The sequence below is a fragment of the Maylandia zebra genome, linkage group LG3, assembly GCF_041146795.1.
Source record: "Maylandia zebra isolate NMK-2024a linkage group LG3, Mzebra_GT3a, whole genome shotgun sequence".
Classification (NCBI taxonomy): domain Eukaryota; kingdom Metazoa; phylum Chordata; class Actinopteri; order Cichliformes; family Cichlidae; genus Maylandia; species Maylandia zebra.
In genome coordinates this window covers 37,347,950-37,402,687 of record NC_135169.1, presented here as the reverse complement: position 1 = coordinate 37,402,687, position 54,738 = coordinate 37,347,950, and the positions used below count along the sequence as shown (strand labels likewise).

At 42.0% G+C, this 54,738-nt stretch overlaps 4 protein-coding genes across 4 annotated transcripts in view; 1 reads left to right on the top strand and 3 right to left on the bottom strand.

Annotated features, from left to right (window-relative positions):
- The first annotated feature begins 2,701 nt into the window (after positions 1–2,701).
- Positions 2,702–6,377, top strand: zgc:194312 (olfactory receptor 51E1). Its single transcript, XM_004562742.5, has 2 exons — positions 2,702–3,758; positions 5,817–6,377. The coding sequence occupies exons 1-2, from the start codon at positions 2,830–2,832 to the stop codon at positions 5,959–5,961; spliced, it is 1,074 nt and encodes a 357-aa protein (XP_004562799.1). The 5' UTR covers positions 2,702–2,829; the 3' UTR covers positions 5,962–6,377.
- Positions 6,378–8,315: 1,938 nt separating this feature from the next.
- acadvl (acyl-CoA dehydrogenase very long chain) lies at positions 8,316–26,096 on the bottom strand. The gene is made up of 21 exons (XM_004562740.3): positions 25,992–26,096; positions 25,660–25,747; positions 25,501–25,570; positions 22,979–23,053; positions 22,547–22,619; positions 22,353–22,417; positions 22,116–22,250; positions 21,889–22,033; positions 21,531–21,660; positions 20,652–20,777; positions 20,334–20,532; positions 17,235–17,339; positions 16,842–16,928; positions 16,513–16,575; positions 12,663–12,764; positions 12,252–12,349; positions 10,913–10,985; positions 10,618–10,690; positions 10,377–10,449; positions 10,076–10,151; positions 8,316–9,304 (listed from the first exon to the last, which is right to left on the bottom strand). The coding sequence occupies exons 2-21, from the start codon at positions 25,731–25,733 to the stop codon at positions 9,167–9,169; spliced, it is 1,980 nt and encodes a 659-aa protein (XP_004562797.2). The 5' UTR covers positions 25,734–25,747; positions 25,992–26,096; the 3' UTR covers positions 8,316–9,166.
- Positions 26,097–27,678: 1,582 nt separating this feature from the next.
- dvl2 (dishevelled segment polarity protein 2) lies at positions 27,679–50,929 on the bottom strand. The gene is made up of 15 exons (XM_004562739.4): positions 50,364–50,929; positions 44,907–44,976; positions 41,558–41,712; positions 36,630–36,739; positions 36,276–36,405; positions 36,025–36,115; positions 35,865–35,934; positions 35,613–35,752; positions 35,060–35,136; positions 34,253–34,320; positions 34,033–34,167; positions 33,461–33,592; positions 31,324–31,500; positions 30,694–30,918; positions 27,679–29,325 (listed from the first exon to the last, which is right to left on the bottom strand). Exons 1-15 carry the CDS (start codon positions 50,522–50,524, stop codon positions 28,763–28,765), a joined length of 2,304 nt encoding a protein of 767 aa, XP_004562796.1. The 5' UTR covers positions 50,525–50,929; the 3' UTR covers positions 27,679–28,762.
- A 966-nt stretch (positions 50,930–51,895) lies between these two features.
- LOC143416521 (E3 ubiquitin-protein ligase RNF182) overlaps positions 51,896–54,738 on the bottom strand; it is a 4,058-nt gene continuing 1,215 nt past the window's right edge. Inside the window, exon 2 of the mRNA XM_076881801.1 lies at positions 51,896–53,729. Within this exon, the coding sequence (XP_076737916.1) occupies positions 53,005–53,652 (648 nt within the window). The 5' untranslated portion in view covers positions 53,653–53,729 and the 3' untranslated portion in view covers positions 51,896–53,004. The remainder of the gene's footprint in view (positions 53,730–54,738) is intronic.

Below are 54,738 nucleotides of genomic sequence, written 5' to 3'. Positions count from 1 at the left end.
GTTTATTCCAAGAAGATATCGTCTCTCTCCCATATATAATATTTTATTGGAACCGATTTGTTCCAGATATCAAGTGGAAGACAGTCTGGATGGTCCCCCATAAATATTTGATTGTAAATAAGGTGAAAGAAGTCTCATTTAAAATTCTACATAAATGTTATCCAGCCAGTCTCTACATGGTAAAATTTAAAAGGGACATAAATACTAATTGTACTTTCTGTGGGGATCATCCAGAAACTGTGACACATCTTTTTTGGTACTGTTCTTTTACACAGAGATTCTGGAAGGAATTTAGCAGGTTTGTTATTGTCCATATTTTAAGGGATACCTCTGTAAGAACTCAGATAGAATTATCCTATGAACTTTGGGGCCTTTTATACTCACAAGAGGAAAATTCGTATAAAGCACCCGTGTAAGACAGTCGACATGATGAGATGAAGCCAGTGTGCTTGGAGCCCAGCAGTAGGTGGCAGCCTGCTGTCAGACACCTCGTTGCAGTGCTTACATGACAAACTGCACAATTTCAGACACGAGGAAACTTTGTAGGGGAGACCGGGGATAGTTGTAACATTTTTGACATTTCTGTCTGTAAATTGAAGCTCTTTTAAGGTAGTGGGTTCAAAATGTAATGCAAAGTATTTACATGTCTCTGCTATTAAATAGTGCAGCTATTTTCTCTGCAGCACAATTACCCATTGCATGGTGTGGCCTCAAACACGAAGAGTGAAATGTTACAATTAACCCCATAGTCTGGGTTAGTTGTAACATATCCTGGGGTGAAATGTAACACAATGAAATAAGGGTACTGAGAAAACATTAACATGTAATCTTTGTTTATTCAACACATGAATGCACTTAGAGCCATGTATGTAGCTGTGTGTGTGTGTGTGTGTGTGTGTGTGTGTGTGTGTGTGTGTGTGTGTGTGTGTGTGTGTGTGTGTGTGTGTGTGTGACAGAATGCAGAAATCTAGCTTTTGAACATATCCCAACCCCCCAAAAAAGACAAATTATGGAATTTTCTGCAACTGAATATTTCATTAATTTTGGTTGGTCTTCCTTGAGTTTGGCCTCATTGGCTCAGTGGGCATTATAACCTACAACTCTTGCACCAATTCTGAACATAACAATGAAGCTGAAAAAATGTAGTTGTTCACCAGCATCGCAATTCCATTACTTTTTATCATGGCTTACCTTGGTGTGGTTTGCAAAGTGCTTCAGAAAGATGAGGAAATCTGTTTCTTGCACCCATCCTGATTTATTTCCACTACCAGTACTTCCTACTGGTCCATCTCTGACACAGTGGTCTGCATAATGTATGTGTGGGAACACAAACAGTGGAGGAATTGTGTTGCCAATGGCATTAACCGCATATACAAATGCGACCAGTGAACCTCTCTCTGCTGATGTCGTCGCCCCAACTTGTTTAATATAAGTTAAAGTAATAGTGTGGTAAGTTGCAACATCTGCATTATTGTTACAACTAACCCAGACTCCTATAGCCATGAACTAGCTAACATTACAGCCAACGGCTAAAACATTAGCACTAAAGACCTACACAGAATATATCCCCATAGACATACAAATAACATAATTTAAGTTTGATGAGTTTAACTGCAAAGCAGATAATGCTATTACAAATTGAAATAAAGTAGAAAAACTTACTTTTTGGCATACAAATTACTTTTCTTTCGTGTTAAATTGTCTGTGTTTGACAAAATGTGCTGATTTTTCACATGTAATAGCAGAACTGAATTGGGCATGCACAGGATGAGTCACATCATTTGAAACTTAGCCCTGATTGGAGAAATTGGAAGTGTTACAACTGACCCACGTTACAACTATCCCCGGTCTCCCCTACGTGAAAGCAACTGTGTAACTCGCGTGTTAATTTTAATAATAATAATAGTAATTAATATTAATATTATATTTAATAATAATATCAAAATGTTTCAAAATCTTTTTTTAAAGTAATTTTGCAGATCCGTTTTAAACCTGAATTCTTCTGTCGTTTCAAAAGACAAAGAGGACTAATAGAATTTAACTTAATCACTGGTAATTAATACTGCGTGGGGTGTAAATGTGCAGCAATTGTGTTAGATTTGAACTTCTCCCAAAGGCCACGTGCAAACTGCGGGGGTGTTAAGAGTGGATGTCGAGGTTTGGCTGGGATTGGAGTTAGAAAGGAGGCCGGTGTGAGGATGGTTGATAAAGCCTGTTGTAAGAGCCAAAGTCAATGTTTATGTTTTTCCTTTTTGTTTTGGTGGCACAGGTGTATAGCTTTACCTGCGTCTCAGGTGATGGTATGTGGGTGTGGTCACAGTCTATTTACCTGATGTCGGTGTTCGCAGCAGGTGTTGGGTGAGTGGTTTTTGGGCAAACTTTTCTGTTGACCGTCATTTTTTGGCACACCAGTTAATCCATGCGCTATTTGTAAATTGATTGAAAGCGCAAATGTTTGTTTTTGTTTTGTTCTTAAAATAAATGTGCAAAGTACAAGTACGACCCATTATGGATTATTGGAGGCGCGTCACAGGGACACAACCAACTCAGCCGGCCGCGGCTTTGTTTACAGATGAAAGTCGCAACACCTATAGAGAATTTATTGTTTACCAAAAGACCTCATACAGACACGTGACACAAGTAGGCCTGCCTATGACAGAGAGAGAGAGAGAGAGAGAGAGAGGGAGAGAGAGAGAGCGGATGTCTGGGTCTGCAGTGACAGAGCAGCAGACAGAGAGGAACATGCGGCGGACAAACTGTCTTCCCCATCAGCTCCACCGCTGCCTCCGTCATTATCTTGTAAATCCACCCAAACCCCGATGAAGAATAATGTCACGGAACAACACCACGGAGGTCAGCGACTACACCTGCGTACGCTTTTACGTGTCCACGGTTTCTTTCTCCGTGCTGCTTTTCTTCAACCTCATCATCAACTGGACTATCTTGCGCGAGGAGCGGCTCCGGCGTCACGCCCGCTTCGTGCTCATTTTCCACCTGCTGGTGTCCGCGCTGGTTCACCTGGGCATGAGCAGTGTGTTCTACTACCAGATCCACCTGGACACGCGGCTGTCCCGCTCTGCGTGCATGGCAATGATTACCATTTTGATCAGCAGCGCGTCCAACATCCTCCTGACGCTCACCGCGATGGCTCTGGACCGCTTCTGCGCCGTGTGCCACCCGATGCGCTACAGCTCTGTGTGCAATAAGGGCCACTGGCCCTGGCTCCTTGGAGTGTTTACCTGGATGGTGGCGCTGGTGATCCCCCTCAGTTTGCTTTTTAAAGACAGTGGTGCGCCTGATCGGGGCGAGTGCGGCCGGGAGCAACTGAAGAAAGGCGAACTACAGAAGGTGCTCTTTATAGGGCTGTGCACGCTGATCATTCTCTACAGCTACGTGAGGATACTCATGGAGGGACGGCGGCTCGGGGTCCTCAATCGCAGAAATCGGGCAGGATGCAGAACGATCGCCCTTCACGGTTCCCAGCTCGCTGTCTACCTGCTCCCCAACTTTGTGAACTTCGTGCTTTCAATTCTCTACAAGCGGGCGTTTATTCAGCGGGAGACCAAGGAGCTGTCCGCCGTTGTCATTTTTGCTTTCTTCAGTCTGGCCCAGTGCGTTGCGCCAGTTGTTTACGGTTTGCGTAAAGAGGAACTTCTGGAGCAGTTGAGTCGCAGGTTCCCCTGCTGTTCCCGATATCTGAAGAGTGTCCTGGGCTGGACTGTGCGTGCTAACTGGTCTCATGTGCCCTACAGAACGAGGTATGTCCGGGCTCATCCATTCATTAAATGTATTTACAACCCCTTAATGGTCAAAATTGCAATATTCCATCAGTTTCTACTTTTCTGTCTGCGTCTATAGATGATATACAGACAAGTGACTAATTAAAGGGGAAAAGACCATCATAAAAACGGCTTCTAAAAAAGTTCTAAAAAATAATAATAATAACCCCTCATTTAATTTAAGTGTTTTGATAAAAGCGATAGAAAGAAATGTCCTTTAGGACAGACATAGAATAATGTTCAGTAATGTGTGTTGTTTTCAAGTGACCCTCTCCACAAAGTGGACAGGTGCATGGATCCACTCATTCAGTTCAGGGTCGTTATCCCAGCTGCCGCAGGTCTAGATGCAGGGTTCACAGAGAGACATACTAACCGTGCACGCCCACAGTCACACTACAGCACGTTAAGCTAACATGGTAGGAATACCCAGAGAGAGCCCACGCAGCCACCGAGATAACATGCAAACTCCACACGGAACCTCCTGAACGCAGAACCGCCTGCAAAACCTCCACAATAGTCCAACAAAGTAATTAGACTGTTAGTCTAATGTCTAACTCTTGTGATCACTGCACCATTCCCTGGGTCACAGTGCACCACTGAACTTTCAAACGTGCCTTCATCTTTTAAGGTCGATGCTCTACAGTCCTGCTTTAATATCCCGATCATTGCGTCAGGCAGTGTGATCTTCTGACATTCACCTGGCAACAAGTTGCCCCTCTGTTTTCCTTTACGCAGTGATAAGGGTCACCACAAAATTACCAAAGGTGTGCTCAGTATTTTTCAAAGTCAGCTTCATCTAAAAGCAGGACCACAGATGTTAGATATTAATTGCTTAAAGATGTTGTGCAACAAGCAGTTGCATGACTCATGTTACTTCACCCTCCCTCTTTCTTAACCGTTTAACCACAGTGGGTGACTCGAGCCTATTGCTGCTGTCGCTGGCCCATCACAGGGTTGACACGGACACAGTAGGGCACAGTTCTAACCTGTAGGGCTAAATTAGAACCAACGGATAACCTAACGTGCACGTCTTTGGACTATGGATGGAGCACTCAGAAACCACATAGGCCACTGGGACAACATGCCAAGTGCACACACAAAGCCATTCTGGAGGCTAAAAACCCAGAACCTTGTTGCTGTGAGGCATCATCACACAAGTTCCTCCACTGGTTTAGTCTGATCTTTACCTTTAATTAGTCACACAGCTATCTAATCCGCTAATCAGACTGTGATCTAGTTATAATATTTACAGCAGTAAAGGTACACTGGCAAATGGGTAAAGATTACTATTGCAGTCGCACAATTCACCTTCACTGAGCTCACAGCTTCTCAGTGTGAACAAATGGCGTTTGGACGGCTTTGAGCTCAGTTTACCAATCAATGAATGTAGAAATCCTTAACATGGAGCAACTAAGTAGAAAGGGGAAAAACATAAAGACAAAAACTTGTTGTTGTCAGATTTTATGTGACAATAGTTTGATTTGAAAGTAGATGTCCAGAAGACGAGGGGGGCAATCCCGTCACAGCTCATCCCAGAATATACTTTACATTGTTTTTGCCTTTTAGTCAATAAATAGGACGCTGACTGTAAAATCCAGTAAACCGAGACAGGATTTCACTGAGTTTGTTTACGGCAGGAGTGTTTGCGTGATTCACCCTATCGTCTGGTAATGTCCATGCACTGCAGTTCTCTGTAAAACTGAGTGTGCCATGTATGTAAAACAATGCAAATTAATGTTCACATATTAGAAACAGTCAAAAAGGGAACTTTCTGTAGACGGGTGACTAATTTTGAGATAAACGTGTAAAACAAAGCTCATTTGCTTCAGGTTCTCCATCACTACAACTGCTATTACTACACCGTGACTCAATGAGGGATCGCTGTGGACAGTTGGTGTGTGATTTCAAGATGAAAGTGCGGCTTCGTGAATATTAATGACTTTCCTTTTCAGTGATTTGGAAATGCCAGCCACCACGACGCCTCAGAAAGGAGGCAAATGAGCTTATTTGTTCTCTTTGCTCTTTTTTGCCCTTCAGGGAGAGAACGATGACGGCTCAGACCATCATTTCCCTGGAAGTCTCGCAAGTCCCTGAAGTCCCGCAAGAGGAAACTCAGCCGGTAGCAGTCAGGAGTTTCTCACATGACCAGAGCTCATGTCAAGGCAATGCGGAGGACGCCTGAAGGGAAAAAGCCGGTCTTCATTGGGATTTTATTTGTAACAGGAACATGTTCTCAGCTAGGAAGGGCCCTTTACGCCATCACATCAGTCCGTGAGGCTTCATCCTGATATGGGAATGTTACAGTCATGCAGCAGCAGCAAGATGGAACATCAGCATGTTTATACTTGGGTCTATTTTTGACCTTTTCTGCCTTTTCCTGGTGAACCACATGCTGATTAACAGCAGAGCTGCGCAGTGGTCGGAGGGACCGTTCCCTGTCCTGGCTGGTCCCGACTTAAGCTCCCTGACCTCCAGGCTGATGGAGACATTTGGGATCTTAATGACTGGAATACGCGAGTTTCTTAAATATGTGGTCTGATGAATGTTGTTTATATATTATTAATATTGTTGACATTAAAAAAAGAAATGTGAGTTAAATGGTGTTGATGCGCTAATTCCAGCACTGTGAGGCCATAGACACTGCGCAATGATAATGCAAGCAATCATAGCCCATAAACGAGAAACATGACACAGACACTGTCTGTCTGTGGAAGGGCAGACGTGTGGCCGTGGATTTAGTTCACTGGTTTGCGTAGGTGACTCACAGGCCACAATGTCTTTCACTGGGGCCCGGTTTCAAATCTGCCTTTGACCATTTCCTGTTTGTTGGTCGTCCAATATCCTGCCTACTCTAAACACAATGCTACCAAAATATACATGTTATTAGTGTGCAAGCTAGTCTACATGTGGAAAAGACTTACCTCAGAGAATTCACACAAAGTTATTCACTATTAGAGTCTGTGTCATATCTAACTGAGCGCATGTAATAATTAGTCTGCCGGTTACATGAACACATACCAGGTACACTAACTACGGCTGACAAGGAGGCGGACAGCTTTGCCTATAAACGTGATTAAATACAGAGCTAAATAACAAAAATACAACTTCGGGTTTCAGCATTAAAAATGTGCTTTTAACATAAGACACAGACTATATTTGATCTCAGACCGATTTCCATTTAAGGAGCCAGTTCATCCCCTCACTCACACGGGTTTTTGTTTTTACACACCTGTTTAAACTCGTGCACTGACCAGCACGGCTGTTACACACAAGGTCACACATGAGTGAAATCTGCAAACAATGATCACCTGACCTCTGACCGTATTGGTACAAGTGCAAGCTGGGTTATAATTTATCTGTTGTCCAAGTATAAATATCACTTAGTTTTAAAAACATTGTCACCAGGTTAGATAATGTGGGTTGTTTTGAGCGTTTGACATAACGCCGCTGCTTGTTACTCCGCACAGCAAACCAGAGCTTTCTTACAGCCTAACATTATAAGATGCCATTAAATGATTGACAGGAAATCGTTTGTTAAAAAAGATGCTAAAAATCCGTTTCTCTGCACATAGTGAGGACCTAAAGCCATGTTCCCCTGCTCTGAATGAGGTGATGATGATGGTGGATGATGAGCCAAACACAACAGGGTGGGTAGGGGGGTTCACGCATGTCCATATATTGATTTAAAAACTGAGAAAGCTACAGGCCTCGGTCAAAAAAGCTGCAGTGATGAGATGCTAAACCACTTTACACTTGATTCTTCTGTTATTGGAGAAATATGACCAGTAAGTAAGCTTTAAAAAAAAGCTGGTGGTTTGAGCCCCCATTTCCTGAGCTAACCACATCTCGTAACACCTCTAAGAGTGACGTAATTCTCCTTACACTCATTGGTTAATGCTCGACACCAGTGCATTATTATTTTAGAAGATTCGATTTTTAAAGTGAGACTGGTGTTTTTTGCTTGTTTGTTTTTTTAAAAACACCAAATCGAATTTTGTTTTGATCTTGGTTCGAATGTTTCCGCATAAAAAAAAGGAAATCATACAGGGATGCTGGGTTTGCTTCTCAGCTACTGCTGAGCTTGAGAAACGGTTTTCAACCAGGAGGACAGACACATGCCTGGGGAATTCTCAGCAACAACAACCGCAGGCCTTCTACAGCATCGGCACCTTTCGCATTAAGTTCTTTAGACTCTCACCCACATAAGTAACGCTTGTCATCTCGTGTGCGTATGCCTGTGTAAAGACAGGAAGGGGTTCATCTGTTTGCACTTCACTTGTATACACACCGGCAGACGACTCCTGACATAAAAGCAAATACTGGCTTTCCTGTAAGGCACCTGCCCTTGAAGAGCCGAACTGCAGAAGTGAAACTGAATTAGCAAAGTTTGTTATGAATACAACAGAAATAGGAAGCTCGTTTGGCGGCAAGATGGGTAAAAATATTGCAGTGATGGGATTTTTTATTTCTTTTTAAGTGCCACTAAAAGTCAGTGTTGCTGTACGTGCTGAAAATCACAAAGAGGGCGAGACAGTCTGGAGAAAATGAACTTCATTGGCAGGAAAAAGCAGTATAGTTACAGCCTATACAGACTCCCACTTTGTTACACGTTCGCTACGGTAGAGAAATAAATGACAGAAAACTTAAACATGGTACACAGACGATGTTACATTCACTGCAGTTCCAGGTGGCTGATGACAGTAAAGAGCACACAGTGAAGTATTGTTAGGAAAGCTTTGTGTGTTCGAGCCGGTTTCTAAGGCAAAAAGGTTTTACAGTCTTGATATTTGTGTGTCTGTTGATCAACGAGCAAACTGAACATGCAGAAAGGCGTTAAGAACAAACATCACGCTGTTCTCTGCATTTAAACACCAAGTGTAAAAATCTGTCCTTTAAAGACACATCAGTTTCCTGTTAACTGGCTCCCTGACTTAAAGTTGCATTGATATCGTTGTATTTATGGTTAATTACCAAGAACCAAAAGAGCATAAATTAATGTATTAACAGATTAAACACTGAGGGTTTACATCATGAAGGCTTGGATACAAAGGAAAGGGTGCATTTCAAAGCCCCCTTCACACTTTAGACAAATGTAGAACTGTGACGTTTCCAACTCGCATGACATTTTTATTTCTCACAGAACAAAAGTGCAGCTCAAAATTTAGATGCCTTGAGTCACAATGTCATAAATAAATGACAGGAAAAAACAGTGGGATTAAAAAAGACACCAAAACCAAAACCAGTTTCTGAGGCTGTAAATGCATCTCATAAATTAAAAAAGGGCACCGATGTGTGTCAGAGGATTAATGGCAAAAAAGTCCGGGAGGACTTGGCATACGTGACGAGATGTTGAGAAGACTGACGAAACGCAGAAAGAGCGAGGGCGTTTAGAAACCCAGGGGGTGAGCAGCAACCACTCCTCCGTTCTCCACGACTGCTGCAGAGATGGCCCGCATGTTGCTGAAGAGCTTTCTGGACTCGCTGGAGTGGAGAGACTTGATCTCGTGCGTGACCCTGTCGTGAGCCTGGGGGACGGAGAGAGGAGGAGAGCGATGGTATCAAACTGATCGCGATGGCATCAGAACACCACAGAGGTAAAGTATGGACTTATTTCCTCAGCCAAGGAGAGCTTATGTTTTTATTCACAGTGCCATTCTGTCTGTAAACAAGACAGGTCAAAACATTTGACTGAATTCTGATTAAACTTTGTAGGAGTGTAGCGCGGGGTCGTGCTAATGCTCCTTTAGACCTTGGCTTACATCCACCAAGGTGTCCAAAGTCAACTCAATGACCTATTAGTCACAAACTGACAAAAAGCGTTACAACATAGAAACTATAATTATGACCAATGTGGTGTGTATTGTTAATATAACCCTGTATAAAGATTTAAAATTTCCTGTCAGATCTCACCTTGAAGGTCAACAGATTCCTCTGAAGGTCAAAGTGATAATAATGTTTTATAGAGCTTTATTTTTAGTCCAGTTACTTAACATTGAATACCTATAATGTTTATATACAAATACAGTATTACTCCCTTAAAGGGAAATATTGCTCAGAGAGTGAGCGCCTTGGTTTGCGCTCTCCCAGTGCTTCTGGTTTATATTTAAAACTTGTGTCTTCACTGCTGTGTAAAATGACGCCAGGCCAAACTAGCTCCTCTCTTTAATCATGTATCCCACTACTTACCACAGTGACACTACCTAAGAGTGCTAGCCACGGTTCAGGTCATTAAAAACACCGAACATCCTCCTTACATAGCAGCACGTGTTTGTGTCTGGCTCTGCGGAGGATCTTACCTCGGTACACCAGGTCTCACACAGCAACTTCTCATGCTGAGCTGATGTGTGGCCTTCACTCAGAGCTCGCGACGCCCTGCAGAAAGAGGCCGAGAAAAAAAAGACGTTCACAAGAAAGGTCGGTTTGGGCTGCGTAGGAGTTTGTTTGTGGAATAAAAGAAGACCTTAGTTTAGAAGGTGGGTGGGAGCGTGCAGAAAGAGCGCAACGGGGACAGATAGAAAGGATGGTGTGGTTAGTGGAAAAAAAAAAAAAAAAAAAAAAGAACGAAGACTTAAATCTGTTGTTTGCACTTTTGCATACCTTGACAGGACGACCACCATGGCGTAGATGTCAATGGCGCAGTCTGCGACTCTCTTGAGAATAAACTGTTCATCTGAAAAATGAAAGCACACAAGTTTAGATAAGTTAGAAAAAAATAACAATTGTTAATAAAATGCAAAGATGTCATTTCTAAACTGTCAGAAATAACTCATAATATAGTCAAGTTCAAATCTTCCAGGTGAGCTGAAACACCCGCAGTCACACACACACACTCTCTCACCGATGATCTTCTTGCCATGTTTGATCAGCAGCTCCTCGATAACTCCTCCAAACTGCTCAATGGCTTTGACTGTCTGGAAAGCAGAAACAACAAAAAGTGCAGAGCGTTAGGAAACACGCAGACTGTAGCAGAAAGCAGAAAATGAAGGCAACGCAGGAGGAAATGTTCCATTAGTAAACAAAGCGTCCTCTTAAAAGTGCCAGGCACCCATTCATCCAGCCTGGGCCAGCCCCTTAGATGGGTTTGTCTCATAAATAACAGTTGATCGATACAAATAATAAGAAAAATAACACACCAGTTCTCCGCTGTGTGCCAGCTCAGGATGCACCGTCCCCTGCAGCGTCAGACCTGTGCTCAAACCTGCCTTCCTGTAAAGAAGAGAGGACCGCGTTACACAACAAAAAGTCATTCTCAGCAACACCGACAGCATCGTTCAGCCGTCCGTCCGAGTCTACGATGGATCTGTTGATCCCAAAAAGCAACCTCGAGGCTCCAGATTTAAGCCAAAACTTGCTCAGTCTAAAGGCCAGCCCTCAAAGACTCCCATGATGCAGTGCACATGGATGTTTTTTGAAAGCTAAAAATAAAAAGCTAGGTGTGTGACAGCACCTGTGCTGGCACGCTGACACTTTGGTCAACTCTGTCATTTTAAATCTGCTATAAAAATTAATTTGTCCAGTTAATAATAATAATAATAATAATATGCTGTCTGACATACAGCCTATCAAAGAAGTTTGTACTCCAGTTTTCGCGAGTAAAATGCAGTCATGCATTGTCAATGTCTGGTTGGAAAAGCCAGCGACAAAGTCCCAAAATTCCCAAATGGTGAAGTCACGATGGCTAAGACCATCTTTTATATACAGTGTGTGGGAAGCTGCACAGTTAACCATGTTTAAATTAAATACAGAACAAAAATAAGCCAAACAGCTGGTCGAACTGACTGAAACCTGCAGCTGAGGCTCTATACAGAGGTTATGACAAGTTTATGCTATAAATGCTATCATTGCGTCTAAAAGTCTCTCTATGATGCGTTCAGTGGTCGACTGTTTGTTTTTAGCCGTTCATTGTATTAATTGCACAACCAGCGCAATGCAGCACCACACAACACCTTTGTGTGCTACTGTTGCTATAAAAGCAAGACTACAGACCCTGACGTGCAAGCAGCTTTCAGTGTCTCCTAGAATTGGGCAGGCGGAGTAGAGAGGATAAATGATCTGCACCGCAGTTATATGAGCCTGTATGCCTGAGCTACAAAAGCACTCACACAGCCTCTGACAGCGGTAAGTAAACGGTTAAAAGGAAGTCTTAATCAAATTAACACAAAGAGAGGAGGAAGCCACACTTTTCTGCCTCCTGTGTGTATGTGTGCAGCACGTGATTTTCTTGCACTTGCGAGTACACAAGTGTAAGAAAATCATTTTCACATCACTGCTTTTCTCAGAAAGAGAAAGAGTGCATAAAAAATGCCTCCATTTCCATTAATCTGATGGCATAACTGCTGTCTCTGTCGACATCAGCCTGTATCACTTCTTCAGGTCACGTTCTATTTTTTGCAAGGGGCGACCCCTGATCGCACACCCACTGCCTTCCAGACATACAGAAAGGAAAAACAGTGTTGCAGAAGCTAAACCAACCTTTTGGCTCTCTTGGTGATTTCTCCTGCGAGCACGCCGGCGTTGCTGATGGGGCTCTTCAGGGCCTTCTGCAGGCTCTTCAGCTGGTTTCCAGCATTCTGCAGGGAAGCACATGCAAGCTGCTGAGCAAAGGGCTAAACGTAGTCAGGAGGAGTCAGGGTTTATCTGGATTGCTCAATCTGTAGTCATATGCAACGTGTTAAGAATACTTCCTGATAGAGAGTGAGGAAAAGCGAAGTGCAGAAAACGTGGATGTGATACAGAACTCAAATGTGAAATGTGTAGAGGAAGTTGCTTCTTATCACAGAATTTCAGCATTTTATACAGCAAGCAGAATCCACTTCCTCTGTACTTTCACAAAGCACGCACACGCGCACACACACACACACACAGAGGAAATTTCTGTGTTACCTGGAAGCCATTCAGAGCCACAAAGAGCCTCAGGATGTCGTTTGTACCCTCAAAGATTCTGAAAATTCTCAAATCCCTCATCACTCTCTCTATTCCAGCGTCCTGCAGAAACAAACACAAATAAAGAACATGATGGGCTCCATTGCTTTTCAGCTCCACCTCAATAAAGCACCAAAAATAAAAAGTAACTAAGTGTAATTTGCCCAGATCACCTAAATTATGTCTACTAGGAGACAAAGGAGAGGTGCCACAATTAAATAAACACCAGTTTAGAGTGTTAAATACTGCACTGGTAACATGTGCCCGTATCATTTTGGAACCCTGGAAGGACTCCCATATGCCAACGCTTAAAATGTGGAAAGAAAGAATGATTGGGAACGCTGCTTGCGAAAAGATGTTGGGAAAGTTACATCATGTGGCGGAAGCTGCAGTTGAACAGTGGGACAACTTTTGCACCTACATGTATACCTGACTTAATGCAACAGATGTTAAGACCTCACTGTTTTTGTTTTGTTTTTTTGTTTGTTTGCTTCTTGTTTTTGGTTGATGCATTTTTGCATTTGTTGTTCTAAAATGCAAAATCTACTAAATACTTGAATTATTAAAAAGTAATAATAAAAATAACTAAGTAACTAAAAGCCCTAATAAGACAGAAGGAATGCAAATATTGTACATTTTCCAAGGTTAGCACTTAATTCTTTCCCATCTCACGTCCATTTAACGCCCTGAAATAAGGTAATGAAAATGCACCGTTAAAGAGGAATAGAGGCTTTTGCACCGCTTCTGAATTCTGTATGTGGAAAGTGTGCATATTTTAAGTGGCACAGAAATGAAAATGTACACCAGCACACATTTGACTTGGTTTCCTTGCTGAAGTGAAACCCTGAGTCAAAACGCACAGAGCGAGCAGAACCGCTAAAAGCCTGCTGCATTCGTCCCCCCCGCTGCTGCGCAACTAATTCCACTATCAACTGGCACGTAACACAAAGGAAGTGGAATTATTTTAAGCAGCTTTACATCAGACCAATCCAATCGTAACTCAACAATACAAGTACTCAGAGTGTAAATCATTGTTTACAGTGGCTGAACTAAACTTTTTGTTTTTTAAAAGTCATACATTGTCCTCCATGACTGAGCACACTTTCCACTGAACTAAAAATCAAACCAAAGCAGCAAGCTTTTTTTTTTTCTCTCTTCTGCACTGTCTGGTTTATTTTAAGCAGCACAAAACTGTTTACACAGCTCCACCACGCCCCCGTATCTTCAGCTGGTTGTTTCCAGTCTATTCTAGTGAACTTCTTGCTTGATATCTTTTTTTTCACTCGAATGTGGTCTCAGTATTTTCTGTGTGTGTATGCCAACTCGCCTGTTGCAACTATATGACTCAATACCGCAACAGCAAGGCAAGCACCTGCCACTATACAGTGCAAAGGCTTCTGAGAAGTCTTAGCCACACCTGTGCATCTTTAATGGATAAGAACAAAGATCTGTTGCCCGATTACATCATTACTTCTGTTTAAAACTCTAAACAGATAGAGGCCATTAGCCCACCATCACCATCATCATCACAACAAAAACTGAAGCGTTCGTGGACAGAAACACACAGTAAACAGAGCGGGAAAACGATTTTATCTTCCAGCGCATAAAACAAGGAAATGCGGATCCTTTAGGCGCATCCTTGTTTGAGTGCTTGTCACACCTGTCAAAGGCTCGCCAACGTTTACTGACAGCCGTGTTTGAGATAAAACAAAAACCAAACAGAAGCGAAGCCAAAAGATGAGCGCAACTATCTGGAAACTGCGCACGTGACCACAGTCAGCATACATCCAAAAACAATCTACACACATTCCCAGTGCTGATGGTTACAGCTCCCCTACATGTTGTAGGAGCCTTTGTATTTGTGGCTGCACAAAACAAAACAAACAAACACAAAAAAAGCAATGTCTTTAGAAACATCTACTTTTTAGGGGTCATGTTAAAACTTGGCTTTCATCGTCAAAGAGTTTTAACGCGGAGCCAGTGTCTGTTTACACACCGCAAAGAGCGAAGAGGCGGAGCCATTACCGAAACAGTGATCTCAGATTGAACGAAAGAAAACAGTGCTGTTCCTGTAATCACCATTAAAACCTGGAGTCCTTAATCAAACCACCTGATCAACAAACTCTGACGTGAAGAAAAGTAAACTTTGTAGGTGCTCCATCCACCGCCGCTTGTTTTACAAAGAGAAAAATCTGCAGTAAGCCCCCAGAAGTAAGGCTGCATTAAAATCTGCAGATGAACTGTTCACTTGGTCAAACAGCACGTTTGAATTATGCAACTTACTGAAGGCTGACGGCAGCTGTACATTAATGCGATAACTGAAGCAAGCAGGGGTGAGTCTAAAGGGGGGTATGAGGTGTACTAGACCATATATATTTCATCCCCTTTGTAACACTTTTCAGATTAAAAATGAAATAATATAAAATATTGTCTCAAAAAAAAAAATCTGTTAATATTTAAAAATCTGAAAATTAAAGCTTTTTTTGACCTGATTGATTTTAGGTTTGGACAGTGAATTATTGTTAATATTAATTAACATCTACACCTTCATAACATGTTGTTTTTCAGCAGCAGAAAAACATTGCATCGCAGTACAAGGCAAACGTCCGAATGTTGATATTTTCAATTCCCTTTATTGCGGCCACCACATCCCTCTTTTAAATGCTTACAGCTGCCTAATTAGAAATACACTGAATAGTACAATATTATATAATAAGCTCAAGTTATTTCCAAATCAATGCCTATTATCCATTACCTACTGCCTAATGTTTGTGTGAACAATGTGAACTAGTACAGCAGCAAATAGCTAAAGTCATCCAACAGCGTTGGCCTGACAATGAACTGTTCAGCTACTTGTAACCACTAACTGTGAATGGGATAAGAACAGCGATTACTCTTAAACGGACATACTTCCATTTCTGCAGGCTAATGAGCAATCACGTCTTCTGTGAAACCTTACACTGACACCACATCAAGCCCCATCATTAGGGTTTTTTAAAAAAATATTTATTTTTGCCCTTTTGGGATAAAATAATGAAAAACTGACAGGAAGGTCAGGAGACAGAGCAACAACAGTGGCAACAGATGGCCGCCCCTCCCTGAGCCGGCTTCTGCTGGAGCCTTCTTCCTGTTAAAAGGGAGTTTTTCTTTCCCACTGTTACCAACTGCTTGCTTATAGTGGGTTGGTTGTCTAAGCAGCTCGGAAAGAAAAGCGTCTGGACTTCTTTAAATTGCTTGAAGATGTTTGACCTCTCATCCTTCTTCAGTTCTAGGGTCAAATGGTGGAGAGTCTCAAATTTAAGTGGGAGTGTCCACTCCAAGAGGGACAATGGACCCCGTAATGATCCTCTACCTAATCACACAAGCCAAGTTGTGAAAACGGGTGTAGGTCACAATCAGCCAAGGTTTTAGGTGAGCTCATTGTGAAACCTAGCCCCACCCTATCATGTGATTTCCCAAGGTCAAATGGCCCTGGATGTGAGTGGGTGTTAAGGCGTTAGGGGGTCCATGACTGAGAACCTTCACAGACCTATTGGGTTGGTTGATTGTTCAAGTTTGATTCCAATAATGTAGTGTTATTACTTTACAATACAAAGTGAATGCTGTTGTGATTTGGTGCTATATAAAAAGAGACTATACAAAAGGTATAAATTCTGAGTATCGAGAAATTCCTGTTCTATCTACTGTTTCACCTGCTTTCATCAGGATGTTAAACTCTAGCTTTCAAAAACACAAACTTTAAATTTTGTCAAATAGATTTGTCCCCGTGTTACCTGGTTTGTAACTAACAGGATGTGGACTGAGGACTCACCTTCATGAAACCCATGCCGCCCATAACCTGAATGCTCTCGTCTGTCACAAACCATGCTGCTTCCTGTCTCAATTACACAAAGAAACACAGACATGTAAAAGACGTTTAGCACTGCCAAACACACTATCACATTTCATCTCACATCAGTCAGGAGTCATATGCTTCCTCTATTTACCATCCTTCAGTCTTCCACAGAAAAAGGAACCTCATGAAGATTATGAAATAAGCGCCAGAAAAATTGAAGCCAAACATCCTTAAAGGCTTTCTGGTTACTGCAAAAGCCGAAATAAAAGGCTTGCAGTACAAACATTGAAGTGGAAATTTCTTACAGAGGCAAATATCTTGCTGATGGCAGCTTCGATCTGGAAGTCGGTTGCTCCGCTGTCCATGTTCCCACTGATCATGTAGGCCATGGACTGAGAAAACACACAGAAGTAATGGTACCATGAGTTTGACACCTTTCTCATAAAGACAATCAAAACTGAATTTAATTTGAATTCGTCACATTTTAAAAAAGGCATCTCAGCACATTCTCTGTGTTAAATAAAGCCCAGTGAGCTGACAAGCAGATTATGCTGACTGACAGTAAAACAGGAAATCAACCACGATGTCAAGATAACAGCAAACCATTAATCAGCAAGGTTCTTCTCAGAACCTGCACCACACGGCTCAGCGCGGCATCAGGTGAGGTAGCGTTACAGATTCGTGTTGTGTTGTCTGACCTCTGCGACGTACTGCAGCATAGTCATGTGAGCCACCTTCTCCTGGATGGCTCCGTAGTTGTGAATCTTGTTCCCAAACTGGGTTCTGTTGGCTGCATGGTCCACCTGACGAAAAGTGGAAAAGCACAGGCCGCTATAAGACCACAATTCATTATTTTAAGTCAAGAATTTGACTCAAGCCACAAGATATGAGGAAACAAGCTTTTGCAAGTGTTTTTTTTGGTGCCCTGAAATGCTGTTGCTATCTAGCAGGTTTTTTTTGTATGAGAAGAGGAAGTTTGGCAGAGCTGCCGGTCACCACAAAAAGAAGCATGATCAGTATTGTGGTGAGGTGCAAAACTGGTGGCAATGTGTCAAAATACCATGAGACGTGAAAACAAACAACAAAGCTGAAAATAACCATGCTTTCTTTAATAAAAAGTTCACACGTTAAGATTAGTGTTGAATTAGGTCGCAAGCGCTCACTGAAGGCAGTTTATGGCTGCATGGCATTAAACAGTGAAAAAATGAACTTCTCTTTATCAACATGTGAGCAAGTCATTTCTCTAAGTGCATGAGAACCGGCTCCCTGTGCCTCCTCTGCATGAGATTCTCCCTCAGTAAAAACGCTGAGGGGGCAGGAATTCCCCCCACATGAACTTTTCACAGTTTTCTCTCCAGCCGACGCAACTGCTCAAACAAAACAACCACGTTTTTCCCCCCCGGGCGAGAAATCCCTTCAGTCACAGCAATAAAATATGCTTACTGTAGAGACCATTTAGCTGCAAAACTGATTTGTGAATCTCGTTTACTATAAGCGCACTAACACTGACTTTGAAGTAAATTTCTCTTCATGTTCTCAGGAGGTACATGTGCACACTGGCTTAATATTAATGGATTTTTCTAGTAGTGAAACATTTGCAACTGAAGAAGAGGTCCACGGTCGCCTAATTATCAGTGCTGATATGTCAGTAAACAGTGGTTTTCTGTTGTGTCATATCAGTTTTGCACTTGTTAAAAGACAAGTGTTGTAAACTAGGGCTGCCACGATTAGTTGACTAGTCATGATTACGACTAATTTAATAGTCGACGCGTCGTTTGAAGCTTTGTAAGATCCCAAAAGACGCAGGAATAAGTAGTAGGATTTAAGAGTGTAATAACGGACTGAAACAGAAGATGGCAGCACTGCATGTACAAGGATGCCAGCTGCCGTTAAACTCCGAAGAAGAAGAAACTAGAATTTATAGCGCAGCCCAGCTCAGTTTCCAACAATGGCGGCAGCTAGTTAGTTTTAATATTACTCTTATTATTCTTTCTGGGTCACAAAATAAACGTTTAACATATTTTCAGGCGAGAATGTAGCTGTGTAAACCTCAAATATCTGCTCAGTTTATCAAGACACCACATATTTTCAAAAGTGCGCCGACGTTTTCGGAGACATCTGTTACCCACTAGCTCGATAGCGAGCCGGCGGCTAGGTCACTAGAGTCCGTGAGAGCACCGGACTCCCAGCAAATCGTTTTCAAACCCACCGCCGTCTTTTGCTACTCAGGTTAAACATATATAAGTCACTTAGATAACTTATGTTATTGTTTGGCTTTTTTAGTATTTTATTTGTTCCTGAGTAAATCGGTTTGGCTGAGTTTAAAGTTATAGTTTTTACACAGCTGAATAAACGTCAAGCAGACAGCTGATTATCAGAAGTGTGAGATGCTCCAGAATATACTCCAGTGTCCTGTTATATTTTAGATAGCAAGGAGTTTATTAAACTTCACCGAAACAATCTGCAAATTTCATTAAAAATTAATAAACTATCATCTTGTCTTTATTTTTAGTTAGCACAGACCTTAAACACTTAAAGCTGTAAGCTAATGATAGTTATATAAGAGCAGATGCTGCTGGTGCAATAAGCTGTAGTTTTACGTCCAATGGATGATGATCTGATTAGTCGACTAATCGCAAAATCGGTGACTAGTCAACTATCAAAATAATCGTTTGTGGCAGCCCTATTGTAAACAAGTGAAAGAGTTATGTGCAGCTGTATGCTTTAGTCTACCTAGATCTAATAATAGTAATAATACCACATCAGCTACTGGCCAGATAAATTTGTGTTTTTTTATATCAGCATCTGCACAAAATTTTTTTCCATCAAAAAAATATGATCATGTATGTCTCCATTTACCTTATCTCCTCCCCAACAGGCCGGCCAATCTGAATGAAACTTTGCATCTCCACACACGATGTTTTTAAAAAATATTTATTCCAATTTGATTGATTTGTGTTCAACATCCTCCTGCGAATGTGATGTTACGTTCTCCGTTTGTCTCATTAAATATTTATAGTTCAACTCTGCTTTTATCATCGTTCATGAGAAACTGCGCCTCATCTTCCTTGACCTATGGCCTCATTAAACGCTTTCAGTAAGCCATTATGTTCTCAGCTGTTCGTTTTGAGTCACAGCAGGATGTTCATTTAGTCAATTATGTTTGTATTTATATTAAAGCAGACAATAAAGCAGGACACGACTGCATGTGACTGTCAAGTTGCTACTGAATAAGTCTGCATTGTCTTGATTTCTCAGTCGCTCAAAGATTTAGTTTTTAAATGCCGAGACACCCAAAACAGTCAGCTCGAGGCTTCAAAAGAGGACTCCATTAACCAGTGTGTGTTGTCACTGTGTCTATGGTCCTCTAATCTTATGACCATCTACTGGTAGCAATTCAAACTGTTTTAATAAACATAACATTGATTTTAAGTAATTTAAGTTAAAAAAAAAATTAATTACTTTACTAATCAAAAAAAGCTGAATCCTCTCAGTAGACAGAGCCGAACGGAGGCCTTCAGCACATTTAAGCGCAGCAAGAAGCAGAAAGAGGCCACAAAGAGAAGGGGAATTTCCCACTAACCCACAATGAAGAACAAAGCAAAGCGAAATGAGTTGCAACACAGACAATATTGGTTACAGATAAGAAACAATGCAGCAAGTGGGAAACCTGACAGCACATATAGAAACTAAACCATAAGTAAAAGCCATAGGCTTCGAGAGAAGAGCTCCACCGGTGCACTTCACCCACTTCCCTTCCTTTCTACACTTAAGGAGCCTGGAGGGGATTCACTCACAGCTTTGGCGATGACATTCTTCATGGTGCCGGAGAGGGCGGCCGCCATGCCAAAGCGGCCGTTGTTCAGGATGTTCATTGCCACCTTGAATCCGCCTCCGATTTCGCCCAGCACGCACTCGGCCGGCACTCGCACGTTATCAAAGTAGACCTCGGCCGTGTTGGAAGCCTTGATGCCCATTTTCTTCTCCGGAGGGCCACTGCGAGACAGAAGTAAGGTTTACGATGATGGGAAGGAAGAAATAAAAAGTTTCATCCACAACAAAAATAAAGGGTTTAGTGGCAAACAGTCTGCTAAGTTAAGAAAAGGGGCGCTCACTGTGTCACTCCTCCAAAGCTCCTCTCCACAATGAACGCCGTGATCTTGTCCTTCATCTCCCCGGTTTTGGGGTCCTTCATGGGCGTCTTGGCGAATACAGTGAAGATCTCAGCCAAACCTCCGTTGCTGAGGAGAGAAGGTTATTTAGAATGGAGTGGCCATTACTGTGTGTCGCTGGATGCACTGTGTAATTCTGCCCCCTTGTGGTGAAAGCACGAAAAAGCTTCAGCTGTCAAACAGTCAAGCTTTACTTTAAGATTACTTTTCAAATACGTCAACTCTAAAAACAGGAGTTTTAAAAGGACTAAACACTGATTTAGACACTAATAAAATACAATTTTTTTAAAATGCTACAAGTAATAAAATCAAAGCTCCCTCACACACAGATATAAGACGGTTAAACTACTTATTCATATTTTATTCATGCGTGACGCCAGTCAGCTGTTGCTTCTAAGCAATCACACAGCATCTCACGATTAATGACAGACAGTAGCACGTACTCCCCAGTCTTCGTGTAACAGGAAGTTGCACTCAAGCGAGAGAAAGTGAGACGGGTGTCAGCTGCACTAACCACTGCGGTCGTGCATTGCTTTGATGAGAGAAAGCGAGTGGTTGTTCAGAGGGTACACAGTCTTATAACCACCAGAACTTGTGTGTAGTGCAAAGTGTCTCAGCTCAGCAACATTTTGAAAACCATTCAAGCATATACAGAAGAACGGGATCGAAAGCGCTTAAACATAGGCAATAACTATGGAGAGAACGTTGAACCCTCCTCAGCAGACTGTGCTGTGGTTTGTCCGATTTTCTATTTTAGGTTTGTCATCAAGTCGGACTATTTTTTAGCAAACTATTCACCAAGAACTTCCTTGGAGTCCTCACCTGATCCAGATCTTGCTTCCATTGAGGGTGAAATACTTTCCGCAGGGCGACTGGACGGCAACGGTTTTGATAGAGGCGGCATCAGAACCGCTGGCTGGTTCAGTCAGGCAGAAGGCGGCTATGTGCTCGCCTGGAGTAACACACACACACACACACACAGAGTCATTGTCAAAGCAAAAATTTACAACAAAAATTACTAAGCTTTTCTTTCACATGAAGTTAGACTTTTCTAGCACAGTGTGTCCCTCCAACACTCTGGCTTTTTTAAGCTTTCAATAATAAACAGACAGAACGTCTCCAATCTTCTACAGAGCTGCAGTTTACCTCGAAATCCAGATGCTGATGCTGGTATTCTTACCTGAGGCGAGTTTTGGCAGATATTTTTCCTTCTGAGCTTTATTCCCAAAAAGCAAAATTCCCTTGAAACCAATAGACTGGTGTGCACCCAAAGTAATACCGACCCCCAAATCATGACTGCCAACGATCTCGACCAGCCGGGCGTACTGTTGGATGGATAATTTCCGTTAAACTTTTTAAAACCATTGCCATGTTGTCAATATCATAATTAAGTCAAGCAAGCTGTACCTGAGTATTTGAGAGGCCAATGCCACCCAGGTCAGCTGGCACCTGCATACCAAAGGCACCCATCTCCTTCAGGCCCTCCATGGTGTGATCCTCCACTTTCTCCAAGGCATCGTTCTTGGCTGGATCATTTACCTCCTGTCCACAGGGAGCAGAAACATGGAGGGGGAATCGGTGAGTGGAGGGTTTGGGGGTGTTTAGGAGCAGTGAGCGTGAGGTCAGAATAAGATTTACAATTACCTCGAAAAATTTGCTGCATGGCCCCACGAGCTCTCGAAGGAACTGCTCCTGCTCCTCATTGAGGACTGCGGCACATACAAACCATTACACTGAAAACAGCTTTCCAGTTTAACAAAGCCAACCAGCAAGAAGCTGGCTTTAATTTTTTTTTTTTAAAAATCAGGTAAGAACATAAATACGTCTTATGGATTTACCTTGGGGAAAGGGAAAAACCTGGGAAGTTGTGATCTGCCCCTTGAAAATGTTGAAAGCAAATGATTTGGATTCCTGTGAAAAGATAAACCAAACAGTAACATTTAAGTTAACTCAAACACCACTGAAACGGCTCTATGGAGCTACAGGAGAGGTCAAGCTTAAAGCCCTTAGGGCCTAACAAACATGCATTGCTGTGATTTATGCTGCCACCTGCTGGTGAATTGAGAACACTGAAAGCCTCTGTGTGTTGTGTTTAAACAGCAAAGAAATCAGCTTTAAAGAGGGACCCATTCTTAAAGAAACATGTGCCCTATTGCTCCTAGGATTCAAACCTTTTACTTTGAAAATAAACAAAGTAGACTGACTGATTTTAACCAGATTTTGGCCATTATAAACGTAAGACTTGCTTATAAAGCAGATAGTAAACATACAGCAGCAGCAGCTGTCTTCTTTTCCACTTTGGTGGCAGCGTCACTGCCGACTGCTGCAGGCTTCTCCAGCACTGCCTGAAACCACAAACAGAGCAGAGGACAAAATTATATAAATTATGTTTAAAATGAATAAAGGGAAACAAGTGAGGAAGCTACAAACTCTCTGTGCAACAAAGCTTACAAAACATACAAAATCACTGCTTAACCATACGCAGTGTCTGGTTGACTCATGTAAAAGGAATAACACATCTGAAGGTTTACCACCATGTAGCCAACAGGATGAAGGTACACAGAGGGAGACAGTTTGCTGTCAAGTGCTGTTTGGTGATTAAATGTTAAGAGCACACAGGCTACAGTTTTTCCAGTTTCAATCGGGACACCAGCTCCGATCTCAACTAGGTGAGAGGTGAAGCCAAGGGTACAGCCACTCAGCTGAGTGCTGAGTATGTGGTTCATGTTTTTAAATCTGCCTTTTGTACCCGATTCATAATTAACTCCAGTAAAACTTCCAGTGAATTGCATTTTAATTTCATAAAGACAACATTTATTACGCCTCACAATAAAAGTATTTATCACAGGGCTGTCATAAAGTTCTGCTTTTAACTATACAGACAACACCCTGTGAGCTCGTGTTTATTAACTCATTCACTGCCATTGACGTCTATAGCCGTCAATTGCAGTGCATGAGTCAATGGGTTTAACTCATTCACTGCCAATGGCTGGCAGTGAATGAGTTAAAAGCACGACCTTGGAGCAGGATTTACATATGTTTATTTTATTAAAGCAACAAAATAGGTATGAACTTTGTTCCCAGCTAATAATTACTGTGTTGACCAGGACTCACTGCCAATTTCAAGTTAATAACCGTGTTAATAAACACAGCTGTTCCACTGATGCGGGGCCAGTGTGGAGTCAGGTCTGGCTTGGTACCAGATCACCTTCTGACTGTTTTATTTGAAGCAGCATCATTGGCAGAGGTTAAGTGTTTTCAATAAGAAGAAAATCCAGATGGACACAACCGGCACCTCCACATTGTCCTCCGTATCCACTAACACCAGTACTTCCAAGTCTGGCCAAGATATTTAATGGTGGTCTGCTGGTGTAGCTTTGTGGCCACTTATTTTTTTTATAGTGATGATCTCCATAAGTCACTAGTAACATCTCTGTGTAACAGCACCACTAGAGGCAATATCATTATTATAATTATAGGTATTGTCATAAGGAATTAGCTACAACATCCCCAGACTTTATATGTGCTGGTCAAAAGGACCAAACACTGTAAGAGGGACCTGGGTTCACACTAAGGTTGGGCGATATGTAAAAATTTTCCAGCTGACAATCGTCAGTCCAGTAATTGACAATAGGCGATATATTCAGGCATGCAAACTTAATCATAAGCAAATAAATAAATTAATCGCCCTTGTAAAAATGAATGACGGTAGCCTCAACCTATCGTCGATATATTCGTCCAATTGCCCAACCTTAGTTCACACCATCAATAATGATTAAAACATAAGCCCTGAAGACTCAGCAAACTGATTTTCTATTGATGAAGACCTCCACATCTCCATTTCTATTACACCAGAGGAATTAAGTAGTAGATAAACAATCAAAGGATAGAAAAGCCCCTGTTTTCCCCCAGAATCTACTTTAGAAATATTTGTTTTAATGTAATGCTTATGGATCCAGCACTATATGAGACCTCTCAGCAAATACAAAAACACAGAGTTTATCCCAGATCAAAGTTGACCTCTTGGGAGGATAAACTGGACTGGTTGGATAAATTTGTGGCAATGACTCTGGGGTATCTTACTGTCCATTTTCCTGACACTTCTGACAATATGATAAACCAAACCTTTATTTTGAAACACATTTTAGGCTAAAAAATTTTTTTTTATCTCAGTGGTGGTGATTTTCTGTTGATAGCTCTTTTGTTTTCAAAGCAGGAAAAACTCTGATTTGCAGATAACAGTGGAAAATATTTCCTTGTTACTTCATAGCAATTTTGCTAAGCCAAAAGTTCACAGTCAATCTGAGGAAGACCTGCAAGACTTTAAAACTGCTTAGACATATTTATCATTACGACTTGTTTTACTATACACAAAGAAATAATATCATTATTAACAATTATAATAACAAAAGTAACAACACACACGATCACTGACTTTACAACTGCTGATAAATTTATGCATTTTTGTTAAAAACATTGTGGTAATGTCGGGTGTGCAAGCATCATGGCGAAACTCCACGTATGACATCATCGGCCTATTGTTTTTATTGTGAACGCTTGCCTGAGCAACTGCAGTGTCACCTTTAATACCTGGATCACGTGAACAGTGAACTTTCCCCCAGTTTGAGCGGGAGGGGGTGCTGGAGTTATATCAGCCGCAAGCTGCGATTACCCAAACAAGGACACAGTCTCGATCAAATGTTGTGGAGCCACAGCGTGAAGCTGCCGTGTTAAACAGAGTAATGTGTACTTAATGCATTATAATGAAATACGATATAATAACGTAACGCACCTCGGCTGCCTGGCTTGCGTAGAGACGGCCGTTTTGCCCAACAAACACCACCGCGGCCTGACGCTGACCTCTGCAGATCAGACATGACACGATATGTTTGTAAAACATAAACATCTCATTCTAAAGTCTCTATAGCAATAATTACTGATGATTACTCACCCGGTTAGCACGGCAGGAAGCCGGAGAACGGTGCTGCACAGGGCGGAAGACTGGCTCACTTTGCGAAGCAGCATGGTTTTATTTTGTTCTTTAAAATAAGAAGAAGAAGACGTTATACACAATCATTTGCCGCAACTAGTATTAATAACGAAGCAGGGACAGATGTCATGCAAGTCAGCTTAGCTGTTGACGGCGTCTAGCTAACACAATTGTACCAAACGTCGGTCTGTTCTGTAAGCTGGGCTCGGTGCTTAAGCCCGCGCACAAAAAGCCTGAGGAAATGCTTCATATCCTTCTACGAAAGGCCAAAAAGATCAGCGTACGCAACACACCTGTCTATGTAAGAAGAACGCGTCCCTTCCGTCAAACAGTCCGGTAAAAATGAACCGTCCACAGTGTTGCCAACTCCTCAGTAAGGGAAATCGCTATTGGCTGTCATAAAAGTCAGCGGATGACGTCATCGCCTAATTTACATAATTGGTCGTGTTTATGTAATTGTAACCACCGCTGGGAGAGACAAAGTGAGTAAAAAAACACCCCTAATGCATTTAGAATATTTTTAAAACTACAAATTAAATTTCTTTTAGCGATTATTGCTTTTTTAATGTCACAATTCCAATCTTCCTCCTTTATCAGGGCTTGGGACCGGCAAAACTGACCCGAAATAGGCACTCTTTATATATGTGTGTGTGTGTGTGTTTAAGTAGTTGCAAACCTTGTGGTCCACAAAAAGTAACAGAAAAACATATGTAACCATAACGTTTGTAACAAACTACATTAACAATCGAAATGGACAAAAAAAGAGACACACTAGAAGAAACAGTGGCAATGTGAAAAATGATGGGAACTAGTCTGGTTCTAATGCAGGCTAATTGTTTTTTGTTTTTGTTTTTTTCAGACACCCCTCCACACGCACAGGCCGTGCTGGCTCACAGAAGGAGTGGGTCATCCTCGTTTTGGTTGAGAGCTTTTATGGCAGGATCAGCATCTGTAGCATTTGACTTAATGGAAGTTAGCATGCAGCTGATGTGCAGCTGCAAAACCTTATCAAGCAGCTGGTGTTCATAGGAAGCCCCACCAGACAGCTTCAGTCTATATATGAGATGTACAAGATGGAGTTAAGGCTCTCCAAGGACATCCGATTTCTAAGTTTGCAATGATGTGTTTTAGTGCATTGATTTATTTTAGACGGCGAGGTGCCCACGGCAGCACCCGCTGCTGTAAGAGCGATACGTGCTTTCACGTCAAAAAGTCGTCATAAGTCTCCAGTAACACCAGGAAAAGTCGCCAGATTTGTCACTGGTCGCTTTTCAGAAAAAAAAAAAAGTTGGCAACACTGACCGTGCACAACAGCGGTCTCCTGTGGACGTAAGAGGCAGAGCCTGCCTCAAACTAGGAGAAAATTTGACGTGGGCGGAGCGTCCGGGAGGGAAACGGAGGTGCTCTTGGGGACGGGGGGCGTTCTTCTTCTACTACTTTTCGACAGTGTTGGAACATCGCATGAACGCCCCCTGCTGTCCGGTATGCATGGACAAACGTGTACGATGTGATCCATCAGCGTAAAGTAAGATTTACAAATGGTTATAGCAGTTTGTGTGTAATTCCAGCCCCCACACACACACACAAGTACAAATCGGTCTGAACATTATTCTAGAAAAGTGTGTGGTCAACGTGTAGTAACCAGCTAACATGTGTTAATGCACAATTGTATTTGATTTGTTGCTAAAATGTGCTACTTGATTGCTTTCTGTTAGTTGATTTGGATCTAACTGTATTATTAAAATAAATTCTAAAGACTTCTACCATAAAGCTTTCCCGTATCAACACCGGTTCTCTCGTATGATAATTTCTGTTTCTATTATCACATCTATTAAAAACATGATGCTAAGCTAAATTCAAATCCCACATACCTTAGAGTTTTTGCAGCATCTGTACTGCAGTCTGTCAATGTGATAAAGTTCACGGTCACAAGCTTCATTCAAATCTTCACGTGTCTAGTTAAAATAAACAACTCTGAACCATAAGTATGTATCAAATTTATTCTCAAATACACAAGCAAAGGTGGCAATATGAAATCAAGCAATGTGACACTATAAATGTCAGCTTTCTGAAATGTTGACTCTTCATTTAGCACCTTAATAGTTAGTTGGGTTACACATGATTTATATAGTCACACATAGAAAAAGGAACGGGTGAATAATGCGAGTCAGTAACATAAAAATAAGCATGGAGAGCTGGGGCATTTGGATCACAGTTACTGAGGATATACACTGCATGTAGGTAAAAGTACCGCTGTGGACGTCTAGTGCCACGAGTACCATTGAGCCTCTACAGCCTGACACAAAAAAAAAAAAAAAAAAAAAAAAAAAAACACCCCCACCCCGCATTCCTCACAACAAGAGTTATCTCATGACTAGGCCTAGACAGTGATTACTAAAAACAAGTTCTTCTGACATTTTTGGACCTTTCTTTCTTTTCACATTACAGTTTGCTGGTCTGTAGAGTTGCATATACACAGGAGTAATAGATATATACAGAGGGGCTCACTGTCAAACAATGCTGAAACAAAAGATGCTTGCTGTACCTGGAGTGTGAAAACGTAAATAATAATGGAAAGGCACTTGATTTGCTCCTGTGCAGCCAATGAATCTGGCCTGAGTGCCTGGCGCCCTCTAGTGCCAAACTGTGGTCTCAGTTGTTTCTGGATGGGCAGCTCAAGGGCAAGTGGCTGAACTGGAAGGGTCTTCCCATGATAAAATATTAAGTGAGTGTTTGAAGGAGTGTAATGATCAAATGCTAAATATTGTACAGTTTTCTGTAGGAGGGAAACAATAACCTCCTGGGTTAAGGCCTGAAAAATAAAAACAGGCTGCGCTCTGTAGTGGATTTGAAGAAGAGAAGCTAAACTTTCTACATAGATCAATTGAGATTTGTCCTATCGTCGTTCTTACTTTAAAACCCTGTTCGACCAAATTTAGTGTCAAGCGCCCCGACTCCAACAGGCACACACGAGTTCAATAAGCTACCATCAGATCCTCGTCCACACAAGTGGGAACACTAACTTCACATGAACGGACACCAAACACAAGGAAGAGAAAAAAAACTACATGACGTCCACGAAGAACTCGCTGGGGTTTCCCATGGCCAGGTGGAACGACTGCCGTGACGCAGTGAGCTCTGGGGGTACGGAACCCAGGTCACGAGTGGGCGGAGCACCAGGCGGTCCTCCAGGAGTGGAGGAAGGAGGTGGAGGTAACGCGGGGTGCATGGGAGCTGCCGCCATCGGCTGCGTGTGCTGAAGGCCGTGGGCGGTTGCCATGGCCGGGTGTGGATGCTGGGGTACCATCATCACCATCATGGGGTTGTACGGCAGGATTCCCGGCGGGTAGGGGGACATGTGGGGCGGTTGGGGTATGCGGTGATGATGCGAGCGTTGGGAGGAGGCGTGGCTGTGCTCGCTGGGGGCGGCTGAACCGTGGCCGCGCCTCAGACTGCTGCGCGTCGAGTACTCAGACTCGCTGCCGCTGCCGGAGCGCGAGTCGGCCCCGCCACCTTCTCCACCACCGCCGGACGGGGATTTCTCCCCTCCGCCCACAGTGCTACCAGGGCCTTTACTGCTGCGACGCCGCTCACCCTCGCTTCTCGTCGAGCCGCTGCTCCGGCTCCCTGCAGCAACACGGGAGAGAAAATACTGTTTGATAACAAGTCAAACAAATCTGAGCTCTGATGACACTGCTTAGCTGATTTACCAGTTTTACTAAAATTATTTACACTTTTCTGTGAAGTCTTTCTTGTGTAATTTCTTAGCATTTTCCACACAGCTGACTGCTGCCCCCCGGTGGAGGTGGGTTAGACCAACTTAGTTGCATGGATTGTGTGATGGCTCAGACAGAACAGTAAAGATGCACCTCAGGACACACATGGGACGAAGACACATTAGCAAACTTAAGCTGCCTTTGTCTACAGTTTTATTTATAGAAAAACTGAATTAAAAGTGTTCATAGGAGGTGGTTCATTTATGATATTACTTATTACTGTGATCTAAATTTACTACTCTTGCATTGAAGTTGTGTCCTAGCAGCAGGCGATGGAACCATTGGCCCTAACACTTTGCATATGACTGGGTACAGCCACCAGACTGTGCTGTTTATGCTTTTAAACAAAGATTTCAAGAAAATGCATCATTTTCTTTTGTATTTGATTAAAGTGAAGATTAACGATTGAGTGGGCTGAAGCATTCTAGTCTTTGGCAATGGCTGGTTGCAAACTCCTGTGTGCAGATGTCTTCAACCTTTAACTCTACATATGCAACTATCCTCTCTCCTTTGCACAACAGGAATTGCTGCTCATTTTGATTTTTCACTTTTTAATAGCCGAATTTTGAATCACAGATGCTACAGACGCTCTCCTGAGTCTCTGGTGTAGTGGTGAACACATTCATCTTACACGTGAAAGATAAAATGTGTCGTCTGAGACCAGGAGGAGGCAGAATCCCAGTCTAAGAGGTAGTGTACTTTAATTTGTGGAAATGCAGTGTTCTCATGCATGAAGGCACTTTTGGCTCACACAAAGGAGGTTTAGGCCAAAAGCAGTAAAATGTTTTATTAAAAGCCCATCATTTACTCAGCTTCAGACATTTTTATTCATTAAATGGGCAGAAAATAATATAATGCAGACTTATTGCAGTTAGTGGACATGGATCAGGGATGTGCTGTCATCTTCAAATGACCCATCTGAGCCAAGGAAAATCCTGAAATGGTAGAAATTGAGCAATAGGCTCATATGTCCTGTTTTATTGTATTTTCTAATATTATATCCATGATTAATAGCCCTGTGTACAGTCATCAAGAGCCACAGGATATATTATACACAATGTCAGAGCACACTATGTAGCTCTGTCATGAAAAGCTAAACTTCTTGAGTAATATTTTGGAGTGGCCCTTCAAACAGGAAGAGTTTGCTCACAGCGGCCTCACCTACAGCATCTCACTCTAAAAATAAATACTGGATAAAAGAACATTTCTCTCCGCTTACCTTCGCTGTGTTGGCTGCCAGTGCTGCCCGGGGCGTAGCTGTAACTGGTAAGCTCGTGGTACGGAGGCGGCTGGCTGGAGAAGGGATGTGTTGGGTATGGCTGATAGGGGAAGGTGTGCATCATGGGCCACGGGGAAGCCCCAGGGAGCGGCAAGGGGGCCAGGGTGTCCTGGTCCGAGGCGCCGCTGGAACCGTCGTTGTCATTCAGAGACAGATTGGCCATATCTGTGTGGGAGACACGAGGGAGAGGGTGAATAATGGTGCAAAAATGTTCCTTCAAGATTTACAGCTAACAGAGAATAATTTTTAGGTTTGCATGATGAATGGCTTCAAATATCAACATCTGACGTGAAAAGATCTTTTCTTGCACCAAACCCGAAAAAAAGATGACTACATCTGAACCGTTGATATGGTGCAGCTGGTGGACAATGATTGGTCTTCTTTCCTGAGATTTCATTTTAGCGATGGCAGGACATTAAAGAATCCTTTGATAACTATGACGTCAAATGTCTAACCCCTTCTACAACCGGTGCGTCCACCAGTGCCCATGTGCAAAATGTGATTAAGGATAAAACTCAGCAGTCGGATGTGTTGCTCAGTGTTTGATGTCAGGGTTTTGCAGCCACTCACAGTTCTCACAGTCGCTCAAGTCTCCGAATACATAGTAGCACTGTTCGGAGAACGTGATCTTATTGACCGTGTGACGAATGAAGCCGGCCTTCAGCAGGTTGCTGGCGTACTTCCTGGCTTCACGGCGGTCCTGAAATCCCTCGATGTGGTGAAACAACCACTCAACTACGTCTGAACCTGATGAGGGGTGCAGAGAAATCATTCTAATCATCATTAAGAAACATTTTGTCCCATAGATGCCAGGTTTTCGTAATAAAATTCAATCATGAAATAAAGAGTTTTGACTGATCTTTTAAAAACAAACTAGCAAAACAAAAACACACACTAGGCTCAGTGCGTGCTCACATAAAAAGATTTGTTTCACACATGACTCTTTTTCTAAACATAATCCCAGTGAGAGCCCCTACTACAACCAGAAAACGTACTAAATGAAAATGATAATTAAAGAACATCTTATTATAATGAACATACCATACATATATCTGCATGGACCTTTTTCCCTCTCGTGCAAAACTTTGCACGAGCATACCTCAGTTATTAACATATGTTTTTTAAATAATCATAAATCCCAGTTCATGTTTCATGTTCATCCCCTGTGAATGCTTTTGTTTTAAGCGTCACGTTCGTCATGTGGCTTAACAGTCACTAAAATTTGCACCCATGATGGAATTTTGTTCAAATCACCAGTAAACACAGAAGGAAAAATTTGAAAAAGAGCGCCGCAGGCCGGTAAATATAACAGTAAAACCCAACATTGTTACAAAAAAAGGGGGACCTGAGATTAATGGTTCAGTGCGACGATTTATCGAGTCATGTAAACGGGAGCATTTCACCCACATTTGTGACTAAAAACAGACTCGCAATAGAAACATATTTAGGTGCAGAGTGTGAATAAAAAGTTTAACATTAGGTCACTGCTGCAGGGATGATGATGCTGGCACACTTTAATGTGGAGCCGGAGTCTGTTTACACACCGCGAGGAGCAAAGAGGCGGCGCCGTTATTAAACAGTAATTAAACAAGAAGGAGCAGTTGATCCATAATAAGACAAAAACGTTTCTTATCTTATTACTCCATTAATCGATTGACTTGATAGATTACTTGATGTGTAAAATAATCAATAGGTAAATACAAATTTGAATTTTTCAGTTCAACTTGTCAATATGTGCGGAGGATTTTAGAATTCAGGTTATGTGTTAAGCCGTAGTTACCACACTGATTGAACTAGATAAAGACACTAACTCATTAATGTTGTTTGTCTCCCTCTGGAGGCCACATCAATATGAAAACAACAGATGTTTTCATATCTGATGTTATGCCTGTAGACAGTTTGAGAAACAGCAGATTGAGTTTGAGAAAAAACATTGAACTTTAAATGCAGCACCATAACAGCTGCAGTGAAGAGCAACAAAAGCAACACCGCCATCAAATGTACCACACCACACAGCTGGCTGGGTGTGGTTACACATTTTATTCCTAATACACTTCCTTATATTTAACTTCCCCATGTCTGTAACCTCACTGCTTGCATTCTGTTTGAGAGTTTGTTTTAAAGTGAAGGGTTCCCAGTGCTGGATGCAGACCACTGAGTCATGTATTTATGTGGAGAAACTGAAACATCAACACCGCCGGGCTTACTTCTGGCTTACATCTAAAGTAGCCGAGTGGAAATCTAACCAGCGGATTATTTATAAATCAAATATCTTTAAGAGGAATTTAGCAGGAAAACGACAAGCTCAAAAACTAGCCAGGTGAAATGAACACCTCTGACTGAAAAAAAACCTGCCTGACGCCTGAGGTGTGCCTGTAAGCTGCTGTGTTAGAGTGCATTAAGAAGTTAGGGGGGAAAGTAATAAAATCAGAGACTGAATATAACACCAAATTTTCATTTCAAAAAGCACAAAGTAGACAAACACGTAGTAATTATCCCTTGTGATTCAGCTGCATGCGATTCCAATTTAACACATGTTTTCATTCAAAACAGGCATTCACGTTTGTACTTGAGGGGTTTTTCCTCCCACAAGTCACACGGTTTTAATTCTGTGAACATAATGCCTGCCCTGTAAAGTCCTGTGAGCCGCAAAAAGTTCATGGAACGAGTGTAGTCTCTCTTGCCTCGTTTCCACTTTTTGTCTTACCTAGGAAAGCGTTGGGAATGGTGATTTTAAGCCACATGCGGTCCCGGACTTCCAGACCCGACTCTGGTGAGGCCATGGCTTTGGCGACAGATGCCATGTCAGAGTGCAGTGATAAGTTAAAGTCATCAAAACCTGGAGAAGGATGAAGAATGGTTAAGGAAAAACCTCAGGAGGGAAAAACATGCAAGAAAGCATGACAGATGAAAACAGAACGGGGCCAAAAACAAGAAAGCAAGGAGTGGAACTTCAAAGAGATCAAAAGCAGGAAAGCAGCAGACGTCATTTATCACACAACAGCCGCGACAAAAGCAGAAAGACAGATGTGAAAGACGACTCCTGTGCCAGTGTCGGTGGGAGACAAAGACGGACACAGACTGAAGAAGGGGAAAGAGATACTTTAGAATAATGAACTGAATTCAGACTGAATATCACGAGTCTGGATATGAAACTAGACAACTAGACACGAAGGACAGTTTTATGAAAATAATACACAGCCATGAAAAGGCTGATATTACTAAAGGGGATATTATAAAGGAGCAAATATAGAGTAGGGTGAACGCAAAGACGCTTACGTTCAGTCTCGGTGACGGAGGACGAGGACGTGATGGTGCTGAGGGAGGAACTGCCTGGGTAGGGAGGGTAAGCCCCGGTCATGGCCACGGAGTGACTGACCCATGCTGCAGGGTCAATGGGTCGGACCGGCTCATCTGCAGGGTGAGGAAAACAATTAGGAAACAGTTACTGACACAAACATGGATCCGTGTGTTGTGTCTCAGGCAGAGCTGTACGTACTGCGAGGCAGAGTGAAGTAGCCCTGAGGAGACGGGTCCCAGCACTTTGCCACTGTGAGGATGATGGGCCTGGAAAAGAGTACGCAAACATCACGACTACGGTCAGATCACATCGTCCACGCTAATACTGGGGTGAAGATTTACCCGATACAAAAACGTCACATGGCAACAAGACAAGGCAGGGCATGTCTGAGAGTGAGAGCTGTGTGTCAGCCTCCAATGATCATTTATTAATAAAACAAAACAAAAAAAGACAGATACTTCTACAACCTCCCAAAGCACAGTACTTTGCAAAATATGCAAGAAAACTGAAGGTGGAGAGAACGAACACCTTTCACCACTTGAGGAAAAAACACAAGGCTACGAAGAAGGAGATACTAGCAGCGACGTGCGATTTAAACAAATCTCCACACAGCGTCACTGGAGCGCTCACTAGCTACACATCATAAGACAAGAAGAGCAAATGATGGATCAAAGTTACTGAAACAGGACTTTAAGAAGCTGGATTAAAGCCCAACCCAAGATATAACATCACAGAAGGACAAGAAGGAAAATCCCCTTTATTTACTTACACTTCTAAATGCTGCTGCCTTAATAAAACTGCAAGCATCAATAAAATGCTGTTCAGTAAACTTTTCCTATATTCTCAGAAATATCATTATAGCTTCTCTAAATATCATGATATAATTTTGAGACTATACCACCCATCCCTGATAACAACAAAAGCTTACTACCTGTTGACAAGACAAAACCTGAAAACATTTGATATATCATCTAAAAAGTCAGATGAAAAAAAAAAACAACATACCCTGGCTTGTGTACAATCTCCCTCAGGACCCGCACTGCATCGTCGTTACTCATATTTTCAAAATTGATGTCATTCACCTAGGAGGAGAGGGGATAATGAGGCATAAGAAAAAGGTTTATTTAGACTCATAAGTGGAGATGAATTATTTATTGATGCTGATGATGAAGAATAACAACCAACTGTTTTGGTAGCTGATTAATCAAAGTCTTTTCAACAGAAAAATGTCAGTAATTTCCCAGTTCTAGCTTCTTGATCGGAACAAAAAAATAAAATAAAAACCAGTTGCATTCATACGCATAAATACTTCCTTTGTTTATGTTTAGAGAGAAACAGATGTGTTCATGTAGACAAGGAATGAATTACAACTGAAGTGAACAAGCACTGATCTGGACTGGATCACCCACTAGAAAAGCTCCTGAAATGAAACCCAGCAGATCTCAAAACCAAACAACCACACTGGTATTTCCTGGATAAACCAGCTGCAGTAATTTAAAAAACTAAATAAATCAAGACATCGTCATTTATATAGGAAAAAGCCATCATTCCTCCTCACCTGCAGCAGCATGTCACCAGGTTCAATGCGTCCATCAGCAGCCACAGCTCCTCCCTTCATGATGGAGCCAATGTAGATGCCTCCATCCCCCCTTTCGTTGCTCTGACCCACTATGCTGATACCCAGGAAGTTGTACTTTTCTGTACGGTTGAGAAATCACAATAATGTTAAGACGAGGTGAACATTAGGTAAGAAAAATGAATCTGAGATATAAGTTTAAAGGTTCATGAGGTGCATGAGGAGAGTACAGACCCATGTTTAGAGTGACGGTGATGATGTTCAGAGACATCGTGGAATCTGTAACACTGCTGAAGGAGGAGGCCTGGAGCAGGAAATGACAACATTACACTACAGACACTGACGTGACCAAAATATTTAATCTGTTTGCACAAAGTAAATCGTGCGCACACACCCTCTCCAGACGTGGGGGACGCTGTTTCCTCCGTCGACGATGTCGCTTAAGAAGCCTCGAAGCTGTGCTCTGCTCTGTGGCACTGCTGAACCTGTTCAACAAAAGGTGAAAGGTCAAGAGAGAGAAATATCTCATAAACCTTTAACAGGCTTGGTTCTTAAGGAGGTCAACACAAATTTAAGGGACAGCTTCTCTCGCATTAGCCTGTTTCATCACCTACTGGATACATACGACATTTATCACTTTCTCACCTGCTCATCGTGTCATCGTCCTCAGAGTCGCAGAAGCTGGTCGTTTCTAACTCGCTGCTCATCACCGTGCTAGAGCTCTCGTATCCTGCCAGGTGGCGCTCCAGACGACTCTGGCCGTTCATACGAGGGCCTGAGATGCCGCATGAGAGTCCCCAAAGACAACAGGAAAATAATCAACATGATTTTTCATGTTTGTGCAAGTCAGGGTTTCCCTATAGATCCCAAACATTCCTCACTCCTCAGCAACTCTCTGATTATATCAACTTGTATTGAGTGTCTGGGAGATATAGACGTGCCAAATCTTGATAGGAGGCAGTATTAAAAGGATTGTTTTCGTGTGCACGAGTGTCTCACCGTGTTGTTCCATGCTCTCTCTGTGCCGAGGCCTCTCTCTCCTGAAAGAAACTACAGACTCCGTTTCAGTCTGGTCGTCCAAAGTCTCCACGCTGCCTGTTGCATTGGGACTGTAAAAATAAGCACAATTACAGATGGAATTAGAGCACGACTGGATTTCAACACTGGATTTGCACTAATTAGTGTTTACAACATAAAAGGCATTTCTAACTACATACGTTTTTTATGTTATGCATTTTTGCAATTATAGTAGGCTAGAAAGTACATGCCCTTCCTTAATTTACCTGTTCTTTTAAAGCAGTATTGCCTGCTGCTGTATACGAATATCTATGCTTTATTTTTTCGTCCTAATTTCTAACAGCTTCCTCTGAATGAAAATGGGCTTAACTGAATCTGACACATAATACAAGTATTTATATTATTTATTAATTATCATACAAATAAATAAAGAAAATAAGTGCCAATTTGCTATTTAGAGAACTGTAATATTTTCAGGAGGACATTTGAACAGTCAAAAGAAAAGCCTGTCAGTGTTTCTGCTGGACAAACTTCAAAAGAGGCCTTTTTTCTAAATGATCTCATTGCCATCTTTGCAGACATTTTGCTGTTATCTCCCAAGAGACATCCTTATCAGTAATAAACTAGAATCAGCTGATATCAGTCCATTTCTTTAGTCAAACTCTAGACTATTCTTCAGTTAAACAGAACTACTCACTCTTTTCCTTATTTTCTGTCACATTTACAGAACATTTACATATTTATATCACGCTATTTAAAAACAACTTGGTAATTGTCCAAATAAGTGTCCTGAGAAGGACCAAGGCCCAGTATAGGCTCCTTAGATGCTGTCAGACTACTCTGTGAGTCTAAGAATACAAATATAGAGCTGAACACACGTACAACTGTTCCCTTTTAAACACCAAATCAACATTTTAATACATACTTTTAGCATTATGTGCTTAATGTTGCTTACATTAAAGTTGTCGGTCAGGTACGTGTCACTTTAATCAGGCCTTGGACATGACATCTGCTATGTATTACATTGTCTCTTATTGCAGTGAAGGCTATAGAACAGCACAATCTCTTTGCTGGTCCAATATTAGCACATTTTCCTACAATGATCAAAAAGTTTAAGACACATGAAGACACAAAGCACGGCATGGTCACTGTGCATTAGAGCTACTGTAATTTTATTGACATCACACAGTAAGCTTTTCATTTTTTCTACCACTCACATGGATTTCTTCATTTTTGTAAGCTGTGTGTACATCAACACAACCACAATCAGACTGAATGATAATTAGTTTGCTTTTAAGATTCAGACCCACTGTCCACACTATAAAAACTTAAAAGCACAACTAACACTGGATTCATGAGACCCACAATTAAATGGCTGGTTGATTGTTTTTTAACATACAAAAAAAACAAAGAACTTTCCCCCAAAATCAGTTTCTCATAGCTTGGTGTTATATCTACACTGATAATACATCAGCATCCAGTACCCCGGACACCACCCAGTCATAAAAACAGCTGGTTAAACTGAACCTTTTCTTTGGTACCAGAGACCCTTACATTTGAAGATTGTCACGTATGAGCAGTAAGGTGTCGGTCTAGCTCCAAACATATTATGGAAACAAATAACTAATTTACTTTTTCTTCTTTACTTCCTTACTAATGACTCGTGAAAAAGCAGTGTGCAGATATACTTGGTTTTTTATAAAGATAAAGGATGGACTATGGTTATAACTATAGTTTTCAGTAATGTTGGATTGGTCATATCAATATCAATATTAGATTACATGAAAGGCAGCAAACATCGATGTATATCTAAGCTGGTGACGCTGATTAGATTCACTCACTGAATTCTACCTTTTTGATTAGCTTTATACTGCCCAGGTGTTAGAAATCATCCCTACAGCTATTGAATCATCTGTTTATATCCTGTTGAGTTCAATTGGCTCGATCCACAAAGAGCAGTGAATATCAGAGTAGCAGTTCATCACAGCTGACCTATGATTTATGTACAATAATGCGAAGATCTACTGGATATCCCAATACAAAACAGTGTGCAACCACTTCTGATTTTTTGGCCCACACTGATACACATTTTTGCTACACCTGATCTTACAGCTTGCCCACCTGTGAAGTCCCACTTTAACCTTCTTCGTACATGTATGTACAAGCTGTACAATATGACATAATATAATACAAATAAATAATAAATAGTTATTTTGAAATTTATACTGGTTTTTTGCTTTTTTAAAAGCTGTCCTAATCACACACGTGTGTGCGCGCGCATGGATGTTTTTGTTTGTTTGTTTTAAAAAATGAAATGACTATATGTAAGATGAGATCTCATTCTTGCTCTAAAGACTTGTATTAGCTTGACAGTTTTTAAGCTTCATTCACTTCTTCGTTTTGCTTTTTCAGCTCAAAACTAATGTTTTTGGTAGCCTCTGTCTCAATGCAGGTTCTGGTAAACCCAGCGTTGAATACCTGCCCAGGAACTGACAGCAAACAAAGTGAGAAACCAGTTGGTTCACTGCGATTAGCAGATCTTTCCAAAACAGTGTTAAACAAGAATAATCACTAGGAAACTGTTTGTTGACACATTTGTCATATCAACTTAATGTGATGTTACAGTTTTCTGCAGTAACCCCAACTATCCAAACCAACTAGACCACATTTCACAACATTTCAAAGCACACTGGAAGTTCTTGAATATGGCAAAAAACATACTCAAACTGTGTGAGGGAACACTTCAATCAGATCTGTCTACTCAGGGATTTAAAGCTTTTCCTTGTGTCAATAACAAGGGCGGTCCCAGCTAAGATCAGTTTCAAATGAGCTCACATATTCGTGCGTAAACCTGATACTCTGAGAGTGTGAGATATTCAGGTAAATATACAGTTTCTAATTAAAACTATAGGAGGAGCACAGGTGTGTGTTGCAAGTCTTCAAGTACAATGGGTGAAAAGTGGTGGATCATCCCAAAACTACATGAGATCAGCTTGTTAATGACCTGAAGACAGTTGGGATCACAGTCGCTAAGAACAACACTGGTAACACACTTGAGCACAATGCAATGAAATCCTGCAGCGCACACAACATCCATACATGCCACCCTTCCTGATTTTTCTGTGAGAATCCCGAATTTCAGTGCCATCCATCCATCCATTCGCTACCGCTTATCCTTTTCAGGGTCGCGGGGGGTGCTGGAGCCAATCCCAGCTGTCATAGGGCGAGAGGCGGAGTACTCCCTGGACAGGTCGCCAGTCTGTCGCAGGGCTAACACACAAGGACAGACTACCATTCATACTCACATTCACTCGCACATTCACACCTAGTGGCAATTTGGATTATCCAATTAACCTATCCCCACAAACTGCATGTTTTTCAGAATTTCAGTGCCCCTGCCGAAAATCTCCCGATTTTCCACCCGGACAACAAAATTTAAAAACCATACCCCAGATAGGCCCAGGCAATTCCAGTTTCCAACAATGGCTACTACTACTGCAGTTACTTAGTTTTAATACTACTCTAATTATTCTTTCTGGGTCACAAAATAAACTTTCAACATATTTTCAGGCGAGAATGTAGCTGTGTAAACTTGAGCTGACGAGAACAGCAAACTCCCGGCACATCGTTTATAAACCCCCGCGGTCTTTCACTACTCAGGATAAACATGATATATAAGTCACTTAAATAACTTAAACATGTTATTGTTTGGCTTTTTCAGTGTTTTATTTGTTCGTGAGTAAATCGGTTTGGCTGAGATTAAAATTATTAGATTAGATTAAACAAAACTTTATTAATCTCTCGGGAGGGTTCCTCCGGCGGTTTTCACACAGCTGAATAAACGTCAGACAGAAAACTGATTAAACTGAAGTGTGAGATGGTCGAAAATGTACGCCAGCGTCCGGTTATATTTTAGATAGCAAGGAGCAGACGGCAGAGTTTCACTCCACCGAGAGAGCTCGTGACGTAGTTCTGAAGGCTAGACCGTCCAATTTCACGGTCGCTCATTTCCGGTCAACCCGACCCACTTAGACCACGAAGGCCGGGTCCTCAGGTGGACCCAGCCTCTGAATTTGGACACCTCCGCTGTTTCCAGCCGGACAATAATAAAGGTGACATTTAACTTATTTTATCCGATAAATAAACACTGTAAAATTCAAATCTAGCTCTTTGACATCATCTCAACCAACTGTGTTTGAAAGGAGGAAAATGCTGAGCACATCCCTGCAGTTCAGGAGTTGGAACCATTATTGGGGCTGTTTTTCTGCTAAGGGGACAGGATGACTTCACTGCATCGAGGATGTCAATGAACAAGACATGTAATATACAATCACGGACGAGAACCTCCTTCTCTCAGCCAGAACGCCGAAAACGGGTCATGGATGGATGTTCTAGCATGACCAAAAAATCACCAAGGCAACAAAGGAGCAGCTACAGATGAAGCAGGAAATCATGAAGTGGCCTAGCCAGTCTTCAAACCTCAGACTTATACAAACTCTGTGGAGGAAGCTGAAGTTTTGAGCTGCCATGGGGCAGCTAAGAAAGGATTTAAAGATTTGTGCAAACCTGGTGACCAACTACAAGAAACATCTTACAGCTGTGCTTGCTAACAAGAGTTTCTCCACCAAGTACTAAGTTTTACTTGTTGATCAAATACTAATTTCATGACAGTGACATGCAAATCAGTTTAAAACTTTTATGCAGTGTTTTTTTCAGGATTGTTCGCTGATGTTACCTTAAACTACCTTAAAATTTGAAACTGTTCATTTCCTGATAAGTGAGCAAGCTTGCAAACTTCAGCAGGGGATCAAATAATCATTTCCCTCACTTTAAATACACAGTAAATGATTCACGTGTGTGTGTGTGTGTGTGTGTGTGTGTGTGTGTGTGTGTGTGTGTGTGTTGCTTACTGGAAAGATGGTGGTCTGGAGTCCCCGATGCCCCCGGTCCTCTCTGCAGGTGGGGGAGGAAGGGGTGGCGGAGGGGGCAAAGGCTGGGCAGTTGTTTCCACAGGGGGGACCACTGCCACTGGAGGCTCTGCTGCTGGAGTGTCTGAAGATACCAACTGATATATAAAAGGAAGCAAAATAAAAGATTTAGAGACAACACAAAAAAATAATAAAGAGAGGAAAGAATCTGAGGTAAAGGTCGAGGGAAGCAGGATGGAAAGTATTAGGAAAAAAGTAGGCAAGTATGTGGAGTGGTGAGAAACTGGCACAAAGTAAGAGAGGGCAGAGAGACGAGAGGGTGAAAAAAAAGAAGAGGAATGAAAGGACGAGAAGGAAGGAGGTGGAGGGCAGAGGGAGGAAAAACGGGTACTATGTCAATTACTTTCACATACAAACACTGTACTCTTTTCAGACGAAGGTCTCAAGGGCAAACTGAAACGCTATCCTACACTTAACCTGTCTCTCTTCATTATACAACAAAAGTGTCCACACACACACATACAAGGGGAGAGAGAGGTATCACACATCAACAATTAGGATGAATGGCATATAGCTTCCAATTACATGGACCATAGAAACACAGAGAGCGGAGTCCAGGCCTTCTTACATCACTGCAGAGCCCACACATAACGTTTCTTATTATAAACTTCATATGAGCTCCAGAGTTTGGGAAGTTTGGTGCATTCAGTGACTTCATATAAACATGCTTTGTATTTCCTGTCAAAATAACTCAACCAAATGTCCACAAGCATGTGCACAGAGACGTTCGCCCACTTTATCCAGTCACTCCCTGCTTTTTGCTCTCCATTAATGGCTACGTAACTGTGAAACACTCATCTTCTGGGATCCCTTCATCCATCTCTCTGTGCAGATCGCATATCAGTCCCTCTGGTGTCTGAGCTTTGTTCTCCCTCTCTTTGAGTTCTTATGCACTTAACAGATGCTCCAGCCCCTGTCCTTCTTATCTGGGCCAAGTCTCAGTGTTTTGTCTCCTTTTAAATGCAACCCGCAGGGTGGAGTACAACAACTGGGTCTTCTACAAGAGAAATGGAAAGTATGAAAGCTGTACCTGGCAACTCGCTGTGCTATAACTGCTAACAAGCCACGCTGCGTGCAGCTCGGCTCGAGTATCAGTTAACACAATCAGAGAAACATTTGCTTCCTTTGTGAATTTGTTTGGCAAACTTAAAAACGCCTTTTCTATCTCGATATGCTCATTTAAATGTTTGCATATGTTAAATTCCGTGCGGCTACAGAATTTCAACTTGACTTTCTCGCCTAATACTATTCTATGTGTTTGCACATGGCCAAGTCATGCATTGCTGCAAGTAAACAACTGTGATGCATGCTTTCCTGCTAATATCGCCTTCTAAATCGGGGGTCCAGTTGTTCCAAAATAGCTCAGCTTGACAATGCAGTCACATTGTAGGATATCAATGTGTAGACAGAGTGAAAATTTTAATGTTGCTGGTCAACATTTTAGCTGCGAGTTGACTAAAAAAAAATTTAAGACACATTTAAAATGAATTTAAGACCATTTAAAACTTTTAAGGTTGTTTATTAGCAAATACGTATTTAAGATAAAAGCTTTATAAGGACTTGCAGCCACCCCGGCCAGATTTGACAATTACCTGGCAAAGAAAATAATGAACTATCTTTTTAATGAGAGCCAGTTTAATATAGCATCTTGTTTATAGTATTGAGTTTTTGCTGACATTGATGTAAATGCGTAAATTTAATAATAGGCATTTAGTTTGTGCTTTGACAATAAGGACCTCCAAGTCTGAGGTCACAGTTCTCAGCTGGAAAGGGGTGGGATGCCCCAAGTGGGGTAATTTAAAGGGTCACTGAGGTGTGAGTGGAGCATGAGACTGGTATACTGGTGTGGTGTCAGCAGTGATGCTATATCAGTCTGTTGTGGTGAAGTAAGAGTTAGCTTGAAAGCAAAGCCGCTGCTCTACCAGTCGATCTACGTTCCTACTCTGACCTACGGCCCTAAGCTGTGGGTATCCACTGAAACTACGAGATGGCAGATACAAGGAGAAGGAAGTGAGCTTCCTCCAAAGGGTGGCTTGGCCCAGCCTTAAAGATAGACTGTGGAGTTGGTAGTTAAGGAGGCGCTCAAACTGCAGCTGCTAATGCTCCACACAAAAAGGACCCAGTTGAGATTGTTCAGGCATCTGACTAGGATGCCTCCTGGATGCTTCTTGGTGAAGTGTTTTGGGCATGTGTTAGTGGGAGCAGGCCCCGGATTAGACCCAGGCCTGAAACTGCCTGCGTTGTCCCCCTTGAAAGAGCTAGAATAAACGTCAGGGAGACAGGGAAGTCTAGACATTTCAGCTTAGACTACTGTCCCACAACCTGGACCCAGATAAGAGGCAGAAGGTGGATGGATGGAAATTTTGTAAACTTTCAATTTACACAAATAGCAGAGGAAACAACACAAAAACACCTATGAATATAAAGCAGATAAGAGCTTTATCTCTACTGCCCTCGGTGTTAAAACACATAACGGGGTAAAACAAATGGTACAAAAAGGACCCCTCTCAAGCTGAATGGAAGCATAACTATGATATGGAAAATATTTGTAGGGACCCTCTCTCAGAAAAATGGAAAAAGTGCATCAGCCTTACTGCAAACATGGACATCATGTCTGTCTCCAGGTTAAAATGTGCACGCTTTCATTTGACAAATCTCTTTTAAATGTTTAAAAGGGAAATGTCATGCAAAGAAACAGTCGGTTCAAGGCGCTCAGTGTAAGAAAATTCTCAAGTGACAAAAGATTTATTGAAGTCTGAGAGTAACAGTCTAGCAAAACTATCAGTGACTCAGACTGTTGATAAAGCTCCAAGAACAATTTTCCCCATACTTCTGCTGAATCTGCTCCCTCCTGTTTTACCTGGGTGGACAGTTACTCTGGTTCAGTTTTTTTCCTGTTCCAAGTTTCCAAACGTTTCACCAAAGAGCAAGCCAGGACCAGATGTGCAAACTCTCTGATGACATATAATTGTGCAAAGTTAATGGCTAAAAATCTGAAATCTAATTACTTCATTTTACTGCTGCTGGTTAGACAAGACTGTTGGTCTGAGGGAGGTCTGAAGGAAGACACAGGAAAAAGAAGAGGTGGTTTTTGCAAACACCCTCTGGCTAAACATGATGTAGGCTTATTCTTGAGATTAAAGTTAAGTCTTGACATTTTCAGACAAGCCTCAAGAGGAAATGATGGAAAAAGAAAGGTTAGCAGGGAAATGTGTATAGCTTCCACTCCTGCTTTAAAAAGAAAATAAACAGCAAGTTTATCATCTCTTACCCATGACACCACTCTGCCGTTGAAACATGGCAACTTGGCACTGTCGTCTGAAATCTCTTCCTTCACCACCCTGAAGAACAGAGACACACAGGGAGGTTCAGTAGGTTTGAACGGTTCTGGTTTTCTGACATCATGATAAGTGTGATCTGTATGGTACACTGCAGTGGAGAAAAGAGGGCTGAAAACGACATTAAGTCATAGATGGAAAAAGTGAAAGTGCGGAGGGGAATTAAACAGTTTACATTACCGACACATTACATGAAATATATGAGCCCGTGACAACAACACAGCTGCACCAAATCAAAGTGCCAGGGTTAACTCAAAACCCATCTGGGTAAATCATCAGCTTACAGCCACATCAATGCAGCTGCAGTCGATCACACTCATATTAAAACTGATTTCACTGAAAAACTGGACGGCTGGGAGGAGGATCGCATTCGGCCAAACCTGAGGAACATTTTCTAATGAAACAAAAAGGATAATGAGTTTAAAGGCTTTTGTTTTGTGTTTTTGGTGGGTGGCTACATAGGCCAGTCAGATTACTTGCTATGAAGAGTAAAGGCAATAGAGATAAGAAGGGGTTCAACTCATGGTTGAACAGAACCTCTCTGGGAGGTACAAAAAATTCCTTTATATAAGAAAAACTTGGTTTAAGGATAAAATAATTTGCATGTTTTTGATTATAATAGGGAATTGATTGTATAACACATCCAAGTATCTCACCAACACTACCAAACTAGGGGCTGGCAAAAAACACCCCTGAAGTGTGACGACAGCAGAAGAAAGAAACTAGTGTGACCCAGTCGAGAGTCTCAAAAATATCTCTGAAATGAAATGAAACGAAACAAGGGCACAGAAATTGTATTAAAAATGTTTTGGATTCAGTCAGCAGAGGTAGAGGAAACCTTGCCTAGGACTGGCTTTTTTAGCATTTGTAGTCACACACCAGGGCTTATCTAATTGTTGGGGTTCTCTCTGTAACAATGTACCATCTTAATCCTGCAATAACCCTGCAAGTATCTTTGAGCGACTGCTGTTGTGAACTGGGACTATATAACTAAACCTGAACTGAATTATACTGGCTCCTTACTGAATAGGCTATTAGGGGAGGATGATCTTTACAGTAAAGCTGATGAGCCTCTGTTACTTCCTCTGGCACAAATCCATCACCTTTCTTGTTCTTTCGGACTATTGTATTAACAAAATTGCACTTATTCTTAAAGTGCGAATGCGACTTCCACAGTGTTGGCGTGGTGTCATTTTGCTAATATCTTAGTTGTACACAAAGGAGAGCCAAAACAGTCAGTCTCCTTCCTGCCCTCAGATTCCTTGAATGTATATCAAGTTGATCTAAATGTAATGTAGCAGTATTGTAAGAGGTTTAAATGAATATTAAAGCAACATTTAACTAATTTAGCTTCAGTTAGCCCCCATTAAAAGTAAACTCCACACCAGTATAAGTACAAGCTTATCACTGGGATCCTGCTTCTAATCTTATTTCCAAAATACCACCCAAGTCATGGAGCCATGAATCAGCACACTAACAACAAACATCACAAAACTGCTTCACAGACACTGTGGAATTTCTTCTTTTACCACAATGAGCTAAAACACATTGAGCCTACTTGTGAATTACACAACCCGGTCAACTAAATCTGCATGCAAAGCCATTACAGATAACAGCAGCTACTTAACATTAATAGCCAACATGGTCTAAATTCTTTAAAGACAACACATCCGTCTGGCAGTTTTCCCCTCCTCCATCTAAGACTTCCATGTTTACAGAGAGGCAAACATTTGGCTTCAGCTACAGTAGTTCCAAGAGACCGAGCTGGGCGTAAGTGCTACATAGAGGACACTTGGCTGTTCAAGCGTCTCCAAAAGTCTCCTTTTTCCAGCTTCACATGCCAGCGTACCTCCTCTTAAGTGTGTGAGACTTGGTCAGGTTCCACTGGGCTTTTGTAAGCAGCTGTTGAGAGCTGGTTTTGTGGGTGCATGCTAGCATACAGCCGGATTGTAGTGGGCACTATTGAGGAGGATCTGCTGCAGGTTTTGAGAGCCCTGTCTATGTGGCTACTGATGTAGCTAACAATATTTTTTCTTCCTATCCATTACGCTTTTTCAGCACAAATCTGCACCTAGACGGCAGATGGACTAATGGCACAAATTGTCTGCAGAGAGTAAGATTGTCGTCATTCCTCTGTCCCCCAAACAAACAAGAGACCACAGTCGAAAGTCATTTCACTCACATACTGAAATGCCTCGAATACAATGCATAAACAACTCTGAAATATGCAGAGTCCTGTTGGATTAACTTAAACTTTTCCCTGCCGACTACCATTCTTCAAGTCCCTTGCTACCCTTAAATTCCTCACTCTCAACACGGCATTGCTGTTCTAACAATTAATCTTACTCAAACAGCTCCCTGATCCCTTCTCAGCGCACATGTATACAGCAGAATATCCAGTGACTCTAAGTGAACACCACCCTGTTCCTTCTCTCCCTTTCTTCTCCCCATAGACACCCCAGACACCCAGCAAATGGCCCCTGTCCAGGTCCAGGTTCCTAGCACCAGCCCTGGCCTGCTCTGCCACACACACAGATCTCCTCGACAGCTGGCCTCAACCCAGGACAAATGAAAACACACACTATTACACACTCCTCTCCTGGTTAAGAGAGAGCAGGGGGAAGAGAGGGGGAGAAAAAGTCCCTGCTTTGATTGGACAGCTGACTCAGAGCTATGTTTGAAATTTTTCATCTGAACTCAGTTGGAGATATTCAAATGAGAGAGCATGATGCCAGACAGTGCAATTTAACTTAAAGACAGGCCATACAGTCTTTGAGAGTTTCCAGAGGGTGGCTTGTTTGAGACGTTTAACATTTAGTACTCACACACAAGCACACGGGGTCTAAACATAATCATGTGTTACCCAGTTACACAGGGACAAGCTCTTAATCTGACAGTTAACTTACAAAGTCTAGTAAAGGTAACATAATAAACCGACACGTTGACTGAAAAGCTCGCCAATTATCTTACTGTGCACATGACAGCTGCACGCACACACACACACACGCACTCTTTGGGACATTAGACTAAAACTAATACAACAGACCTCCAAAAAGTCTGGAAAGTTTCCTTTTTGTTAAAGTTTCAAACTTCATGTTGGTAGCGTCAGTTTGTGGTGCTTTTGAAAGGAAATTCAATAGAAAATAAACAGTCAGTGAGCAGAGTATCAAGTAACATGTTTTCTTCATGTTACATGTAATAAACAGTAAGTGATTATATTAGTATATATATATGGAAGATATTTGAAAGCATCACCTTAATGGTGAAGTCTCTTTTTCTTGTATTTATTTGACCTATTTAATTGATTTTTAGTTCAATCTTGTGTATTTTTATCATTTAGTTCCAATGTACACCACTTTGTGTTCGTTTTAGTTCTTTTAAACTGTTTTATAAAAAAAAAAAGAAAGATGCTATAGTATGGTATGCTTAGGTGATGGATCCCAAATCCTAAATATGGGTTTCAAATACGTAGGCCAAACATGGCCATCATTGTGTTCATACTAGTCTAAAAACCTATGCCATAACCTGCCACACATCTCCCTAGAAATGTAAGTACACATCGTCGTCTGTGCAGCTCCTACGGGTATAAATGCAGACGACAGTGTTTGGCACTTGCTTGGGCTCTACATTACTAGATTTGCTGCAGAAGCAGAATTCAGACTTTTAAATCTGAGCTCACTCATACAACAGCAGGTTGCCAAACACAAGAAAGCCCCACCATAATGCTGTGTTAGAGATTTGTATGAAAGTCCAGATATCCGAGTTCTCAGCTGGAATGTTTAACTGGAACGTACCCCTCAACTTGAATTTCCTACTTAGAAAAACGAAGCAGTCCCATAAACCCCGAGGTTACTATCCAAAATGGTACTGGTAATGGTAAAGAGTATAAAAACTACAACTTCTGTGCATTTGTGATTCACTGAATAAGCCATACGCAGAGCACAGGCCAGGCTCCAGCCCCGAATGTGCTGCAGCGTTGTTTTTAAGTGCAGAAAAACAAACACTATACTGCATTACTAGTGCTACACCACTGGCTCTACCTTAATCAAAAGCAAAACAAATCCTGTTTTTCCTCACTTTTACAACGTTCCCACTAAACACTCTAATTCTGGAGTGACATCACTTTGTTCACTTCTATGCAAGCAGACTTATTTTCACAACCAGAAGAGTCGCCCCCTACTGTTTATTACAAGGTACTTCCACATTAGCTTCACTTTTCAGAATTGAAAATCATGCCCATCCATCCCAAAACTATCCATCTTTTATATACTGTCCAGGCTCAACGCTATGATGTAAACAGCTCGACTACATTAGGTAAACTGCAACTTCCAATCTTTATTTATTTATTTATTTATTTATTTATTTATTTGGGGGGGTGGGGGTTACAGGCACTGGTTAGACCAGATGTACAGTATTTTTAAACAGATCTGATATTGATGTTGCTTCTGTTGACAGCTAATAGTGGCCCACCAGCTTTGTCAAAGCCCAGTGAAAAGCCAAAAAATCCACCTCATCTCCGGGTTGATATTAGGGCTGGCTTGGCACAGGCTCCCTGGTGCCATCCAAACGGAGTAAAAGAGGCAAATAGCCCAGACCAAATCTTCATCCAAGACTACAATGTATTTAACAGAAACCCTAAGGGTCTCTCGCTGTGTGAATAAACCACAAACATGCATTCCTCTGCGCGAAAACACACAGCAAGATTGAATTGATAGAGGCGAGGAGACGGCTCTTTCTAAGGAAGTTTAGGTTTTGTGTGTGTCTGTGTGTGTGTGGAATTGGGGGAATGAACGGATGGCTGGGAGGCCATAGTGTTAAAGAGGGGAGACAAAACCCGAAAGAAAGAAAAGGCGAGGATTTCAGCAGATGATGGACTGAAGGAGGGAGGGAGGCATGAGGATTAGGGCAAAGAAAAGCAGCAGGGGCAGGGAATGCCTCCCATTGTAATGATGATGTTTTCTGAGAAAAGTCCCAGCCGACACAGCTACCTCTGGTATTTGAATATTCATCACCACTCATTACAACTTTCTGATTAAGGCCGGGCTTGGGGGACTGGGGTCCAGACAGGCTGGCTTCATGCATGTTCACCCTCCCTCGAACCATAAGTTACCCCCAGCGACAAATATACCACAACTGCTCACAAGATGGGATAGAGTGGTTTTAGAGATACAAACAGCATTTTCTCCCACAACTATGTACGCACGTTAGCTCTGGGAAGTCACTCCTCCGATCAGAAAATCCAAGCACAACAAAAGGGGGGCTGCTTTCCAAAATTTCTGTGCCTACATTCACGTTTGCATGATGGATCTCCTTATTTTGCATGCAAAGCTCACAGCTCTCCTTCTACTAGAGACAGAGAGAGGGGAAGGAAAGAAATCACTGGAGCTCACCCGAAGTCTTGGTCCATAGACTTGAAGAAGAACTTGTAGTTTGGCTTGTTCAGGACCTGTTTAAAATCCAGCAAAGTGATATTTTCGGCAGCGATGGGAATCTTCACCAAATACGGCGTCTCCTCCTCGTCGATATGATAAATTATTTTGGTTTCCGCCATCTCTACGTTTGCGGTTTCTTTTTTCTTCTTCTTTTCCTGCCGACCTGGAAGTTTCCGAAAGAAATACACACACCGTGAGACGAGGTAGCGATAACTTTGTGGGACAGTTAGCTGGCGGCGGAGCTAGCTTAGGTGGCTAACGAGACGGCAGAGGTGAAACGATGAGGGCCACCGAGATTTTCGGTCCGAGCCGGAGGACGTAGGGAGGAAAAACCCTGCTCGAAGCTCGACTTCCCTGGAGTAAAAACTCGCATTCCCACTGTTACCGAGAGGCGAGGGAAAAAATACGGGGAAGCTACATTCACACGACCTAACTCCCAACAACTTTTCCCCCAACAAAAACATACAGGGGAGGGGGGGTCTGAAAACTTTTCACCACTTGTTGCGAGCCAACGCGGCGTGTGACGTAAAGACGTACCCCCTTCTTTTCTTTTTTTTACGTACCCTTCCGAACCAGACCCCGCCCCCCCCCCCCCCCCCCCCCGACCTTGTAGTATTAGTATTCTTACATACATAAATAAAGCGTCTCTAATGGTATTTTATACTATATATTCACAGCCTGTTCACGTTCATATATTTTTCTGAATATTTCTTTTAATACTTTTTTTGTTTTTTAGTCTAACATTTTAATAATGAGCTTTTATTTCCATCAGTTGGTTAAATAGTATGGAGCATTAAACTTCAAGACTGTAAATGATAAATGGACTGGTGCTTAAATAGCGCCTATCTACTCAGGTTAAACACTCAAAAGGCTTTCTTACTGCGAGCCTTTATTCACCCAGTCACACACATTCATAAAGTGCTTTTATATGTCCATAAGCACCATTTTCTCTAACATTAACACCACTGCGATGGATGCAAAAGGGTAACGAAGGTTTCAGTACCTTTATATATAAAATAAAGAAATTACCTATTTTGCAAGTGTCTTCATGAATCTGCGTTATTGTGTCTACATTATAATGAATCCAGACCTTTTTGGCCACAAGAACTATCTTTATAGAATTGTGATCTTGAAAATGACATTTTTAATGTCAATGAGACTTTGCATCCGGATAAATAAAAGCTATATAACAGTAACTCTGCCAAAAACTGACTGCAGCTTATTTTAGCCTTTTAGTGACAGGAATGTTCTTTCTGAGTCAAAATGCCATGACATCATTCATGAGAGACATCTTTGACATTTTTTTTGGGGGGGGGGGGGAATTATAGGCCAATAAGTCATTTATAATAGTTTAAAATTTAAAATAACTTTTTGGAAAATATCTAAAATCACTTATTGGTAATTGCTCTGTTTTTTGACCCTCTGATTCGTTGCTGACCCACACCTGAGCCACAGGTACCCTTGAAATGAACTGAAACCTGGACACTGGGTGACAAAAGGCACTAATGGGACAAACTGCATGTTTAATTGGGTGGCAATGTCAAACAGAAGAATACAGTGCTTAGGGTGAGCTTTTTATTAACACAGTGCATATTTCATGTTTCAAATGACCTAAAACTAGAAATTAATAATTAATATCAGCACAATGTTTGTCTAGCCACAGGTTAAAAACAAACTCATGTGTACTCATGTTTTTATTCATTGCTAATCATCTTCTTGCAGCTATCTCCTCCTCTGTCCCACCAACCCTCTACATGCCCTCCTTCAATACTTCATTTTCCTTCCTTTAATAATTACAACTTCACAAAACATAATACCAACATATTAAGCACAGAGAAATCATATCACTTACCATGAAAGTTATTCTCCATAATGGGGCAGATGTGTTCATCCAAGAAAAACAGTTATAACTGTGTACTGAAGTTTCTGTGTGAGGTACGGTTCAAACTTTTGTATGCTCAATTACGTTTGCTGTAGTTTACATCACAGGTGAGAGAAATGAGTGCACACTGATGAAATAAATACATGTGCGTTCTCAAGTAGATTATTAAAGTTAGGCCACTTTCACTGATTTCCAAACATGTGCACACCCTGCACAAAGTAAAGGACTGATTTAAGGACTGAGGACCTCATTTAATTTATTCTTTGGCAGCAGAGTCAGCCGCTGCAAAATGATATTATCAAACATAATAAGCATGATGAGAACGATTAAAGAAACCTTAGGGTTTGGTTGTTTCCCTATTAACCACTAGGGGGCACGCTTTATCAAGCTATCACTGATTAAAAATCTGTACTTAAGGCATTCAGTAAGGACACATTTAAGGATTGGACTCTAGTGTAGTAGTTTGAATGTGAACGGTCACCAGTTCAAGATCAGGAGGAGACACAAACTCCTTTGGAGTTGTGTCAGGAAGGGTATCCACTGTAACACAAAAAAATTCTACCAAATCCCATATGCAGAGCTGTCTTCTGGAGCAACCCCTTTTGAATAAAGGAGCAGCTCTAATAAGTAAAAACTTAATTTGATTACAGGGTGAATGCTAAGTACACTTAAAAAAGCATGTTAATAGAAAAAGACTGGCAAACAATTTCTGTAACTCTAAAATTTCCTGTTCAGGAAATGTGGCCCAAACACCACCCCGAACACACAAGTGATCACAAACAGCACCCAGAAGATGACAGCCAGGATCTGTACACAAAACAGCGTCTTCCTGCTCTGCTGTATGATCTCCTCTTCGCCCACCAGGCCAGGCGCTGTGCCATAAGGGGTTTCGGGGTGCATCTGCTGCACCCGCAGGCTGACGGTGGGTAAGATGATGAAGCGGGTGTCCCTGTTGCTGTTGCCCTCCATGGAGAGCACCACTCTCTGGGTGACTGTAGCCATCCGCGAGGTCACAGTCATGGGCAGGTGGAAGGCCCCGGGGGGCAGCCTGGACAGGATGCGGGAGTTGCAGGGTAAGGTGAGGGCATCCCCGGTTTCCAGTGGGGTCAGATGGCGGCAGAGAGGGCAAGGAATGGCTTGTGGGCTGTGGGCGTCAGGGGGGCAGAGCTGGATCCTCTGGAGGCACTCAGTGCAAAAAACGTGGAGACACTCCAACATCCGGGGGCATTTGTTGTAGCAGTTGTACTCCTGGTAGCAGATGGGGCATTCCACATCCATGGGTTCCCCTGGACCGGAGCCACGGCTGGGCACGGAAGCAGCAGCGGGATCCCCCTTCTGCGGCACTGGGGCAACATGCCCTGACATGGTGTGGGAGTGGGTGGATGTAGAAGAACTGGCGAGAGGCAAGTCGGGGATGAGTTTTTAGCTAAAGATGTTAAACTCTGTAGAGAGAAAACATGATCAACATAAACTTCATGTCGACTTTCCGTGAGACAGAAACATCAGGATCTGCTCCCCCAAAGATCCTTTGTTTCTTTAACTTTCATGAACAGATTCCACGGCCCATGAGTCATAGCATTCATCCGTTTAACCGCTCACACATCCACCATCCACCACCCCCCTCACTTACTCACAATCACCTTTGCCCTTGAGTGCGTGCTAGATAGCACAGACACACACACACACACAGTCAGAGAAAAATATACAAAATAGTCGGGAAAGGAAGTAATCAGTCACTCTAAGATTTCTCCATTTGTGGGTGTGTGTGTTTGTCAGAGCACGTCGTCTTTTCCCAGCTCAGGCTTGTTCCACTTCAGTCATTCAAAGCAGCTGTTTTTTTTTTAAATTAAGAAAACATAAGAAATGTTGGTATCAAAATTACTGTATTTGGAGGAACTTAGGGGAAGCGGTTTGTGTTGCAAACAGATTGCGTGTACCGAGCCAGAAGTCATTATTTATTTACTGAGTGATGTCATACTGAACTCAGGGTGATGTAAGACCCAGCGTTTTTGTTGGGCTGGCTTTTACCGGCTTTCTTCTACTTCATGGAAGTGTAATTTTAAATCAACTAAGTGGATCTCTAACACAAAGACTCTTTTCAAAAGGTGTGTTGAATTGACACAGCAGCCCAGCATTTTAACACCGTGGCTGTGTTAGAGTCAAATAAAATCTTTATGGGAAGAAGACTTTTTGGGAAATGCCCTGCTTTGCTTTCCTGTCATTAGATGTGAAGATTGATAAGGTTGTCTGCAATGAGAAGCTGCTGCCAGAAGTCAAATTCAGGGAAACTGTTATGCTCATTTCCACAGTTTCTGATTCTTGGATTCTACTACAGTAGCTTTGCATAATTTATATTTTAAATAATGCTTTTTTTCTTATACTTAAGTGCAGCCCCGCTGTTCATCCTGTGACAAACACAACCCATTTTTAGTGCCTCTCTCTTTAAGGCAA

What these genes read in the sequence shown, in the direction of transcription:
- dvl2 (XM_004562739.4), bottom strand. Translation starts at nt 50,524, where the DNA reads ATGGCGGAAACCAAAATAATTTATCATATCGACGAGGAGGAGACGCCG. An exon ending in GTCCCCCACGTCTGGAGAGG is followed by an intron (nt 35,935 to 36,024) that starts GTGTGTGCGCAC and finishes TTCCTGCTCCAG; the next exon opens with GCCTCCTCCTTCAGCAGTGT. An exon ending in GAGATTGTACACAAGCCAGG is followed by an intron (nt 34,321 to 35,059) that starts GTATGTTGTTTT and finishes ACTCTTTTCCAG; the next exon opens with GCCCATCATCCTCACAGTGG.
- acadvl (XM_004562740.3), bottom strand. Translation starts at nt 25,733, where the DNA reads ATGCTGCTTCGCAAAGTGAGCCAGTCTTCCGCCCTGTGCAGCACCGTT. An exon ending in TGCTGCAGTACGTCGCAGAG is followed by an intron (nt 16,929 to 17,234) that starts GTCAGACAACAC and finishes GTGTTTTCTCAG; the next exon opens with TCCATGGCCTACATGATCAG. An exon ending in TCAGCAAGATATTTGCCTCT is followed by an intron (nt 16,576 to 16,841) that starts GTAAGAAATTTC and finishes TAATTGAGACAG; the next exon opens with GAAGCAGCATGGTTTGTGAC.
- zgc:194312 (XM_004562742.5), top strand. Translation starts at nt 2,830, where the DNA reads ATGTCACGGAACAACACCACGGAGGTCAGCGACTACACCTGCGTACGC. An exon ending in CATGTGCCCTACAGAACGAG is followed by an intron (nt 3,759 to 5,816) that starts GTATGTCCGGGC and finishes TTTGCCCTTCAG; the next exon opens with GGAGAGAACGATGACGGCTC.